Here is a 72089-nt window from a genome sequence, read left to right as displayed (position 1 = left end):
CACATGCGCTTAGTAGACAAAAGCACAGCCGTTTTTGGGATACTGCTGACATGCAGTTTTCGTTGTAGGGGATTTCTGTCAAGGCTGGTAAATTTACCCCACATTAGCGATGAATACATAACATCAGGTATTGGGGTAAGATTTGTGATTCTAAAGGGGATACTAATTCACAAAATATTTACTTTTGTGTGCCCACTTCGACCCAAATGATTAGTAATGGGCCTAATCCTATTGTGGAGGAATATAACAACAAATTGTTACCTTTGGGTAGAGGTATACAGTTGGAGGAACTCATGCCATTATCAATTAACCCATTTATTAATAGAAGTTTTTATCATGGATCTCCTGCATCGAATACCAGCACTCAGGAACATACACAGAACAGATATAATAAGGATTGTTCTTCCAGCTTGGCATAGTTCTATGAATTGAACCCTGTTGAATTAATTTCTTCAGCCATCACCGCCCTTGTGAATCTATCGTATCATGAACTAAGAAAGATGGGCTTCCAACTTACTGTTTATCAAAAACAAGCTAGAAAATATTCAGATTCTGAATCATCCCCTATTTTACAGCAACTGATGACTAATACTTGTCACATGGGTTGTAATAATAATTGCTTCAGCAAATAAAATTGGGTCCATGCATCTGGGGTGTAAAACGACCCTTTGGAGGCAATATTCCCATAATCATTCTAAATCTTACCCTGCATGAATCCCTGGAAATCATGCACAATTTATGATGGGCTTCATGGAATACAAGTGGTTTTAATTATTTCTTAGGAAAACCTCTGGGTTTGAAGACGATAACCTCATATGATATATTCCTTTTGCTGGAAACATGGTTAATTGAGGGCTTTTTTATTGATGGGTTTAACATCATTTGTACGTCGGCAAAACAAAACATACGTGGTCGCCCGATGAATGGACTGCCCATAGGGCCAAAATTCCTACCTATATTTGAAAACCTTTGTGGTGGGTAAATCTTGTTCTTGTGTCTTATCGGCAGGTCTCTATGACGGGAGTCAGTCACAAATAATGACTCTAATCATAAACGTACATAAACCACCAGAGGGAAAAAAATAATTGTGTGATAACAAGAAAGCTGAATGAATTACTAGCCCATTGTTATACTTACCATCCATTAGGGAAGATAGTTATTGCAGGCGATTTTAATGAGCATATGTTTCCGACTGAGGGGAGTTATGGGACTCTAGTCATTAATGATGGCTCTAGTTTAAGAGCAGGCCCCATTGTAAAGAAATCTTGTAAATTAAAAACAAATAGCTGGTGGAAATATCTTGAAACATATAATCTAGTCTGCCTCAATCTTAAGGCAACATTGCATTCATCCATTCGTAATACATGAACTAATGGTACTTCTTTTTCTTGTATCGATTATGTGTTTATTAGCCATATTTTAGTCCTATTAACCTTGTGCATCCCAACCATAGTGATCATTTGGTATTGGCGTGGATATGCTCATTGGGAAATACACAACTGACTGCAGGTAGGAAAAGGGGTGTAAAGGTCTTGTTAATAATCAGGATAACAGAATATATTGGTCAGATATAAATGTCAGAAAGCTTAATTATCTTTTAGATAATGATTTTAAATTGATTTTGAGTGAATTATCTTATTATGACTGGGACCTGAATACTACACGGCTGCAGTCTTTCGATCATTTTAAGTTGCGTAAATTTAATAATGTGAAGAGGAGTGGGGTAAGTCCATTTGATGTAGACATCCACCAACAGGGGAAAAGGAATATCAGTATGAAAGGCCTATGGATATGAAGTGAATTGAGTTCTCTAAACCTGAACATGTTGCATATCTAGCATCTCTGGCAACTAATTATTTTTTTTTTTTAAACGTGGTTAGACAACATCAAAGTTTGCTGCACAGTACAAATTGGAGCTGCATGTTCAAACTGCTTCATACAAATGATAAAGTTTTTGTCCTTCTTTAGATCATATCTTGCAGGTTTATCTGTACAGGAAAGTAATCCTATTTCTGAGAGATCTTGGTTATTGTATATGGGGTACTAATTCCATGACCCATCACTAACTGAATTGTTTATTCCTGCTTGCCCTGGGGATTGGAGAATCTATCTTGAAGGGATTTGAGGTGGATGATATTGAATTGGTAATTAAGAACCTCAGGAGCTATAGGGATCCCGACCCCGACACCATTCTGAATGTTGTATTTAAAGCTAATCCATCCAAATGGGCGGTGATCTTGGCTGCGTGGTTTGGTAAGATATTGTCCTCTGGCAGGATTCCTGATGGTTGGAGGGAATCCATAATGATTCCCATTTATAAAAAGGGCGGTGTGGATAATCCCTCCAAATATCAGCTCCTAGCTATGTCTGATTCCAGTGCCAAGCTATTTGGAACATTATTGTTAAAAAAGCTTAATATATAGGCTGAGACTATGGGACTCTTACATAAATGCCAAACTGGCTTTCATAGAGGTTATAGCACATCTCATAACAATTGTGCTTTACAGTATCTGTTTACCGATACAATTTGTCACAAGCATGAGCACTATTTATGTTTTATTGACTTTTATAGAGCTTTTGAAACTGTATGCCGGCCAAAGCTTTGGCGCAAGTTATTGCAATGAGGTATTAACCTGTAATTACAGGTTAATACATCATTGCAACATTTTGTCAAGGCTTTCAATACTTATTGGGCAGTATCAATACAGCTGCCAGAGGATGAAAATTCATCCCGGCTAGTGAAATCTAATGTTGCCTTAAAATAGGGATGACTACTTGCACCCCTGTTGTATAATCTGTATACTTCTCACCTGGATAAGCATATGGGGGAAATAAGGAATGTTGCTCCTCGTATTGATAGCCATTTAATACCTTGGCTGATGTATGCAAACGATACTATCCTTATGGATTTTACACCAGTCGGCTTGCAGTGTTCTATCAATGCCCTGGCCATATATGCAAAAAATAATGATCTGTCTATTAATACGATAAACACCAAAGTTTTGGTAGTAGGCAACAGACTGAGATATAGCAGTCCATATGTGTGGAAAGTGAATGATATTAAACTTGAAAATGTAGGTTGTTATACCTATTCGGGTTTCCCTATTAGCATATCACCGACTAGCACCTATTATGGTGACCTTATATCAGCCCGTATACTGAAAGATAGCCATTTAATCAATCGTTTGTGGCAAATTCAGGAAGGAATAATATTGAAGGTTTGATAAAGATCTACCAAACTAGTATTATCCTGGCATTAACCTGTGGCTTGGAACTGTTGCCAGAGGCATACATGGGTTGCTTAGATAGATTTGAGGGTAAAATACTCAGATCCGTATTACAGGTACACAAAGCTACTCCTGTTGATTGCCAGATGATAAAACACTAATGGGCCTTGTGGCAGATAGATTACGGAGGACCATTCAAATACTTTCTTGAGAACTTTGGAAAATTCTGTGCCATCTTATTTTGACAATTTTATCTTCATAATGTATACCATCCATGAAAGGCCACATTATCTACGTGTACTCAAGAAGAAGATTTGGGCATAGGATAGAGTTCATTCTATGAAAAAAATACAAAACAAAAGGCGTTATTATAAATATACACAACAGGGATTTGACATAAAGGGCCTGTGTTCTTACCTGTTGAAGGCTATGTAATCCTAAAATAAGGGAATTCATCATCCACCTACGATTAAAAATGTTGCCAACCTAGGGGTAAGTCGGAGGATGTAGGATTTCCCATATGTGGACCGTATATATGTAGACTGTGTCATGTCTCTGTGGAAATTAATCGTCAACTCTTAACCCAGTGTTCTGCATTGTAAATACAATATCAGAAGGCTTATTCATCTAGGGTTGTTAAGATTGAAAATATACAGTCAGATCAATGTTGGAGTATACTTTATGGTGCCACCTCATTGGTAATTACTGGGGCAGCCTATTATGTCTGGAACGAAGTGTTAAAATTATTGTTGGAACACTAATTGATGAGATGGTGGTAGAGAAATTGTGCTCATGCTTATATTATTGAATGATTAATTGTGCAGGATATTTTATGAATAATTTTAATGATTATAAGGATGAAATAGAATGATTTAAAAACTATTTTTTAATGAATTCTTAGATTTCGTTTTGATCTCTGATTGATGTAATGAATTTGATAAATTATAGTGATAGTAATGTTTTTTAGAATGCTTGTGTATAAGGTTTTTTCTTTTAAACAACGAACAATAAAACATGTAAAAGATTGCAAAGAGACAAGGACTGTAGCAGCATGATTCGCGATATTTCTTTTGCTTCAAATGAAATATGCATTCTTTGCATGCAGCAATAAAAGCTACATTTTCGTCTACACTGGAAAAACACAGTTGACTGAAATCCTCAGGAGGAACCAATGGGCAGGAACTGATGGCAGTGAATGTTCATCAGCCCAGCTTCCAACTTACCTTTTTCCAGCATAATGTCACTCGCTCCCCTTTCTTAAGATAAGAGTCTTCTGAAGGAGACCCATCTATGATATTGGGTGAGAGTTCTAGGTTATTGTACAACACAGACAGACAGAAAGGGCAACAGCTGAGGACAGAATACAAGTTACCTAATATATCCTTGTTTATAAGGCGATATGGGGATCCGGCATGAGCAGGTGCAGCCAACTTCCCTCCTATGCTGAGCAGACCCAATTTTCTTACAATCTAGCAAAGGGTTCACAGGAGGGGGGCATCATCTCCACATGCAGACAGTATCCTTCGAGCCTCTTCAGCAAACAATCAGAAAAGAGGTCAGTTCAGTCCATCTTAAATGTCACCACTTTACAGACACACAGATGGCCTAAAGGCATGTGCTATGCTATTAAGCTTGCATCTTCCCTAGACTCCGAATCAAATTAGGTAACCTGCTATACAGAAACAATTTGGTCTCAACTCCTAATGGTAACTTGCCCTCTTGCTGAAAATCCTTGGTCCAGTCAAATGATCAAAAACTTGCCAGTTGCTTTAGGATCTTAAGGAAGTCCCATCCCTTCCCCACGCCAGCCTAACTTCAGTGAGACTGGATTTGGCTTCCTGAGGTAACCACCCCTTTTGGTCAATCTCCAGCACATCTCCATTGCGTGCAGTCTCCAGCTCTTCGGTGCCACCCTAGTATTTCCACAGCTGTGCCTTATGCATCCTCCATCTTCCGCCGGTCGTGTCTTGCAGGGAGTGACAGTAGCATAGACAGGGTAGGGCCTGAGTGGGCAAAGCCCAACCAAAATCTGAAAATGCCCACTCGGGGGGCATTTACAAATATTACTCTCACTGTGGTGGTCCCAACTACATTAGCTTCAGGGCCCTCTATGCCTAGGGGAGTGACTGGTCTCTCTTCTCCCACTGTGGCCCACTCCCATATGTGTGGCCCCACTCACAAGCTCTAGCATCAAGGAGTGCATTAAACAGCACAGGTCTACTAACATTTTTGCCTGAGTCAAATGCAACATCATTTATATCAAGGCACAGCCTCGAACAGGGGTTCTTCAGCGCCCATCCTTTCCCGTCCCTGGTAGCTCATGTGTGTGGCTAGATCGCCCAATTAGGCTTGCTTTCCTGGGTTGCAGAGAGCCTCCAGCCATTGTGGCAGATGTCAGATGGCCTTCACAGTATCATCTCCCTAGTGTCTCCCATTGACTCCTAGCCTAGCAGCACATTCGATCAGTTAGCTTCCTACGGTCGTGAGGAGTTTAACTGACTTTTACATTGTTGCGACTTAACAGTTTGCAAAGCCCAAACACTACCCACAACCACGCTGATGGAATCCTTAGCTATGAAAAAGATAGAGCAGGACATGAGCAGACTCTATGCAGGTTTAAAATAGAAATATCTGATAGAACAAAAACCTTTCATTGGTATTTATCTCTCCGACGCCTAACTATGTTTTGGAAGGAACTAAAACACAAAGAATAAAGATGCTGCACAACACCCTAACTCCTACTTGTGGTCTGAACTCCGATTAATGGTGGGAAGCCCTTTACGAAGAACTAAATCAAAAAACTACCAGAGTGCCGGCTACCTTCTTCCAAGTGATGTTAAATAAGCTAATAGGTATATACCCAGTGAAACAAATGAGTCAAACAAAGGGAGAAAAGGAAGAGGCATGCCCAACTATAGCCGCGACCAAAGCACGACAAGGACAACGAGAAATCAAAAGGCGAGCCCAACCGAAAGGACTCGCAATTGGAGGTTCAAAACTAGAACAGAACTTAAAGGAACCGCTGTGCTTGGCTTATGTTGGGAGGGATAAAGCAAAGCAAAAGTTTGTATTTTTAAACCGAACACTTTAATAAAAAAATTAAGTGTTTGAGCCAACAAGAGAGGGCTCTATTGTGTCATACACGACTTTCGCCAATTTAGTGGCCCTGAGCCAAAGGAGAGGGCCACTAACAGGTGCGACGTCACCGAGCACATACCAGAGCTGGACGGTAAGTGCTGCAAGCTATTAGAGCTTGTGGAATGGGGAGAAAATGGAACCCTCGACCTGGGCTTCTAGTGACAGAGCTGGTCCAGGTTTCATTACCCAGCGCCTAGTGTACACACATGACTTAGATCCCAACTCAAAGGGAAGCTTGGTATCCAAGCGTACACAACACGTTACAGTGTATAGTCAAAGCATGCTGATTGGCTAGAGAACAGGAAACAGTGACAAGAGCAAATGGGAAGCATGGAAAGCAAGGTTCAGTTTACGGGTAGAGCCTGTACTGTGCACTATATGATTGTCTTAAGAGAAGCAAACATGCTCTCATTGGTATTTTGCCAATGGAGGCAGATCAGTTGGTGATTCATTTACTAGTAGGTTTCTGTGGAAATTCCCCCAAAAAGTAATAGTGTGTTTCCACGTGCAGCTGCAACAGCATTTCTAACATAGTCGAGTACATTTTGACAGGCCCAGGGTTACATTTGTCATTGCTTATATTAGCAAAAATATTAGCTTGAGCACCACCGAGAATGCTTTACTTTGACTGATGTGAATTTCAGTCCGTTTTCTAAATGTTGAGGCCTGGTTAAAACATTACATCAAGCAGAATGCGAATTAGAGCAGGAACCATGTAATCGAACAGAAAAGGTAACTCATTCATTGGAGTGGCAATGCTCTTATTGCGGAGTGTACAGCAAGGCAGAAAACTATAGACGCGATTAAATCATTGTTTTACTCATGTGTAAGCCATTAGGGAACCTTAAGACCATTCTACCATTTAATTCTGGATTATGCTGCTTGAGCTAGTCAGAACCATGAAAACCCTTCCAAATGCCCGAGGTATCTATGTGGTGCAACTTTCTGCACGAGTGAACCTTTAGGGATCTGCTTTAAGGTCTGTAAAGCGCTCGCACGGCTTCCATTTTGAATTACCCATCTGCTGTTGGGTATCCGGCCAGGCCCCCTCCTAGCTGAGAAAACGCACTTGCACGTCGCAAATCAGGAGGCAAAGTTTGACAGCTCTCTTTGGTAGCTCCGAGGCTAGATTGTCTCCAGGTACAGCAACAATTAAGTTCACATTCACCTCTCACGCCATCCATCCTAGAGCGGGCCTCTCTTGGCAATCGCAGCATTACTATGCTGGAGTTGGCTTTGGTGGAGACTAAAATACCTTCTCAGACAACATAAGAATATTTGCTTCAAGGGGTCATTTGAACACTTCTCAAATGCATCATGCAGCAATACACTGCAATTTATATTAGGTTATTTAAAACTGCCTTTACAAACTCTACTTTATCCACCGACACCTTGGAACTTCCTTTTCAATTTGGACACCATTCGCACACGTTCAATGTTATCTGAAGTGTGACGCATTTAGCTTTGCCACTCGCTACCCTACTCTTTACCTTATTAGTTTCTTTTACCCCATTTATCCTCAGTTTGGCACCTTCGTTCTCTTTTACGCTGACCTTCCTTTGCAGACTATGGTCTGGAAACGCCCTTCTGGGGGCGCAGTGCTTCTCTTTTCTGACAATCCAAGCAACTCAGACTTCCGCAGTGGTGATTTGGCGCAGCATAAAAACTTCACAACCTGAATGCAACACAGAAATACATTCTATAAACAGGACTTCGAATGCTCAGCCCATGCCAGCTTCAAAAGTGAAGAATTCACAGGGCGACATTCACTAAATATGCCACAGATAAAAGGTTGCATTAGCGAGTCTGGTCCTTGCCAGCGATAAAGGAGTGCTTGATTCACAATGGCACCGACAATTCGTGGCCAGAAGGGACATTACAATAAATGTTAAAAGTGCATTCTTATTCACAAGTGTGATGCACTTAAATATGGGCAATAACTGAAGAGACCCCTCCCCCTGTAGCTGTCTGGAACAATGTGCAGGACCATGTGGAACAAATGAGGATAATTTCAGAGCCTTCCGTTCATCTCGTTGCATTTCCATCCCTCAAACAGGGATAGAAATAACAAATGACCAACCCTACTGCTAAGAGGTGGATGTCTCTAATGGCAGAGAGGCAACTGATAATGCTGAATGGATCCCTGCCTGGTGACATCTTAACCCAAAGCACGTGGCATAGAGCCAAAAGTGAATCAATCATCGATATCATCCGTGTAGATCATTATACTTTTGCGAAGCTTGTGAATTTTGAGGTGATTAAGCCGTGTCACAGTGACCATGAGATGTTGACAATGCAGTGGTCTAGTGAGCTTCATGATGGTCAGAAAATTAGCAATGCTATAAGGGCCAGGTGGTGATAAATAACTTAAGAACCTGGTTCCGGTGGAGTGTAGATTAATATAAAACGCATAGCCGGTTAGATAGCACAGCGAGCTAAACACTCGCCCCGATATCTGTGCGCAGCCTGCTGTGGCAGGTTCGAATCCCGGCAGGGTCAACTCAGCCTTTCATCCTTCCGAGGTCGATAAAATGAGTACCGCTCTGTGGGATAATAATGTCTTCTGTTATTTAAGCACTCTGAGACCTACGGGTGTGTAGAGCTATATAAGAAATACATTATTATTATTATTATTATTATTATTATGGTAATCTCTCACAAGAGAAGTCTCTCTGTGATGAAAATACCAAATTTGTAGGTGAACCATACACGACAGTTCTGCAACTCTTTAAAATTCAATCGGCAAATACTACCCGATGCCATTTAAAAAAATAAATTAAAAAAAAAAAAACACAACTTTGATCCGGAAGTGCAGAAAAGAAAAAGTGACTTGCGTAAATAAAAGAAACAGGCTGTGTTGCTTCCACTATGAGAGAGACTTAGAGTAATAAAAACACTGCAATGTAAACACAATAATTGGTTGAAGTCCAAAAGAGCATACTTATACCAACGTGATGGTGAAGCAATGATGAGAGCCGTAGTGGATAAAAGTAAAGCTCAAATATGGTCGTTGCTCAACATTGCTAACCATGACAGCCAAACTCTAGTGCAAATCAATAGAGTGACGGAAAACCAATGGATTTCCTATTACTCCAACATGTATTCATCCCCTCAGGGTATTACTCGCCAGTGTGCTACATCAAAAATTACTAAAGAAACCTTACAGATATCAGAAGAGGATATACTAAATTACATCTTAAAATTGAGCAGTTCACGGGCTCCAGGCCCTGATGGGTTGAACAACTGGATGTTTAAACAACATCTGGACGAATGGGCATCTATACTACATAACATCTTTGCCTGCATACTGACCACTAATAAAACCTCAGATACTTGGCGAAGATCAGTGATTGTTCCGATTTTCAAGAAGGGTGATCAGTCCTGTCCTTCTAATTACAGACCTATCACTCTTCTTGACGCCCCGGGCAAGATTTTCTCTCGCTTTGTCCTTTGAGACTTTAATAAGTGGACAACTGAAAACCATAAGCGAGACCCTTGCCAGACTGGTTTTGTTGAAGTTCTTGGAACGTCCATCAATCTGTTGACCATAACATCGATCATCTCCCACTCAGTAGCCATAAAACAGCCTTTGTATTTATCTTTTGTTGATTTACAAGCATTTGACTCTGTGCCTAGAGCGCTTCTTTTTGATAAATTAGAACTTGCTAGATGCCGTAGTTACATTATCAAATGGATAGAGGCGTTGCATACCAATACATAGATAAGGGTCAGATTAACACTGGAGGGTGATCTGACTGCATCGATTAACACAAGCAGAGGGTTGAGGCAGGGATGTATCCTTGCCTCGACTTTCTTCAATTTCTTTATCTCTGTTGTAGGACAGGCATTTGAAGACAATCACGAATGCCCCAAGATTGGCATCCAACTCGATTCCAGCATTACTATATACGGACGATCTGGTTTTAATGTCAAAGACCCCTCAAGGATTACAAAGGCTCTTGGATGCTCTTTCAATTTATGTGCAACAAAATTGTTTAACTATCGATCTTCAAAAACTAAAGTGATGGCTTTCACTGAAAGTAAAAGATTAAAAAAATCATTAAGCTGGTACCTTCACAATGTACAATTGGAGGTGGTCCATCAGTACATTTATTTGTGTGACAATAGGGGACCAGATGAAGAGTGAAGCCCATTTACTAACTTTGGGAAAGAAATTGACTACTTCAAGTTCACAAACAACTATCATCCAGGCAAAGTATGGAAAATTCTCAATAAATATTTCAGCTCTCACATACTATCAACAAAAAGTCCTCCCCGTATTACTATACGGATCAGAAACCAAAACAATTATTCCATCAATAATTTGGCAAAAGTTTGAAGGGAAAACTTGGCGACTTTCTTGTGCTCCCTAAATGTGTACCTACAGTGTGGATGTGATTCAAATTGGGTCTTGTATCTTTGTATGCAAGATGTGTGGCAACTGATTGATTTGTTCAGGTGTTTTATAGCACACAAATCTAACATGTTGATAAGTACTCTTTCAATGTTTGTGTTCGCTTCACAAATTGGGTTCATCAAGAAGTGGAAATCAGTAGTCATTGATGCCCTTGCAGAGATTGATATCTCAATTGAGGTACTTGTAGACAATCCCACCCGGGTAGAGAACTACATTATTTCAAAGTGACTGGATTAAGACTAGAATGTATTGTCAAAATTATCAAGATTTCAAAAACAATCCATTCCAACATAAAAGATTTAATATCTCTGAAGTGTATATGAACAGATGCTCTTCTCCCTCACACACAGCAGACATTTTAAGCCTGAGATTTAACATGAGGCCTTTTAGAGAAATCCAGGCAAGACGCAAATTAATCTCCCAACAAGAAAATGTGTATCGATTTTGTAAAAAGTCAGGACAGATCAAAACTCTACGTCATTTGGTAGTTGAGCCTGAATCACTAATACGGTCTTGTATATTATACTTGAAAAAAACTCTGCAAGAGCATGAACAAGTGACTCCTGACCTCCTATGGCATATTATATTTAATGGAACTTTAACGTCGGTGAGGATTGGTGCTACTGGTTAACTAAATGCATTACAATTGAAGAAAATCAATTAAAGTGAGAAGGAGTTTGAGAACCTTGGGGGTTTTTATTTTGAATTTAAACTGTAACACGAAGTATACTAGACCTATGTTAAGTAAATGAACAAACAAAAGTGTGATAGTAACAAAAATGTTATGCTAAACAACAACCTTTTAAGGAATTAAAGCAGTAATTATTGAAATGGACAGAATGTATAGATGAGATGAAGATTATGCGGATTTTACTTTGATTCTAACTATTAGAATCAACAGAATTATTCATATGTAATCATACTGTGTCGATCAATAATGTCTTTTATGAAATAGTTGAACATTTTAAATTTCAAATTGAAATTTTAAATTGAATAAATTAGTTACAGGGTATCTCACTTTGTCATTTAACAATGTCTTTTTATGAAATATTTGACTATTTTACATTTTGTAAAGCTGATGAAGTTCAGCTAAAACAATAAAAAAATAAATTTTTGAAAAAATATGTTTTTCATCATTTTGTTATGTCAACAATGGGAGGCTACTTAAGGGGATGTCATGGGGAAATGCAGTCCCGGCTAGAATACATTGGGCCTCATTATGAGCTTGGTGGTAAACCCACCGAAATACCACCAAAAAGAATTAGCGTTACCACAATTAGACACGCGGATTTACCGCGAGATGAAAGTGCTGGCAGGTCAGTGTAAATCCCTATTTATGGAGTCCATAGGACTCCATGGTGATATCAGCAATAGTTTTGGGTGGTAAGGTGGAGGATTTATTTACAGCTTTTTGCTAGCGGTTTATCCTCCACCATACCACCAAACTCGCAGTATGGCGGTGCAGTAACGCAGCCATTTTTACTGACCTGCCGCATACGTAATGATGCCCATTGTCATTGTAGGAAAGGGGGCCAGCCACACATCATTTTTGTGTGCTCACTCGTGTATACCAAACGTTTCCTCTGCCCGAATAGCGATTAGGGCATGAAACAAGACCTATTTCCAGTACATTTTTGAATTGTACTCCTCAAATTACAGTTCCAAGGGGGATTAATATTCACAGCTTGGGCTCAAAAACATATTTCTGTCAAAATATGCATAAATAAAATATAAGTGTGCTCATTAGGTGAATGCAAGCCAGTTTTCAAATTAAAAGTGCTGTTAATTAGCACCCTGGCTGCCCCATCCAATCGGACTGCACCAAATACTGCATTTGATGGTACGAGACCACTTTCCGAGCTCTCTGTGGATCACCTCCTGCCGCTCTCTCCCTGTTCATCTTTGGTATGCATTATTTTGGTTGTTTGACCACCATGAAAACAGGGAAGTGTCCCTTTCTTGGACTCCCGTTCCTTTAGCAGGGTTCGAAATTAAGATTCAGTGAGCAGGAGCTAAAACCAACTCCTGGGTGTTGGGCATCACCGAGTAGGCAGCAGCTAGTGCCGGGGAACCAGGAGGGAGTGCAGAGCGCACTACAAATCTAGCTTCCACGTGAGATGCACTGTTTCACGTTTTGCTCATTATGCACGATCCATTATATTTAAAACTGTCCTAATGTTCTTTATTTACATACTTAAAACCGCCAAGTTAACGTCCACATCAAATATGCATATTTGGAAGGCACCAGTTAGTGTGGGGAGCCAAACACAGCCCCTGGTAACTATTGGTTTTAAGCTAAACAGGCTCTGATTGAGTAGAAGCAGGAGCTAAATAGCTCAGAGCTAATTTTAACCCTGCTTTAGGCATAGCGACCATCTTGTTCACACAGCAAATCTGCTGCCCAAGGAGCAAAACGGCACTGTAGCAGCTCTAGATAGGTGCTAATTGAAATGAAACCTCTGGGCCGCAGCTGCACCGGACGGAACCAGTGCCCAATAATAGCATGAGCAAGGTTATGTTGGTCTGGCAGGCCATGGAGATCTGGTACAGCCCACAGCCTGGGCTACTAGTGCTTAAATAAAGATCATATCCACTCTTATTTAAACTGGGCATGCAAAGTTTTGATAATTCAGTTCACTTGGAGATTTTGCGCTCTTTAAGAGAGTTCATGTTCTAAGCCTTCACCAATCTCATCCGCAAGGGTCTACAGCAATACAATTACACCCACTTTACTGTCATACCACAATTTCAGCATGAAATAAATTAGATAATCCCACTGCCAATCAATTGCCACAAAATATGCCACAGAGGGCGTAAATTAACCCACTCCTAGAATAATTGGAGATTGTTTGCAGGACACAGGTCAGCTGTCAATTTCATGGCATTGACATCTTCAAGACACTCAGATTATTGCAACTGATGTTTTGCTACAGAATTGTATGTGGAAGATATTGTATTATCCCAATTAGGACATAGGCCCACCCCATCCAGCCTGTTAGAACAAGATGTTGATTTGACCCCACCTTGCTGGATTTACCTCAAGCCATTGATTGCAAGGTGCGAGCCAGAAGAGAGGGCTTGACCTCAGTCATACGAAGCACTAAGCCGGAATTGTTCACCCTGTCCACTTACAAGAGGGACATTTTCAAGCACAGAGGGGAAACTGACCCCTCCAATGATATTTGGCGACTCTTCCTAGATGTGCTTACAAGATGTGTACTTTTTAACAATTTCTATTATGCATTTTTGTTTGCCCTTCTGATACTGCAGTAGCGCCCTGCTGTATAGATCTACGTGTTTTCATAATATCAGCTTCACCATAAGCTTAACCGACCTATTTTAACTTCGTTGGGGCACGTGTTTCTCCGTCATTTGAAAGTGCTGTTTCCACTGGTTATGTTCTCGTTGTATTGTGTATGCTCCATCTTGCCTTTGTGGTAATGGTGCTCAAAATAAAAACCTAATTATCGAGAATGGAAATGTTACATTACATTCTTACACACTTTCTGTCATGAGTGCTGTCTGATAAGCATCTCGTATATGAACTTATTCTGTGGCATTGAACAGAATGCATAAAAAAACAATCACAAACAATGGACAAGTTTCAAATGGACAAGCTTCTCGCATAACAGGGTCAGATACATGCAACACGCCTGTGACGAAGATGTTCCTCCAGTGTGCAACAGTAATTTGGAAGGAAGGTGGAAAACATTTCAGTAATCGGTATGTAACCTATACTTTGAGAAAGCCATTAAAATCATCTAACACACAGCAGCACTGACTACCAGTACTGTCACAGTAGGTAAGCGTACCATGCAAAGGGTTCAGTGCATCTGAAGAATTCTTGAAGATTCGTCACGCGCCTGGCAGCAAAATGCCGTTACAGATGCCGTCTACCAGGCATGGGGCATTTGATACCTCGAGAAACGAGAACCGTAATGTCTCGCCTCTAAAGAGAACAGTGCCGCTGTGTGCCTTGTGTTAAGCCACATATTGCGATGAAAGCCAAGCTATGCTGCAGCCTTGGACGCACCAACACTTCACAACCCCTCACTGCGTACAGTGTTTTCAAAATACTCCATAGCTGTCCAGGTGGAACGATTCCTATAACTGGCGATAGAGCGAGAGAAGGTGAGAGCTGAGAGTCTAGTTTCTTGGCCGCAGTCTTGGGAAGCTCTGTTTTACAAAAGGTCGGTCTGTGGAAAAAGCCAGTAGTAAAAGGGCACAGACAAATGTTGGGAGAAATTCTATATGCGACTTGGAATCGAAATTCACAATGAGGAAAAAAAGTGAAACCAAAGTTTAAAACCCAAGTCAACTGGACCCTGCTAAGCTGCCAACCCCAGTTATCACAGCCCTTTAAAAACCAGTATGCCAACTGTGAGGAATCAACTTATGGGGCACCAGTGGTCCAGGGATGACTATCGGTTTCTACACCATCAATCAGCCCCACACCTCTAGTACACCAGAAGGGATCCAAACAGATTGGAAACACAAGTCAATTACAAACCTCCTTGTCCAATTTTTGTAACGTGGACGGAATGGCAAGCTTATCTCCGAAAGGTTGTGGATTGTTAGTTGCAACACAGCGAAAATACAATTACCCAATGATAAAAGGGACTGTCCAGTCAAGGTTGTATAAAATGTATCTACTTTATTATTATCACAACAGACAGTTCTAGAACACTACGAAATACAACCCACCCTGTAAAGGAATGTAGAGGACAGACAGTTTCAAAGGGAGCAATGGGTCATTAAATGTCACATGGGGCCTTTGGAGAAGGACCATCGGAACAGAACCACAATGTACCTTGTGCTGTAGATGTTCTTGATGCTCGACAGGGTCCAATCAGTTTCAGGGCGCTTTGCAGCTTCTGTGATAGAATTTAAGATGGGAGACTGCTGCAGGTATCAGGCGGCGGGCAGTTTGCTGAGCGAGGCTGGACGGGCGGCTGCAGGCTGGCCTACACAGCTGCTCGGGATCAGGAATCATCTCAGTATTGGTCGGCGGTTCTGCAGCACTGCTTGAGGCATCTAGGACAGAGTTTGCGAATGCGGCGTAACAACAGTCAGCACTGCAGTCAGTTGCAGCTCGAGGTGCTGTACTGGCTCAAAATGACCTTTAAGGCAGACATCGGTAAATGCTTCTCGATGCACTTCTAGCTTCTTCACTGCACTCGTGTCATCCTTTAAAGGCAGACGGCCCAAAGATGAGGAGAGTATTTCAGGCAGCCACCTTGCCCTTGGTTTGGTTCAGAGACTCTCTGGCACTTCCCACATAGGAAGTTTGCTGGAGAGCCTAGAGGGCACGCTATGTGCTGGATGGGTACCGGTTTTGGTGCTGCTGGAGGACTTGCTGGATTAAGCATCTCCCTATGTTCCCTGGGAGGGACGTCATTTAGGAGTCGCCAGAGGTCTCCCTTGCGACCTCTGTGGACTCCTTTGCAACCGCTTTAAAAAAATAAGTTTTTGTTTTTTTGTGTTTTTTGTAATGCGAGCTCCTGGGCTGTGGCCAGCACCATGTGGCTCTTTACTTCTGGAGTGGCTGGCTTTCTTGTTCAGGCCCCTTAAAAAAAGAAGAAAAATAAGAACAGGAGTGCTACAAGTCTAACACTTTCAGCACTGACACTAAATAAGAAAGAATAGGAATACCAAATAATGTGTCTTTCTGGAATTCTATACAATAATTGCTAAACTCATTAAAGGTTTATTTCAGGCCCACTTCAGGGGGGTGAGTCACTGATTTAGTCTTTTCTTAAACGCCTCAACTCAGCCTTTCATCCTTCTGAGGTCGATAAATGAGCACCAACACAGGTTGGGTGATATTGGGTGTATATTTCTTCCATGTAAAGCGCTTAAGCGTAAGTGCTATATAATAACACATCATTACCATTTGGTCATGGACGTCTGCTTGCATTCACAGTAATTTGGTAATATGGGCCTATACACACTGATCTTAACGATACATATAGCGATCCATTCTTGTATGAAATGTACATCACAATATAGTTATATCGTAACCATATTTATCGTAGTGTACAATGCTATGTGATGCCACTTCCTGTATTGTCAACGGGTGAAAGGTCGTGTTCCATCGCTTCCTGCGATATCACTTCCTGTGATGTTATCAGGGGTCAAGGATCATGTGATGTCACTTCCGCTACCCCTGGCATTTTGGTGAAATGATATCCCTGCCTGGGAGATATTTAGGGGAGTGATCTTGCTTCCCTCTTGGAATTCTTTGTCCTCCTTCACTGGCGGAAGATGTAAGGCAGACTATACCTTCAGCCTGGGTCCAATGCCAAGTTCTTCTTGATACTCCTTACAAAGTCTTCAGATCTGCCCAAAAAGAGGTCTCTTTTAAAGCCCAATGTGCCACAGGGATTGGTGTAGGGTAAGCATACCTTAATGAACCAATTCTGGGTCCCCACCAACAATCTCCTTTATGTATGAGGTTATAAACACAGTGACTCGCAACAGAAAAGGTAAAGGGGTTAATGTAATACTAAGTCCAACCCATCTTCCTGTCTGTTGTGAATCAAAGGGTGTCTCTGCTCAATGAAGCTCTGTGGTTCCTGATTAAAGCGTCAGCTCTACCTTCAACCTGCAGCGAGAACAGACTTCCTGGCACCATCAATCCACATGATTGTGGGTCCCCCTGCAGGGATGCCTGCTGTGATGCACGCAGTCCCAGACATGATATGTCACTGTCCATGGATATCAAGGGTGGGTGCTGGGTTGAGGTTGACACAGTGTATAACAGAGGTTTTAGGGGTTTCCAGTCTCCTTTATTAACATCTGCAGCAATACCCCATGTGGGCCTGTTTTAAATATACTCTATTGGTATGTTAAGTATGCTAATTGCTGCCACCATCTGCAGTGGTACATAAAAAGGGCAGGTGGATCCATGGAGACTTTGATAGTTCATTAGACTGCTCATGGCAAGGAGAAGGTTTTGCCCTCCCCCTTCTGAGATGACATGATTTAATCCTGGCTGTCATATCCCAACCAAATATGACAGAGGGGACTGGTATGTAGCCCGTGTTCACCCACAGTACACAGGTCTATGTGTAGGTTGTGTGGCGAGTATAGGAAAATGTATGCAGATTAGCCACACACATTTTTCCAGAGGTTGATCCACCATCATTCAATTTCATATAACATTTTTAAAAAGCCCAGGTGATCGCACACCCCCCGTATAGTTGGTTGAATTCCTTACACCACTGACTCCTTGGAACCACATTTGGCATGGTTATGTTAATATGCTTTCATATTGTACAAAATCACCACGTTAGTAGCATCACAGCGCCAAGGCTTATCCATGGAGGGACACACTGTGAAGATATTCGCCAAGAAAGAAAATGAGTGAGAGAAAGATAAGAGGATTGAAAAGCGGGCAGTAGATGCTACATGCACAGGGAAAGATGAAACACGGGAAGAATGCTTTGTGATAGCATGAGTGCATGTCAATCCTATTTGGTGCACCACGGTTCTACGAAAGGGAGGAGGTGGATGTGTTCTCAAGTGTTGTGATATTTAGGTTGTGTTTCCAAGGCAGATTTGGAGAATTGAATTGTAAGTTGGATGGCATGGGGGGTTTTGAGAGTGTGTTTAGGCAATCGTTGAAGTTTATTTGTATGTGTGTCTCCTCTATACGTTGTACCCCATGTCAAACTCCAGAATGTTAATTCTGTGACTGCCAAGAGTAGCGCAGTCAAGAACACACTGTATAAAGGCGAATGTTGCTGGTAATGGAACAGAGTGGTCACATTTGTACTGTAACATTGAAAAGGCCTTGCATCTTGCTGTCAAAAAGGTTATTAACAGTTTATTCCTTATCATGTCATCCTAGACTTTATTTTAGTCATGGTGAGACAGGGTGGTCCTTACTTGGAAGTAGGCCTTTGAAAGTAAGACGATGTAGCCTGAGCTCCCTAAATGGAATGAATTCACTAGATTATGTGAAAGAGGGAGGTGGATGTTGCTGAAATCTCTGCAGATCGCCTCAACAATTCTCTATTGTCTCAGGAAGGAAGCATTAAATGCATATACCTAGAATGGGGGATGGGGAGGAGCGGGTGAAAACAGACATCCTTCAGAAAAGGTCGTATAACGGAAAACAAGTCTCCAGAGCTACTGGACCTATAGAGAAGGGGTTACTGAGACTGACCAGACAACATCGCATGTATGTGTGTCCTTATTAAATACAATAAACAAAAGCAACATTGCCACACTACCACGTGGCATAGTGTGTGGTTTTATAGAATGGGCAAAAAGTAGGGCCAAAGTAATAGGAGAGACAGTGGAGGCGATTAAGCCTGTTTGATGCAGGCCTACCGGCACATCCTTATTTCGCTAATCAACAACATTTTATACCGAGGAGCGATGAATGCAGCTGGTAGGAAGCAGTTGTTATGCTAGCGACCTGGTATCAAATTGAAAATAAAGTTTTAAATAGTGGCAGTTGAAAGTGACAAAACAGATGCCTTATGCAGCTGGGATTTTAATTTTTCAAAATGGTGGACAGGTGCCGATTGGACAAATGATGCCTTAAAAAAATGTCCTCAATTAATGTTTTGTTATTTTCTGAGCACACAGAAGAACACTCACACACTTTTGGGCACGTACAAAGAGCAGAGAAGCATATTTTGTCCAGTGGCAGGAAATCTCCTAAACGGCTCCCAACTGTCTGCAAAGAGATTGTATTTTAGAAAAACACGGTGCTCCAGACTGGTGGTGAGAGTAAGGTCCCTGCTCATGATGTAGATGCCATCGTTATGAAGCGAGCAGGTGAGGTTGAGACCAGACTTGGAGGTGTTTCCTTTGAGGTAGAGCCACTCGCGCGTGGAGATGTTGTATGACTGGACGGTTAGCATGTCCTCACTGTGGCAGGTCTTCTTGCTAGAATCCAGCTCATGGATGCAACCGCCGACGAGGTAGATGGTGTCCTCCACTGACAGCATCTGCTGCTTGCGGACGTGGAGGTTGCAGTGCTCAAAGACAGTCCAGGAGTCTGCGGTGGGGCAGTACTGCAGAATGCTCAAATTCCGGTCTGTGAGAGAAAGCAAGACAAGCACTCAGCCAGGTTTACAGGACTGCATTTAATTCAGCATGGGGTTACTCATTTAGCATACTTCTTGAGACTCGATAGGCATGGCTGACAACATGTTACATCTTGGCCAGTAGCGCAGTAACAGTGATGGTTTCAACAGCATTAAACACTGATACACGTGCTTGAACTGTTAGACCCAGTGCTACAGAAAGGATTTTGCAGTGTGAGTATTTTACTCCCTACTTTTTAAAGTTGTGAGTAAAATTATTTTTTAGGGAGTAAAAAAGTCAGTGCCCTTCCCAATGAGAGTATCTGGTACGTGAATAAAAATATGCTTTACAGTAAAGCAGTAATATTTTCATAATAAACACTTCTTTGCACGTAGGTATTTATGGTCATTAAAAGATAACTTTTTACCACTTGGATTAAGCAGTAATAATAATAGTTTTTACCTCTGGCACCATGTGTACTACTGGTCCAAACATATCTGAATCTGTGTGGAGAAAACCTCGGAGACAAGCTCCTATGTGCCAATTTCCTGCTTTTGTTGGGAGTATTTTTACTCCCTATTTTAATTTTTTGGGAGTATTTGCCAATTTTTAGGGAGTAAAAGTAGCCGATACACCCCTTATCTGTAGGGCTGGTTATACCTTTAAATCGTAGGTTGTGAACACAGTCCAGCACCAAAAGTCCAAACTAACATTTTGAGCACCTGCAACTCAAATGACTCTGCCATTCAATCAGGCCCAAAATTTGTTAAATCGGACAGGTCACCGAAGTTCAAAGATGCCCAGTATCCAGCTTGCGGTTCAAGGCAAACAAAAAAGAAAACCTAAAATTGCCCTTTACCCATTTCGTTCTCTAGTTCATTTTATCAAACAAAAACACATTACTTAGTTTTAAAAAACCTTGTGTAAACCTGCAGGTTGCTGTTTGGTAAATGGGCTGTGCTTTCATGTTTTGTTTTTGGTGGGATTCTTCCTTTTCGTTCGTGTTTCCAGCGCAATGGGTTTCACTGGGGGACTTGGTACGCTCCACCAGCAGGGGGAGCGGGCGTGTTGCTGAGGTAATTTTACCTCAGAGCTGACTGGAGCTCCCCTGTCAAGAAACGCAGGTGGAAGGTCCCTTTGGGAGATAAAACCGATATGGAATCCTCATGAGGGAGAGCAAGGGGAAACTGGTAGGAACACAGAGGTCGGTGATGCCTTCACTGTAAAGGGACGTCCCCTGAGGCCGTTCGTTTTCCGGGATGGCATTTCGGTCTCCCCTACACAGGGTTGAGAAGGCGAGCCGTGTCGGGATCGAGGAAGAAAGTGGGCTGGTGCTTGTTCCAAGTACTATCGCAGTTCTGTGAGGGACAGAGCCTAGTTGCTTTCTTCCCTTGTCGAATAGCGGCTGCGAGGGAGGAGCGGGAAATTGTGGGGAAGGGGCACATTATATCACGTGGGCTGTATAATGAGAACACATGGTTTTTAAGACAGGCCTGAATTATGGTTGTACAAGGCCTGTCATAGGGAACACGGAGAGGCCTAACTTTACATGTAGTCTGAGGGAGTGTGTTGCTGAGGTATCTCACCTCAGGCAAGCGTTGGGTGCCCCTCCAGGGGACCAGGTGGAAGGCCCCAAGGGTATCTAGAGGGTGTCCCTAACCCTGGAGGTATTCCTCCACTCTCCAGAGACCCAGGGTGGCCCTGGGTTGTTTTGATATTATTGGTGTGCCCTTTACCCCAAGTTTTTGCATATCAGACCGGTGTGGTGTTTCCCTTTCGGGTGCAGGTCTAGTGCAGAGGTATGGGAAGAGAAAACTGATGTGGGAAAAGGACGGTTCGCCCGAGCAGCATTGGTTTCGTGATAAAAACAGAACCTTTTCCTTCTTTCTCCGTTTACGTCAGGCCAGGTTGTGGGTAATCTACCCGTTTCTGACCTAAGAACATAGGCGGCACTGTGGGGAAATTGTAGATTCCCTCTAGGACATATTACGGAGCTCGCCTGTCAAAGGGTAGTGGTTGGTTACTTCCACTGTTTTGTCTGGTTTTGATCGGTAAGTCTGTTTCCAAGGTGTTGTGCGTCCATGTGGTAGTATGCAGCTACCAAGAGTTTAGGGAGTCGGGTGTTGACTCTGTTTATTACAAATGTGAGGGGAGGCCAGTACTCAAAGCTGCCATATTGATGTTAGGTACACTACATTGTGACCGTTAATGTTACCCAGTACACCCTCAATGTCAGTCATCAATTTTATGTATGAAATATACCCATCCGAACACCCCTCTGCTCAGGTTACTGAATTGATGCCATTTAATTATTCATTAGTATATGCCAATGAACTCATGCCACCTTGTTGCTTATTTATTTTATGTATGAAATATGCCCATCAAAACACCCTTCCACCCAGGTTACGGAATTTATGCTATTTATTTATTATCAGATGTTGATGAACTCATGCTTCCTAGCTATTTATTTTATGTATGAAATATATGCACCCAGCACCCTTTCTCCTAGGTGACTGAACTGATGCCATTTAATTATTTATTATCAGATGTGATGAGTTGATGCCATTTAATTATTTATTTAGTCCATGTATTCAATGCATACACCCAAACCCTCAGGGGCACAGAGGGGTGGAATGTTAGTCATGTGATAAAAAATAATCAGTTATACACATTCAGTTATATAAAAAGGCTGTTCCAGCATTGCAAATGAAATAAGGCTGTTTATTTAACCAGGTTCTTAGGTGTAACGGTGAGTCATCAGGGCTGACCAACCATAGGATAGGGCCAAATCCCACTACGTGCACTCTGCAAATATTGAGCTCTGCAATAGGCCTGTACGAGATGGTTCACAATTTATCCCCCTGGGTTTCATTTGCACATGGTGCAGTAAGGTGTAAGTATCCCGGCTCAGGTCCCAAACAGGTTGCTGCTCACTCCGTCATACAGAATCAAGGGGAGAAAAAACATTACACTTGCATTCACCCCATAGGACACTGGCACCCTACCCAGTGTCTGATGATCTTGATTTGCTCCTCACCATCAATTGCAATTAACTTAAATTTAACAGGCTGCAGTGGAGGCTGACATTGCTTGTAGCTTAAAAAGCCTAGGTTTAGAAAGTTTAAAAAAATATACATTTTAAAAATATATGCCCTTTCAACTGCAAAGTGGCAATCTTGGCTCTGTGTGGTTTCAAATGCATGCACTTAAAAAGGACGGAGGGGGACTGGTAATGCTACTTTCGTCGGACATGTCAGTATTGCCAGGGTAAGATTCAGGACAGCGTTTTGAACCAATAAGTATTTTTGGTTGGGAAAAAAAATGAAAATCAGCCCCAAAACAGGGACAGAGCAAATTTCTGGCCACAGCCCCGAGGGGCCCTAAATGGTTCAGTGATGCCTGTATGAATTATGATGTCATATTTGGTTTTCAGGATATGAATGAAATCATTTTGAATTTTGATTTACTTGTGTTTGAATCAATGTTAGGCATTGATTACAGTTCATTCAACAGAGTTCTTAAATGCACTAACAATTTCTAAAATGGTTTTGTGTCAAAGGAGGGCGAGCTAGATTAAGAGTTCGCAACCTTTCCCATCTGAATGAGGACAACTACTTCAGGACTCATCCAGGAATGGTCCACTCCCACTCCAATCAAGTTGTTTAAAATGTTCGTTTGTATTTCAAGTTGAAGAGCTTCCTTCTGGAATAGTTTCTGTTTCACGTGAACAACTCAAGCCTTTTCGGGGAAAAAAATGAGAATTTTCTTATAAATACATTTTAAGCCTCAGTAATTTATTTTAATTTACAAGTGTGTTCGGTTTTCCTAACTGTTACATCGTAATGTTTATTCCTAACAAGTACCCTCTGCTATTGTTGAATGCACAGGTTAAGCACCAGGCACAAACACACTTAAGGTCTGTTTGGAGTCTCTTGGAGATGGTTGGGGATTTCTTTTTAAAAAATAGCTGCACTGGGCGTGACACTTGCCCACAATTTATGAACATTGTCGGTCTAGTCGTTTTCCAAGATGGCTTTACTTAATCAAGATGTTATGGCCCTTGATCTTACTTTGGGTAACAGTCTTGTGGTTTCCTCCTATCCATGTCTTTTGAGTAGGACATGGCCAAGAAGTGATTTAAAACTATTGGCACCTTGTCCTGGTGTGAAATTCGGGTTGTGGAAAGTTAGTGAAGAGTAGAGGGCTGGGTAGTAAGCTTGAATGAATGTACCGCGGTTCCCCAGTACGATGAGCTTGTCAGAGTAAAAGACTTTAGGGTATGCTTCGTGCTAGCCATGGTAGAGAGGTTCGGGGGACCGCAAATTCAGCTGCTGAAACTTAATTTTTTGTGGAGTTGTGTGTCTTTGAAATCAAATATCAGTGAGATTTGCGCTGCCATCAGATAGCTATGCATGATTTGCATAGCCATTCCGCCCTGCTGCATTCTACAAATAACATTTTTCTAGACAAAGGAGGGGGTGTCCCCTCCGAGATAAAGTCCAGAATTCTGGATTGTAGTGTTTTAAGTGTTCGTGATGGGGTCTTGACAGGGAGGGCTTGAAAGACATAATAGATGTGGCAGTAAATTCATCTTAATTGTTGTACATCAGCCAAACCAAGAGATCTGAGCGCTCTACCAATGGCTAAGGTCTTGAAATAGCTCTTGGAAGAGACTAGGAAAGTTGTGATGGAAGAGAGTGTCGTGAGAGATAAAAGCCAAGGCATTTAATCCTCTCAGTCTCTCATCTGGAAGGGTATGTCTGCATCAGATGTTGCACTTCAGCTGGTGGATATGTTGAGCGCTCAAGATTTTGCGCAGTTAATGGCGTAGCCTGACAACTATTGCTGGCAGTGTAGATGTGGGATTCGTCATCATGAAAATGATGTCATCAGCGACTATATGCATAGTGGGGCCCGTTTCCACTCCTGTGATCGGTGGGTTGTGCCGAATCCTATTGGCAAGGGGCAAATAATCATGAGAACAAGGGGGGAACGTTGACATGTTCTCCGGTGGATGGAGATATTATCAGCAAGTCTTTTTTTCATTCTAATAGACGTGATGGGCTGACTAAAATCTACAAAGACTAATTTTATAACGTTTGGCCCGAATTTGAAAGCATTGAGAACTCTAGATAGGTATGACTAGGGCATGCTAATGAACGCTTTGATTGCATCAAGCGCCAGCAGGGCAAGGGCGTTTTCTTTTTGTTGCACCAATCCACTGCGTTGATCACTCTACGGATATCATCATGGGTTGGCGGTTAATTATAAAGCCGGACTGGTCCAGATCGATCAATTTTGCTAAGAGAGGAGCTGAATGGTTTGCTAAGGATTTAGAACATATGCAGGCATCATAGCTGAAGATGGCTATGGGGCATTATGTCAAACAATCCATGGGGCCCTTCCCTGGTTTAAGAAAAAAGGTTTAAGAGTAGATACGGCCATCTGATGTGTTACGCTACCTCTTAATAAGAAGTGGGTGAAGAGACGTGCAGGCCTGCTAGCTGGCTGGAGACTTTTTTAATAAAAGTTCATATAAAACCCATAAGGGCCTGGAGATTTGCCAGGAGGAAGTGACAGGATAGCCTGCAATATCTCTTCTGTTTTGATAATGCACTCTAATTGAGGTTCACCTTCTTTAAGGACAGGGAGGGATTCTTGTACCAGATAAAGCTGCTGTTGCTGTGTGTTTAAATTCTCTGCCCTGAACCAGGAGGTATAGTATTCTAAAAAGATCCTCAGCTTGGACAGCTTATCAGATCTAATGTCTCAATTAAGGGCTCTTAAACGTTGTCCACCAAAATTTGAAGGCAAGTTTCTTATTCGCTTTATTACTTCTGGTGTAGTAAAACTGTTAATACCCAGCAAGGTTTTGGTTGCTTCCTCTGTTAGTAAAGTCTCTAACATCCACCTAGAAGTTTGTGGTAGGTTTTCCGTGACGCTGTTCATTTATGTTCCTGCTCTGCGGCTCTAGGGTGGTTATTTGAGATTGCTGTAATATTTGGTTTGTGGCGCCAGCTCAATTAGCTCACCTCTGAACCACTGGCACTGCTCTGGGCGCCCTTCCACGATATGCAGCGATTATATTGAATAGAAAATAACTAATGAAATTACAACAAATACAAAAACAACGAAAATGAAATGAACTCATTTTGGAAATTAACTAAACATGGAGTTGGGAGTGAGAATAGTGGTTTGGGGGGGGGGTCGGGGGAAAAGTATTAGTAAACGAAAAAGGGGGGAATTTAGCAGGGAACCCCCCCATAAAACAACTAAAAAGAAATGTGTTATTTTGGTATTAGTTGTTTTGTATTCGTTGAAATGTCATTCGTTGTTTTTGGATTCGATTAAATCACATGTAACCTTCCACATCACGATTTTTTTAGCCCGTCTGTGCCATTGCAAAAGGGGTCCAGCCATATGCAAATCAGTCAGGTACTGGGGTGCTTGTGTTTCTGTGTAGAGGGGACCTGGCCTAGCAGTTGGAATTGTAAATTTATAAAGCATTTTTACACAGGTAGAGTGCTTCAAAGCGCTTCAAGGCGGGAAGGGACCAAGGGAAAACAGTCATCATTTTTAGGCCTTGAAGTTTCTGAATGATCTAACAGAAGAAACTAGCATACTACCCCTGATGGCATTTCTCACAAATGCAAGTGCATGAAGTATTACAGTTGCAAACCATGCGGGGGGAGGGGTGGTGGCGGTGGAGGCAGGGGAGACTGGACAAACTTACTAGTCCTAGTACATTTAGGTCATGCATGTGTACAGACCGAGGTGAGAGGAACAGGGAGTGGGGGGAACAAACGCGTCCAGTGCAGGAGGGCCCTGGGTTAAGTGCAGAGAGGTTTCCCTGCTCATGGATCGTAATCTGAAAGAGCGGTAATGCTGAACATAGTGCAGCGGCCCGGAGGCAAGTGCAAAAGACTGGCAGGGAGCCTGGGACCTGTAAGGCTCTGGAGGTGAACCAGGCAACCAGTCTGCAAAAACTGAACAGAGGTAGGGAGGAAAAGGAGGGTGGAAAGAAAGAGAATGGAGGTTAGCAGGGGAGAGAGAAGGAGGAAGAGGAGGAGAAGAGGAAGGTCTTGAGGAGTTTCCAAAACTTAAGGTGCTCTGGCTCAAGACAGAGAGAGGCAGGGAGGATGTTCCAAAGGAAGGCTCCTGGAGAGGATAAAGATCTACCACCAAATCTCTGTTTGTGAATGCGGCTCATCCGGAGAGAGTTGGAAGAGGACGAGCGGAGGACTCTAGAGGGAGAGTATTTAGGAAGGGAGCATTGTAGATAGTGAAGGCCCTAGCCCCAGAAAGCCTTGTGGATTCTGCAGAGGGTCTTCAACTTGATCCTTGCAGCCACGGATAGCCAGTGGAGGGATTTCAGCGCCAGAGAGATGCAGTCCCTGGTCTTGAGCTAAGGATAAGTCTTGCGGTTCTGTTCTTGATGAGTTGTAGAGGACGGAGCGTAGAAGTAGGAAGATTGAGAAAGAGGCTGTTGCAATAGTTCAGCCTAGCAAGAACCAGGGCTCTCGAGGTGGTGAGCCTCTGGGGGGGAAGTGAGAAAAGGTAGAAGCCCTCCGAGTAGGTGCAGTTGGCAGTGGGGATTTTTGCAGATGTCCGAGATGTGAGAAGAGAAGGAGAGAGTAGAGTCGAAGATGACCCCTACATATTTTGCCTCATTGGTAGGTGAGGGCGCAGGCCCAAGAGAGGCAGGCCAGAATGAAAGTGGGAAAGCGGGAGCAGGGATCCCAATGAGGACGATCTCTGTCTTACTGGCATTCTGGCAGAGATCGTTAGCGGCACACCAAGACTGAATTGTAGATAGACAGTCAGGGATGAGCGAGAAGAAGGAGGAGGAGGCAGAAGGTAGTCTGAAAGAGAGCTGCGTATCGTTTGCATAACACAAAGTTAGAGGTAAAGGTAGCGATCCTGTGGGTCAAAGGGGCCATGTAGATATTGAAGAACCAGTGGGATAGGTTAGATCCCAGAGTTCGGGCAGGGCTGCTCCCTTTGGTGGCAGTACCTGACTGACTTGCATATGGCATGATCCCTTTTGCAATGGCGCAGAAGGGCTAAAAAAAAACATTGGTGTAGAAGGTTGCCTAGAGCAGTACCAGTGGTTCAGATTCATTTAAAACCTTCCACCCATCATTTACCTCAATGAATCCTCACATTAAACAGGGCTAACAAAAAAAGCTCTGGGTCCTCATTTAAAAAATGCAGACAAAAGTCTCATGTTATGTCAAGTAGAATGGGCCTCCAATGGCCAATGGGTACTTTGCACAAATACGTTATGGATTCAAACTCTGCAGTTCGGTTCTCAACCCCCCTGGAAAGCCGGAATGAATAACACCTAGCACAGAGGTTTCATCAAGCTACTGGGCCAACCTTGCATATATGGTTTTCCCAAATAACATAGCTTCGCTTATGAGTGAAATTGGTCAATCCGAAGAGAGAAGATTAAAAGCATTTTTTATAGATGGGTACAATTGTACCTTCTCACCAAATGCAGAGCATGGAACCACAAGCACATAGAGCATTAAAGGGTATCATGGACAGAAAGTACCAACCACTAGACATAAACTTGAACGTATGTAGGAGGGATTAGGGTGAAGTCCTGGGCTCTTCAAGCTAAACTGCGCCACAAGACACCAATGTAGCTCTTTGCACTCCACCTTCGCTATTTTGTGGCTTGACATAGTAACTGTGCCCTTGAAAGAATTCAGCTTTAAAATCTCATCGTTAGACCGGCACCCATGGATACCTCCCCACTGTTCTGCATACAGAGCTCTAAAGTATTCCATATGCTCTGCCAGAGAAACATGGACTGGGATTTCATCAGATCCATTAGCTTCATTCGTGTGTAGCACTCGGTTTCCAAACCACAGAAGTGTCAGGTGCCAAATCGAGCTTCAAGTTTATGCCAAACCTCTAAATGCAAGAGTTTCTACCTCTATCCGAGGGCTTCCTTATAGGATTCTCCCACAGTCTCTCACCCTTACCTTATCATTAAGAAGCACTTCTAAGTCCTTGCTCAGTCAGGCCTCCTGAGCCTCTATGGAATCAAGTAGAAGCTACTAAACACAAGCCCTGAATAGGAGCCAGCTCCTAGGACAGAACAGAAATGGCCAAATCAGTACGCCCAAGCTCAGATCGGCAGGCGTGGAGACCTGTTGGAAAAGGAGGGCAGGAATGGGAGTCAGGCATTGGCAGACTAAGACCTGGAGAAATATTCACGGAGAGGACCACTGTAGGAGAGAAGGGGCAGAGTGGAGGAGGTTAGAACCGAAGCAGGCAGAGAAATCGAGAGAAGAGGCGGAGTGGGGGAAATGATAGGTGATATGAGAGAAGCAAAGACAAGACAAAGGTGGAGTGGAGGAGAGGAGAGCTGATACATGCAAACAGGAGGACAGGTGAAGAGGTGATACCGGACAGAAGAGTTGGAAAGGCAGAGAGGACAAGCAGAGATAATAAGGAAGCGATGTGCCGGAAAAGGTGGTGAAAGAAAAGTGAAGGAGAGCTCCCATGGGGAGATGAGGAGTTGGGAGAGGGGAGGTGGGGAACTCAATTTAAGGAGGACAGAAGGCAGTGAGTGGGACACCTTACCCCGAAATGGACAAACATATGATAGAAGAACTGAGCAAAAGGTAGGCTTCTGCCGAGAGGAGAAGGGGAGCAGAGCACCTCATCTACAGAGAAAAGAGTGTGAGGCAGTTGCCTCTGAAACGAGAGAGATGCTGGTCCATGAAATCACCACGGAGTTAAAAGTCAAGATCATGGCAAGGAGTAGCTTGAGAGAGAGAAAGAGATAGATAGAGGTAGATAGATAGAAAGACAAGAGAAAGGAAAGGCTGAAGGGCAGGCCATAGAGGAGGAAGAGAGAAATAAGGCCACCGTTCTAATAATGGGAAGGACAGAGGGAGAAAAGGGCAGAATCCCAGGCCTACTAAAAAATGGCAAAAAAATAGCTCGTGCTAGACACAGTAAGAAGATGGCCCGTTCAAAGAAAGAGCAGAGAAAGCAAGGTTGGAGACCCTGACTCAGGAGAAAGCAATAATGCTCAAGGAAAGGTCAGAGAAAGTAAGGAGGAAGGCCTGACCAAGGAGAAAGGGAAAGCAAACCAAGAGAGTCACTGAGGACCTAACCTGGGAACAAGACCTTCTACCAACCTCTTGTGTACAGTGTTGGGGACAATTAAAATACCCCAACCATCCTGACCAGCAAAATAAAGGTATGGCGCTAGTAGCATCTTTTGTAGACACTTGTTAAAACAGCCAACATGGAAGATGACAGGACTACTAATCTTTAATGAGAAGTACCATTTGACCTCCTTAATACCAACACAGTTTTGATTCTGTCCATATGTTTGATTCAAGGAATCTTATCAAATGCTGCAAAACGAATTTAACCGAAGTCTGTTGACGGTCCCACATTTCAGATAACGAAAATGTCCCCCCTAACTTGAACAACTCATGTACTTATCACTGCCAAACACGACTACAAAGACCGTGTTTATTGATGTGTTTACAACTGTTTGGGATGCAGATTGTAGCACTGACAGACTGGAGAAAAGGAATTCAATTAACTCTCTCAAAATTCTAAATATGTACCCAATGTTAATAAAAAACATATATAACCTTATTCTTTAAAAAACGTGCTTTTTGTAATTCTCCTTAACAGGTTTAGAGTGCAACCGACTTACTATATTTCCTGCTGTTTTCATCTATGTATATGAATTGTTTTAATATGTATACAATCATGAATTGTGTAATGTTTTAGTAAGCACGAGTCACTTTTGGGTTGCACTTTATACTTGTTAAGGAGAATTTAAAAAAAACACGTTTTTTAACGAAAGAATAAGGTTATATATATATGTTTTGTAATAATACAAATGTTTTATTTTGAGAGAGTTAATTATTTTTCTCACTCTATTATTGCTAAAATCGGCATCACAACTTGTAAACACACCAATACACAAAGTCTTTTAGTACGTATCTAATGTATTGATTAACCAGATTGGACCTTGTTGTACAAAATCCTGATGTTCCTTCTTGGCATAGGACCCATCACTGGCAAGAGGGGCCCCGGGGGGAACGCAAAGCGTTTCCCCCCCGGGGAGTTTTTGGCGCTGCACACGGCCAGCGAGTGGCCGTGGGGGCAGAGCGCCTCCCGGGGGGTATTTAAGGGCTCAGGGAAGGTTCGGGAGGCAGGCGACGGTTAGGACTTGATGATTGTGTATTCCTGTCGCCTGCTCCCGAGCCTTCCCTGATTTGGCACGTGTAGGGGCTTTTTTGTGGAGGTGAGGAGGAGTAGGTAGTTTAAAAGAGGGGTTAGGCAGTCAGCGTTTAATTTAAAAAAAAAAAAAAAAAGAAATTATATAAAAAATTATTTTTCCGGAGGTACCGTACATAAGGTACTTCCAGTTCTTACCTTAGTTATGTAGGTGGCCCTTTTTGTGGTCCTTTAGGTTAGTGCGTTGTTGGCGGGGGCTCCGGGTTTTAATATTTGAAGTGTTTTGTTTTCTTCCTGGGCTCGCTTTGTTATCAGGCCCTTTAGTTATTGCCAGGGGAGTGGGGGCTGCCGGCGAGATCTGCAGCCCGTGCATGGCAGCGCTGTGGAATTCCCAGCAGCATTGCTCCAGGGTGTCTGTTCTGTCACGGAGCCCTGGGGTTTAGCGGCTTTCTTGTTCTCCACCGGTGGCACGCCTCATTAGTTAGGTGTGGGCCGGGGTTCCTCATTAGCAGAGCTCCCTCTCTTGTTTGCACAAGGGCCATTAGCATTCTTTTGAGCTACGCAGTGCACAGCACAGTAGCTTCTGTCAGACACGGTGAGGCAGCGTGGTCCTCTTAAAGGGAACGCTCTGTTTTTCTTTTTCACTCTGCTGTGTGGCTTTTAAAGGGCCAGTGCATGAGAGACAGCAGTTACAGTGCGGTTCCCCATAGGAGCCGGTAGGGGGCAGTGTCCACGGCTTTCCTGCTACCAATTTTGAGCCTGTGAGCTCAGTTTTCGGGTTCTTGTGGGTCCGGGGGGCTATTTCTGGTTTAGGGAAGGGGCCCAGCAAGTTTAGGGGGAAAATAAAAAAAATATATATATATTTTTTCCACGGGTAGGTACCGGCTCGGGGGCGTATTTAGCTAGTGAGCGTCAGGGCAAAGTTTAGTGCGCTCTCAGATTAGTAGTGCACGATGGTGGGCCAAGGGGTTAGCAAGAAGGGGCTGGTTGATGCTAGGGCACTGAGGGAGGCCCTGGAAGTCATCAGCAGGGCATTGAAGGCCCAGTTGGAGGGGGCGGTGGGGGAGGTCACGGGTGAGGGGGACATAAGGGGGGGTAGACCGCAGCGTAGAGCTGCAGCTGATGGGGCGCTCGCGGCAGTGGTGGCTTGCACCCCTACGGCGGGGAGGGGGGAGGTTTGGGAATCCAGGGGCAGGAAAATGAGGAGGGAGATAGACAGGAGGGCGGACGGGGGAGAATTGTTGGGTGGGCAGCCAGGGAGGGAGGAAGGGAATGATAGCCCTAGGGAAAATGGGAATGCTCAAGAGGGTGGGGCTTGAGGGAACAACAGTAGGGGCAGGGATGGGGCATAGAAGGGGGTGTCAGGGCAGAGGGGAAGAGGGGGTAAATACCTGCAGAAGAGTGCAGGTGGGAGAAGGAGGGAGAGTTCCCCTTCAATTGAGGGCAGAGTGGGCGCGGAACGCCCCCCCCGGGTAGGAGGAGTGAGGGCGGAGGGCGCTGCGCAGCCCCCGCTGGTCAGGTGGAGGTTTTCAGTACGGCCCCTCCTCGGTCAACGCAAGGAGAGCCTAGAGGGCGCAGCACAGCCCCTAGCAATGAGGATTCCAGGGTGGAGGTCGGAACGCCTCGCCCCGAGAGAAGAGGACCAGGCAGGGGTTCCCACAACCCCGCCGAGAAGACGTCAAAGGAGTGGCGGGGCGGACGCCCCGGGCTCGCAAGAAGATCATCAATTCATCTCGGGCATGAGCTTGCATCCACAATGGTATTTAAGGGGTGATGAAGTTGGTTGGGAGGAATATGTGGGTCAATGGGAATTGGAAGATTACAGGGCAGAAAGGGAAAGGGGGGAGGAGAGAAGAAGTTCAAGGTGGGATAGGGAAAGGGAAGTGCAGGGTGGTTGGGGTGAAAGGGGTCAAGGGAACTATTGGCTGGGTGAGTGTGCTGACATGTTTTGTCCCCGCAGTAGGACCCCTCTAAGAATGGAGAGGAGCAGCACCGGTGTGGACGCCAGGCCGCAGGTGGCAGGTGTGGAAAGAGGTGAGCGGGAAAGGGAATGGTCATCTGCATGGCAGAGAGGGGTTACAAATAGGTGGACAGGGGAGGAACGGGCTGGTTTTCAAGGTGTAAGGAAGGAAGTTGGTGTGCAGGCCATTGGAGCCGAGGGGGTTGAAAAGAGCATTTGCTCGGTGGAGGTCCAAACGGACAAGGTGGTGGAGCCATTGGTGCTCGAAGTGCAAGCCGGAAAAGATAAGGAGTGTGAAGTGAAAAGAAAGGACAAAAAATGGCCATACATGGGGATAACAAAACCATTGGGGGCGCACTTGATGGCAGCGACCAGGGAGAAGATTCAGGCAGGGGAATTTGTGGATGTCTTTAAATTGCTCCATAGGGAAGTGAGAGCAAAGGAGGGGTCTAAGGAGGAAGAGAGGGAACTGGCTTCACGCCCAAGGGTCCCGGTGACTATTGAGAATTGGACGTCGGCGTTTATCATTTATGCCAGTGTGTACTGTGAAAAATTCCCGGAGCGTTGCGTGGCCCTGCTTAAATATATGGACGTAATTAGGAAGGCTTTCACGAGTTTTGGGGGTTTTGCCTGGGTACGCTATGATGAGGAATTCAGAGCGAGAATGGCGGAGGACAGTCAGGCGGTCTGGGGGGAGATAGACATGGATCTTTGGCTGCAATGGATGGCTCCAACGAGGCCCGCCCCGACACTGCACACAGCAAGTGGGCTGCCTGTGCCTTACCGGCCCTTTCTTGGTCGCCCCGCCCATGAGGGGGCAGGGGGAGGAGGCGGAGGACAGCCCTCGACAGCATGTTGGGCGTTCAATAAAGAAGGCTGCACGAGGTGGATGTGCAAATTTAAACACGAGTGCAGCAGGTGTGCGGGTCGGCATCCGGTTACAGATTGTTTTCAGGCAGGGGACAGTGGGTCAGGGCAAGGAGCGGGGCAAGGAAGTGGGGGGGGGAAGGACCGCATGCCAGGTAAATTGGGGTGTGCTGGTAGGTCGGGCTCAGTTTAACGTAAAAGGAGGGGGGGGCGCAAGGTTTGATGAAAGGTTTTTGGGGGCGACTTAAAGGGGGTAGGAGAAGGGTGAGGAGGAAGAAGCGTAGGTAGGGGAGGGCCGCAGGGGGGATGTAACTGTGGAAATTGTTAAGGGGTGGTGACCGTCGTTTGGGGGGCATGGACGACGGTGGCGAAGCCCTCACTCTTGCCGCACGACAAGGTGAGTAAGCTTCAGGCTGCATGGACGGAGGTGCACGGAGGTGCGGGAGCGCCTCTGGTGCAGCAAGGGGAAGTGATGAGCTGGGTCTGCATGGGCGGGGGTGCACTAGGGCCCCTGGTGCAGCTGGGGGAAGAAGTGGAGCAACGAAGCAAGGTGCTGGAAGAGGAATTTATGTGGAATGGACTGCATGGACGGGGGCACAGGTTTGGCCCCTGGTGCAGCGGTGGAGAGGAGTAAGGCAGAAAAGGGGCCTGCATGGACAGGGGTGCACTAGGGCCCCTGGTGCAGGTGGGAAACAGGTGGTAATGGACGCAAGGATCTTGAAAATTAGTTATAAGGAAGGGACTGCATGGACGGGGGTGCAGGTTTGGCCCCTGGTGCAGTGGCGAGACGAGCAATAAAGTAAAGGGCCTGCATGGACGGGGGTGCACGTGGGCCCCCGGTGCAGGAGGGGGCAACGCAGGGCCAATATTAATAAGGTGATGGAAGGTGGGGGGGGCAAGGGGGAGCAGGGGGGTAATAGTTTAGAGGAAAAAGGGGGTCTAAGTGGGTTTAGGTGTATTGTTTAAAGGTTAGGTGAAAGGGGCGAAATATAGGGGGACGGTAGGAGAAGACCTGAGGTGTTTCCGGAGAGGGTTAAGGAGATGGCCAGAAAGGATAGGGTACTGAGGAGGTGTTACTAGGGGTGTGGTAAAGGTTAGGAGGTTTGGAACTCATTCATTTAGGAGGGGTGCAGCATCTGAAAGTAGCAGGCTGGGCTATTAAGAGGAGTAGGTGAAAAGGTTGGGACGCTGGGAGTAAGGGAGATACAAAGGGTATGTCAGGGACCGGGGCAAACGGAATGTCTTTATAGAATTTTTTCAGTAGGTAGCAGGAGTGTTGCATTTATTAGGATGTTGGTGATTTGTAAGTGATTTTGTAATTTCTTTTTCAGATGCTGCTAGGAGGTCCGGTCAGATGTCAAAAATCTGGTTTTTGGGACATTCTAGGGTTAAGTGGGCGGGGAAAGAAGTTGGGAAAAGGGTTGTTGGCAGGCAACTGGGGTGCAACTATAAAGATGTTGTGTAAGATGTCCGGGTTTGGGGGGCTGGGATGTGATTAGTTGTTTCCTATGTTGGCTGGGGTGAGGGAAAGCTATGGGCCTCCAGATGGGGGGGGATTAGTCTTGCTGGGGAAAATGATCTGGTAAGGGATACGGGTGTGGCTCTTCGTAGGTTCGGGGCTGGGAGACTGGGTAAATAGTTTGAGGTAGAAAAGTTTGGGGGGGTGGGGCAGAAAGAAGTCCTCAGGGGAGGGTTTTTCTGGTGCCGGGGGGATGGCCCCTTTTGATGTGGGGGGCGGGAAGCACAATGGGGGAATGACACGGGAAAGGATGGGGTGGCGCTGTTTGCACAAGCAGGTCACCCCGGGGGAACAGGTATTGAGCCTGGAGGGGCATGGCCCCTGGGAGAAAGCGGGACGCCTGGAAAAGGGGCAAGGAGACGGTAGGATCCAAGGGATCATTAGGGAGGAATTGGGTTATTTAATTATTTAATTGTTGGGGGAAAATGAAAATGTTTAATTTATTTAATTGGTTGTTAAAATATTTCTTTAGTTTGTTAGGCCATGGAGCCAGTTAAGCGTTTGATTGTAAGCTTTGGCCTGTCACATTAAAGCGACCTTTTCCACTTTTAAATGAGTCTGGGTTTTTGTGCAGTAAGCCAAAAGTCTACATATCAAACCGTTATTATAAACAGGTTCCAAGACTCATAACTTTGCATCAGCTCATTAATTTTGCCAAAAGGGAAGCCCCAAATGAGAACCGAAAAGTGACACTGGTCTTAGTTTAACAGAGGGAAATACATACACCAAACTAGGACCGTTGGCAGGGACGTAGAGGGGACATGATTTATACTTTCCCCACATTCATGGTGTACGAATGAATAGGCACATTTATCACGTACCTTTACTTGTATAACCTCCTATGACGTAGATCCTCCCCTGGCATTCACAAGCTGAAAATTCGGCCAGCGGGCTCGGAAGGGAAGCCACAAAAGTCCACCAATCGTGTTCAGGGCTGTAGCATTCCACATTCGAAAGGGCCTGTCCCCCTATTGCATAGAGCTTTCCGTTAACAGCCAACAGCTTAAAATTTGACCTGAAAGTAAAGAGCAACACGTGCTGAAATTGGTTCATACAATAATACAGTGTCGAAAGTCATGATAGAAAGTGTTTTATGACTTAGCAAAGTATTAGAAAAAAATGTTTCATATTTCAGATTAAAGAGGGTGTACGCCATTAGCAGCTTCAGATTTTCTTCATTTGCACACCTGTTGAAATTACAATTCCCACGTAAAATACAACTGAGGTGATAAATGTATAGAGCTGTGAAGATTGGAGAGACCTATTTGTGTCCGGGGCGGCTGCTACAGAGAGCTCAGGAAATGCTGTGCGGCTTGACACACAGCATTAGGAGGTCCTTTCCTCTAGCTATAGAATGAGACAAGACTTGAGAGGGAAGCAAAACGGAGCACCTCCTGTTTCCTACGGCCCGTGTACGGGTGCTGTGTGTATGTTGGGTACCTGCCGTGCCTGTTAAGTGCCTGCCGGGTGCTTGCTCTGCCTGCTATGCTAAAAGCTAAAAGCTAGCGAGCTAGAGGCATGTGATAATTTTCAGCTTTAACTGCACCTGGCTCTAAATTGCAGTACGGTGACCCGTTGTGATCCACTGTGCTGCTGGTGCCCTAAGGGAGGTTTCTAAACGCAGGGCATCAGCAGAGAGTGTTTTCAGTACCCCAAGTGGGGGTGAAGGGGTCCTTTTGGTAGCTCCTAGTACTCTGCATTGGGTTCCATTTGGCTAATCTGTCTTTTAGAGAAAGGAGCCAGTTTAACAGATTACCTCTTTCTCAGAGGGGGCGAGTGGAGGTATTGGGTTTCAACAGCTCCGTTAAAAGTGAAAGAAGTGGAGTGAAGCAGAGTTTTGCTGTGTTTCTGGCTTTTCCAGTGAGGAGGCAGACTTTTGGTGCTGGAAGATTGCTGCCTGGAACCCCTGTGTCGTGATGCCAGCACCAGGCACAATGGTAAGGAGAACAATGTGTTTGATCACAATGAGCCCACCATGATATTGAAAGGCGAGGGTGCAGGAAACCCCATCATTGAATCTTCATGGCTACTGGTGCCTCAAGAAGGGGGAAATGACAGGAGAGGCAGGGGGGAGAGGGACATAGAGATTTGGAGCCGAAATGTCAACCAGAAATTGGAATCCTGATGCCACCCTCCACAATTCATACTAAGGTGGATGGAGCAAAAAACAAAAAGGTGGTGGTCAGTCTGAGAAACCAAAAGAGGCTGCTCTTGCGGAAGTACTGAGTAAAGAGACTGGCTAGCAGGATAAGGGCAGGGGGGGGGAGCTGGATCTACCGCCCCCTGCAGTGACCTCTTCTGGAACCAGCGGGAGCAAGAACGACTTAAACTATTAGTACTTGTCCCGATGAACCACAGCTTGGTGAAGGTGAAGAACCAGTGTGCAATATACTGAAAGACAGCTCGCAGCTCACTTGTCAAAGGATATTTTGGACACTAGAACAAAAATTGCTTCACAGAAGAGGTTAAGCTTATCCTTTCTGAATGAGAAATTGGGGAACATCATTAGCAAGATCTTGCCCTGTGAAAATGGCCCCTTGGAAAATGATATGTCTCCATTATGCTCAACAGCGGACATGGGAAATAAAACCCCGCACAATGTGGTGAGAGCTGAAGTGCCTGGTGATGAAGGTTTCCCTCTTGAGGGCCAGCTGGAAAATATGCTTCCATCAGCAAATAGGAGTGAGTTGTCCGACAGTAGTATGACCTCAAGCTTCGGTGGATCCTTAGGCGGAGACTCAGTGTCCCAAATGGATGAGCCGATTTGAGTAGGGGGCTTGTCAACAAAAGCGATAACCCACTTGCAACATACTATGATGTTGGCTGTTACAATTTCACTGGCCCCTTTCTCTAAGCTATATGAAACCCTGAACGACTCAGTGAAAGATCAGGCAACATTAATTGCAATGGTGCATGCAAACAATTACTTGCCTAGAAGGTTTGGTGAGTAAGGTACAAGACAGGCTAGACAGGGAAGCTGTATTGTCTCTTAACTGACAAAATAGACAGTGTGATCTAGCATGAAGAGATGCAACGGAAAAATTGAGCTGATGGAAGCCTTTTTGGAGGATTGCAGGTAGATGAGAAGCCAGTATAAAATAAGTCTATGATAATGTCCCGGACCAAAAGAAGATCCTACAACTGGGAACTGTGGAAACGAGGGAGAGAGGAAGAGGGAAGCAGGCTTGGCCCTCTAAGGAAATGTCATCAGTGGAAAAGGGAAACCCGATCACAAAAAAAAGGGCTCCTCTGGGAACCCCAACGCAAGGTGCTGCCACTGGAGGAGGGAAATGTTTCAAGTTCATTATCCACGGAAATAAGAACTCAAACGCAAGTTGAACCAAGGATTACAATCAATGAAGGTGGCCAGATCGCTGCCCAGAAGGAGAATATGTTCTCAATGTTTCAATCTGCGAAAGGCTCCGCGGGAGCAAATAAGGGTTGTGCCAAATGTAGCCAACAGGCAATAAGTGATAAGAAAACAAAAAATATGAAACAGAGTTTGAAACCAAGTCAAATGGGTCGAGAGCATTTTTGAGAAATTGGAGGATGCCTCCAGATACCTAAAGATCCAAGGAAAGAAGCTGTTGAATGTGCTCAAGCATCAGGGCTTTCCAAAGAGATAAGGGGGGCTTCTAAAGAAACTGAGCTATGCACCAATGATACAAGGCTGATCTCAGAGTCGTGCCTGAGCAACCTGATTGAAACAATGGCCTGGGAAGAGGATAATTGGAACAATCTAAGTGGCTCGGAATTGGTGGAAATAGATTGGCAAGTATCTAAAACAACAAAGGGCGCTTTACCCCTATACAAATGGAACTCAAAGCTCAAGGCTAAGCCGAAAGACAAAGTGACAAATAGTGCCCCATTTAGAACATTGGGAAGAAAAAAGGAAAATCTACGAGGAGGCCTGGTTGGCGGATCAGAGGCCCAATGTTGATGCCTCGGTAACTACTCTTATAATAAATGCTCACTTGAATACAAGCGAGCAGATTTCTGCAACTGTAAAAACAATCTCTGCCGATTTTAGGAACAATAGCAGATTCCATCTAGCAAAACTATTGCCAGTAAGGGATAACTTGATTTTGAACCAGAAAAATGTGCTGAAATAGTTTCAGCACACCCCAAAGATGTGATATGTAACAACACAAGATATCCGTGTAGTACAATTTGTTAATGAGGAACACATGGATTGGGTAATCCTTCATCTGGGTTGAGAGCTGATAAAGTCCATCTTGCTGGAATTGAGTGAACAACTTCTACCTCTAGGCTACAAACTGAGCAATTACTCCGAGACCTCTGACAAAACAATGGGGAAAGTTGGAAGGAGGGAGGAACCAGCAAATTCTGTAGATTCAGGACGCCAAGTTAAAAAGGTTAATATGAAGGAAAACAGGAGCCAGATGCCGACCCGTGAAGAAGGCCCCTTGAAGAAGCGGGTATCAGTGGAGGGTTATAACTGCAACCCTCCATCAATTACGATTAGCAATTTACCATCAAGCAATCGGAACATAACAGATGCCCACGAATCCCAGCTTATGCAGGGAAAGCCTCAATGCTGGTTATGGCTGGCTGAGGCTTTGGCGGCACCTTGTCAACCCTAGAGCCAGAATGACAACCCAATGGAGGCTTTTTACATAGCCTCTTGTAACACAAGGGGCTTTGTGGAACTTTTCTCGAATGGAAATTTGGGACTGTAGCAATTTGACATGATCTGCTTACAAGAGACGTGGCTCAGTCTCAGTCTGAATACTATATGTGAGGGATACAAGGTGTTTCTAAACACAGCGTTAAAAGGCCTGCAAGGGAGGCCTTACTCAGTGCTCCTCAGGCTGATTAAAATAGATAGAGGTTTGTTGTGGAAAGGGTGTTTCAACCAAACCCCCCGTGTACAGATGGTGAGGTTGTCGCGCAAGTGTTTGTCTGGTAGGGAGAAGACGAGACTTCTCCTGATGAATTTGTTTTTGAGTGTGAATATGTGCCCGCAATGTGATTTTATTGATTCAGTTAGGGTCCTGTTGGATGAAGCACTAATTGCAGTGGAATACCCAAATATCATTTTATGTGAAGATTTAAATATGCATCTATTGAATACAGAGGGAATTGTTTTAAGCGATTCATTGATGGACAAAAAGGCTCTGACCTGGGTAAATGAGACAAGAGCTCAGGATCTGGAAATGCTAAATGGCCAGACAAAAGGGTATATCCCGGTGCCTGCACCTGGCAGAGGGGGGTGCAGCGGGCTTGTCTGGACTACTGCTTTGTGTCAGCAATGTCTCAGATGCAGTTAAAAAAAAATGAGAAATCCTTGAGATGCCTATGAGTGATCACAATCTGCTGGCCATAAAATGGATAGTTAGACAGCAGGTGAGGAATATGGTCCCATTAGCCCTGGTAGACGTATCATGGGGCAAAAATAGGATAAGAATAAAACCAGCCAATATTCCACAGGCTTCTGCTAAACCTGAGCAATTCAAGGCAGGAAACCCTGGCAACCCAGACTATGGGCCTCATCACGAGTTGGGCGGTAACCCGGCGGCATTACCGCCAGGGCTAATAGCGTTGCTGCCAAACCCCTGGCACTATTAGCGCCAGATCACAGGTTTGGATGAACAGTAATTCCCAATTGGGCCCATTGGGGTATTCCCCATTGGGCCGAATGGGGACTTTTCGGCGCAACTAGCATCCGTGGTATTACCATGCAGTAATTGAGCAGAAAATCAGCAAATTCCCGGCACATTTCCCCCCAGCTCAGAACTGGGGGTAAATGCAGGAAAACCTGCGATTTGGCAGACCCTTAAATGCAGCGGTAATAGCGTTACCGCGGTATTTAAAGGGTTACCACCAAACTCGTGGTGAGGCTGTACGCCTGGATTATCAAAGCATATAGGGAAGTGGGTGCGCCGAGTAGTAAAGTCAACTTCAAGACAGTCCACTCATGTAACCATGATAAAGTGCAAGCTAGGAAATTGCTGTGAGTGGAGATAAGGAAACTTAAAAGATGCAGAGATGATTCAACTAACACTAAATTAAGAAAACGGAAGCAGATTTACCGCAACTGGCTCCTAGTATCTAAAGCAAAAATGCTGAAGCAAAATGTGGAGCTTATGTTGAGGGTGGTCTGCCAAAACAATACAAGGAACCTGTGGAACCTCATTAATAATGGGGGTTCTTTCCAATCTGCGCTTACAATCAGCCAAGTGACGGAGGAAAATTGGGCAACTCACTACACTGAACTGTTTGCACATGTTGAAGAGGTGAGTGAGGGGATTAGGCTGTATAAGAGGACCAGATGGTTATTTGCATCGGATATAGACGAAATTGCAGGGATGATTACAAGGTTGAATTCGTCCAGAGCAGCTGGCCCTGATGGTATAGCGAACCATGTGCTCAAAGAAAATCCGGATGCATGGCTGGATTTTGGGGTCATACTTTTTGACCAGATTCTGAGGACAAAACAGATACCTTCAACATGCAGGGAGGCGGTCATGGTGCCAATTTTCAAGAAGGGCGACCGAAGCGAACTGCAGAACTATCGTCCGATCGCCCTTATTGATACTTTGGGCAAGCTCTTTGCTTTAATCTTAAGAGATCAAGAGATCTTAATGCATGGGCAGTGGCTTCAGGACGGATCGACCCACACCAGACGGGCTTTGTTAAGGAAGTGGGTACCTCACTTAACCTCTTCCTACTGAACCTCTTGAAGCAGAGGTCCTTGGAATCGGGAGCAGGTCCTTGGAATCCTGAGGAAACACCTTCCTGGCCAGAGCAGGTCCTTGGAATCTTGAGCAAACACCTTCCTGGCTTTCATGGAGCCGGAGCAAGCTTTTGATGGAGTTAAAGGAGGGTGAATTATCTGTGCATACGGATATGAAATTTGATATGAGGAATATGTGGTATGTTATCTTGTAATGTGGAGAAGAGAATGTGGATGTATGATCAAATATGTAAAAGGTTTTGATCGGTTAACCATAAACATAATAAAACACATAACAATTCCCATGTACACTTGCTGTGCAATTAAACAGACCAAACATCATATTCGATCATTAGCATGGTTGGTCTAATTGTCCTTTACTTCCAGAAAGTCTTCTTCAATGGAAGATCTTTGGTGGTCTAGCGCGCCAAGCTCTGAAATAATCTAATAGGGTACATGGCTGAACTGGTAGGTAAACCATGCCCAAACTGAAAACAACATAGCTATAAAATGAAGACGCCATTGGTTGCACGGCACTCAAGATTAAACAAATATAATCCTAAACTACAATTGCCATTATTGACCAATAGATTTCAAACGCAGCATAAACATCTTCAAATCCATCCACCATCTTGCATCTCAATACTCTGCCGATTGCTCATCAGCATCTCTATATGTTTAGTCTCTCTGCTCCACAGCCCCCTGCAAACAACTTGCCCTGTGATCTCGCGTGTGCATCTTTGCACTATTGCTCCTTTTCTCCAATTGCCCTATGCCACTGCAATGCTCTACTAACCCTAGTCATCAAACCAGTGGGACCATTCTCCTCCTCAATACCTAGACCATCGCGGCACCCCCGGTGCCTCCTGACTCGCTAAGTGCCATCTACCCCTCACCTCTCCACCACCCTGTACAGCTGTACCCCCTCCTCTGTGCCCCTCTGTATCCTACCCCCGCTGTATATCTGTTCTTTTGTTACTTCTGAAAATGTGCATCTGTATTGTTGTATACCTCTAAAGTGCGCTGCTGCTTCTTGAAACTAGCTCCGCTCTCAATAAATACAATAATAATAACTGTTGAAGACGTGAATCCAACTCCACCTGCTAACAATCAACATGTCCCCTCAAAAGCCCCCACCCCCCTATCAGAGCTCAGGATCTAACCCACCTCTGTGCCTTCCTCTCACAGGATTACACAAGGTAAATCCTAACCAGGTAAAAATTGTCTCTAAACTCAATCTCAGAATAATATAGATTCATTCTCTTGCCCCTAGTCTATGTTCCCATATTACCCCTTCATCTCCAAATCTAACTGATCTGGTCCAGAAATACTTGGGGGGTCAGGGAGGAGGGCGCAAAATGTGCATGCGCCACTAGCCAATGGCTAGTGATAATTGACTGTTGGCGAGTAAAAAATTGTGTGCTCCCTGTATGCACACAACTGAAGTAGCGAGTAACCATTTATGGCTGGCTAGTTGCTTACAACTTAAAATGTCTACAACCTGCCTATTCTAATGCAGGGGTGTGGATTTTTTTTTTTAAATCTACTTGTCAAGGGGACAAGACATCAGATACATCTATTTTTCCTTTAAAACCATCTACTTATCAATCTGTGGCACTGATATGATAAATGTGGCACACTGTCAGGAGCAATGTTTGCAGGCCGTGGTAACTGTGTGCCATGCTCGGTCACTGAATGGCAGTTGACATGGTGTCCGGAGGCAACACAGTCATCATTGAACAACAGTCCCCAGAAAGTAGTGTGTCAGACGTCACTGTGTTAGACTGCGACACCCTGCCAAACAGGAGCAGAGTGGATCTGTCGCTTGGATGCTGCAGCACTTAGCCCTGTCTGTAAGCCACAATGAGCCACAATGAGCTGCTCTGTTTTCTTTGAAAGAACTCAGAACAACGTTTCTTGTGGCTGTTTATTCTGGTGTTTTGGACTTTGGCTTGCTGTTGGAATTACCCTTTTGGACTGTTATTGGTACCTATGCATGTGAATTACCTGTGTAGGACCCGGCCCGCATCAGACCCTGCTTCTGGTCTTCCTCTGTGGTTTGTGTACCTCGACTTCAACCCCGCTGACTCATCTGGGATTACTTTGCGGCAATCCTTACAGCACCTCCCTGATTTGTTTGTACCTTTACGCCTGCTGAACCGTAAGGCAGAGAACTGACTAGTTTCTGCATTTAGGACTTTGCAGTGTTAATGTTAATGCTAAGGGACATTTGTACCGCGCATTATCACCACCGTAGTGGTCCTTAATGGGGTGTTGGAGTGAACATTCTTCCCTGAAGAAACCACGCCTTCTGTGCCTTCATGCTGTTCAGGTTACACTTCCTGCGAACTGTATTGGTCTGTTAAGGCAACCCTACATTCATCGGGCTCTGCAGCCTCTGGACCGATTTGAGCTCCTGGAAGCAGATACCCTTCTCTGATCAATTGTTCCAACTGCATTTTTCCAGGTGGGTGTTGTGGAAGGAGTCCTTGAATATATAATAACTTGGCACGGTAAAGTTGACCATGCCCCATTTAACCTACTTCTGGTCGTTTGTTGCCGGATGGGAGAGTGCCGGGTGGCATTCCTCCTGCCTTTTCATCCAAGCCCTCTACATCTGTGTGCGACTTGATTCACGGGTGCAGTGATCTTGGGAGGAAAGACGTGTACCCCTGGCGGTGACTGGCCCCCACATTGGGTTCCATGCAGCCAGTGGGCTGAAACTCTGGCACACACAGATGCAACATGCAGCTTTAGATCCCTATGCTGTCAAACATACCAGATATATACAGGTTTAGAAGGTAACGCAGCACAGCATCTTCAGCAGTAACTAAAACTTGGGTTATCGAAGTGAGCGCCTTTCTACTAGCAAATAAAAAAGTTGATCCTGGCCACCTCAAAATAAACGTATATGCGTGCTGGACTATTAAATACTTGAGCTATGATTAGAAAAATGTCATCGACTGAGCTTGAAGGTCAAGTTGCTAACTTTGAACCTTAGTGTAAAAACTGATAACGTGGTACTCTGGTCTAGCAGTTGAAAAGAATATAAGGATGGCCTCTGCACAAAGATCAAAGAAGCTTTAGGTAATTAGCACTAATCTGTCAGAACGATTTAGCATGACCACTACTTCAGATGATGTGCAATTATTAGAAAAATGTAGGTGGTGCATGAATTCGTAAATTGTCGCAAACTAAAAAGTATGCAGAGTGCCAACAAGCTCTGAAAAGCCACGCACCCTTCTCTAGGATGTTGTCAATCCAGACCTTTGAATCGCTGTGCTGTAGCCACTTCTCCCAGTATTAGAAATACCCCAACTAAATGTCCTTTACATTCTTTATATTCTTGGCAACTATAGTTGGTTTTATCAGGATTTTGAGTGGGCATCGCCATACTTCGGTTATCTATTTCTGTGTAGTTTCTTTTTCTGTAAATTATTTGGTCCTGTTGCCAGGAAATTCCCCACTCGCACAGTGGAGTACAAAGTAATTATGGGAGGTTTTGGTGGAGTAACCCAAACAACTGCAAGGACCTGCGTGGGGTATCACTTAGAATTCATATACATTTGTAACATTCATACAATTTTGTATATTCTTAGGAATAGTTTTTTTTCCACAAACATTTCTGTGCACATAAGAAATGTCAAAAGTGTTTATTTTACAGAGACAAAGGCCTTCTTGTCTGTGTCCAATGCATTTCGGTCCTAATGACCATCTTCAGGGAAGGTTTCTGGAAAAACTATTAATAAACAAAATTGTATACATTTGCCAAAGAAAAAATTCTGCTGGTCTCATTTTCTTTGTCATTGTTTTTACATATTTGCCAGGCTTTGTTTCCACTTCTGTGCACCTTTTTAAAGGTGCCTATAGAAGGAGACCGATTGCAAATTTGAAAGGTTGAGAACTTTGGCAAACCCACCCACTCTGGCAATAGAATTCTCTCACCACAATGCAACAACACACAGCTGCTGGAGCGATGCGGCCAAGTTAACAAAACATAATTGGTGGAAAGTCAATTAATACAATTAAAAAACAAACACCTGGTAGCCATGATGCTCTTAGTTATACAAGATTTCAAAGCCTGTATTTTGAAAGCCCACAAAACCTATACAGAATGTACCGTCTACTCGCCCATGGGACAATAGGTTTAAAAATCTTTTTGTCCCTTACAAAAAAGAACTTGTCCTGGGAGTGGAGCTATATAGGAATTTCACACCCATGGTAAAGGCAACCAACTCAGGGAATGCTTCTGAACTCTGTTACGATTAACTGGTGAGATGACACTCCGATTCTTCAATAATGACATATATTTAACATAATGGCAATGTTATTATAAAAGGCATAAAATAAGCAGTGTCGCTGAGCAATTTGCTATGCAATTCTGTAGGTTTGCTAATTAAATTGGCATTTGTGTAGCAAAGTTAGCCATTTGTTACCTTGTTCCATGAAAGCACAGCTCACCCTGCATCCCTCTCTTGCTTTCAGAGCTCTCTCCACCCTCTTTTCTCTGTTCACTGGCAGTTCAAAGGGGCAAATGCAGAAAGAGTGCAGCAAAAGGCCTGTATGGGAGTGCTATGCAGATTTTATTTTTCAAATCATTGCAAACCAGAAATAATTGGCATAATACTATTAAGCTAACTGTATCCTGTCTGCCAAAGACCATTATGTGTTAGTTATTTTTTTTTAAAAGGCTTTCAATTCCTTTTTTCTAAAAATGTAATAGGTTACATAATGCATAATTACAGTATTGCTACTGTAAAACACTGAATTGTCTCCATGCTTTACAGTGAAGTGTATGTAAATCTCAGTGCCAACTAGATTTCATTTTGTTGTGGAAGATGCATCATATTGACGAGTGGACCCTTTTGAAAATGTACATGACCACACAGCCAAATGCTTTGATGGCAAACCTAGTCCTGTCGCCTGCTAGTTACATACAGCCTGCAACTGGTGCTCAACCCATGAGCGGTTATCATACTCTTTGACATTCTATCTTGCCATGTTGGCTTGTACCCGCTACCCTGATAGCGAGTTGGCTGCAAACTACAATATTCTTCCTAGTTTGCCCAGTTCTCTGCCTGCTATGCCATCCACTCTGCTTAGTCTTTTACATAATTAGTACACAAAGCTAACTTGATATTTACGTAAAGTAGCGATCAATATTTTCATCCAGTCTGTAGATGTTTCTGCAAAACAGTACACTGTAGTTGGCCTCCAGAGCTCACTTTGCTCTATGATTATGATTGCATTATATATTTGTACCTGCAGTAGAGAGAGCTGGCCAAACTTGTTTTAGGAGCCTTTTTATAATATCTATTTATTTGTGTGCATTCATGCAGCTAACCTTTTTACAGACACTCATCCAGGGCTCACAAAGTATTTTCAACCACTCGCATAGTAGAGTAGATTTTAAGAAGGGCCAGTACCATTTGCAGGGGATGTTGGAAACTTTTATTTAAACTTTACTTTGTTTGCAGTAAATGTCAGATAAAAGTTTCACTGTGCATGGCTGGCCTCTGGGTGGCAGCAATGTGCCAAACTAAAGTGGGTCTGTGGTGACATGCACCATTTTTCAGAAAGAATTTGCAAGGCCTGACTTATCTCACTAATGTCTTACATCAACGGTATTCAAATCTGCATATTGTTGCCCATTTTATATCTTGGGTACAAGTATCTTCTGGTGGCATTAAAAACATTAGTACAAAATTGCTAATCAAATGGGTTTGTTTGCTAATCAAAATAATTTAATTAGCAAACTCTGCTAATCAATTTTTGAAAACTAATGTATGCCTTGATACACAGAAGCATTGGTTGGAGGGGCACCAATTAGTGTTATGTGCCCCTACTAACCACCAATCTCTTACAAGATCAGCTCAGTCTCTGGGGCAATTACAGAGCTAGAGAAGATAGAGCTCAGATTGAACATGGTCTTAATTCATACAGCTTACTGAGGAAGTACCTTATGGTCTTCCCGGGGATTGGTTTTCCTATTGAGGACACATTCTCGTGTGCATGCAAAGAGGGCCTGCAAACATAGTGTTCTGGAATGTAAATCGCAAAGCATGAGCTACGTTTTGCCTTTCTATATCAGGATTTATCAGCCATGAAACCTTCCACCTAGACTTTATTTCCTACTGCTGGTGTGGAATCCTAAACAAGCTTTAGCAATGCACTTGCTCTTCAATAGTGAGGATGCTGGCCTTGGCATGTTTGGGATGGTTGCAACTAACCTGAATCAATCCCAGGGCCAGATTTGGTAGTAAACATCTTTTTGATTTTGGCTCATAAGTGGAGCAAGCCACCTAATGAGGAAAATGTAACATGTTGTGATGGCCTGGAGAAGAATCTCTGGCATAAGGACGGGCACAAACGTAGTTCGATTCATTTCCTACCGCCTCCTCACACATCTCTGACAAGGAATAGGGATGACCACCACCCCGATGACCCTCCCATTCTGAAGGGCAGAAAATGGAGACATGTCCCCCAGATGTTAAACCGCCCCTGTAGCACGTTTCCCACAGTGCCCGTCCCACTAGCTCAGGCTGATCAGCAATGCTACAATACGGTATGCACTCCTGGAGCACTTGCTCACTATGAAAGGGCCCTGTGGCATCATTGATACCAATATACTTGGCAAGAAAATGAACAAGAAAATAGATGCGTTCTCATATTAGTGCAGAAGCGATAATGAACCTGGATGGATCTGAGAGACAGTAGTAGAGAGTTCCAAAGAACAGCTGACTGAACAGAAACATATCTGCTACCAGGCTCAGACTGGCCTATAGGGCAATAGGCCCATGGTGGAACCAAGAACACAAAATGGTAGTGTCAGCCAGTTGTTTTGGTCAAAGTGGGACACTTTTTGGGCCAATTCAGGCCAGTTTGATGAGTTAATTCACTCTGCGGCTGGCGGGTTTGACCAATGTGCTGAATAAATATTCTTTAAAATGCACAATTTGCATCACATTTTATTAAACAAACTCCCCCTTGGTTACTATTAAAACAGTGTCACAAAAGGAATGAATAGCCATTTGCAACGGTGGGCCACATTTTCATTGGTGCCAGGGACATTTTATGGCACAGTCCGACCCTGTCTGCTACCCCATTTCAAATGTGGAAAAAGCTTAGCTTAGATCCCTAATGGGAACACAGGGAGATTATCGGTCATGTAAAAATCCTGCTCCCTGGATGTGCAGCATACTCTGCAGGGAAAGCAGAACTGAATTTGCGCAGAAACGGGTAACCAATCAATGAAGCACAAAGTCAGAGAGATAGGTTCTCGCCGGCCCAGCCTAAGGTGAATCATGGCCCTCTATTTTGGACAATCTCGAGCATATAAAGGGAATCACTTCAGAGTCCAAGATAAACAGTGCTACAGTAGTCCCGGCGGCTGAAACTGGAGGCGTCCACCAACTGAACCCTATGAGAGAAAAAAAGAAGCCTACAGCAGGCACAGAGAAATAAAAAAACATGGCTGGGTTACCGCCTTGAACTGATGTTATAAAGAAAGACAAGAGTCCAACCGAATACCCAGGTTTCTTTCGAGTGAAACAGATGAGGGGCATAAGCCTATGACTCCTTTTCATGAACTAGGAACACAGCCTTTCAAGAGAATAGCTTCCGATGTACCTCTTCCACAGAGCAAGACTTTGTTTTGATGGCTCCATGTAATAAAGTCACTGCTAAAATAGAGGTTTTAAAAATAATTGTGGCAAAAAGGCTGTGGTGTCGCCCCTGCAATCCATGTAATGGAGGCGGGGGACACCTCTGCAACCCCTGGACCCATTATACCCCACGAGCGGAATTTGAGGGACACCCCTAAATCCCCCGCTCGTCTTTTGTGGTATAATGGAAACACTTTTAATGGGTCACACCACAGCCGTTTTGCCGAAATGCATTATAAAAACGGCAATTTTTCGGCGACCATATACTGGATACCGTTTTGATGGGGTTGAATTTTATAAGGATTTGACTCATCCAGTGACCCACCTCCTACCTACATTTTAGAAAACTGTTGAGCGAAGGCCAAAAAATGTGCACTTTCCACTAGCCACTGGCTAGCGATGATTAACTCTTGGTGAGTAGGAAATGATGTGCTCTTTGTATGTGCAGAATGGAGGGAGGGGAATGGCTTTATGGCTGACTAGTAGCTAGCAACTTGAAATGTTTACCTCTGGGTCGTATCACCCAAGTCATCTCCCCTTCGGAGGATGACTTGGGCATCGTCTGCGTACATATAAAAACCTGAGACTATGAGGGCAGACGGGCTGAGCAAGGGTTTTCATGTACAGATAAAAAAAACAGAGGTGATAATGAAGAACCCTGTGGAATCCAATTGGTAACAGGTGTTGAGGAAGATTCAAAAGGAGAGGTGGCACAGGCTGCAATTTTTAGCCAAGTCTAAGCCATGTCCCATTCTCCTAAGGTCTTGCATTGTTGCAATAACTACCGATTCAGTGCTACTCCTCGGTCACAAACCTGCTTAGGAGTAATCTAGATGGTGGGAGTTTTCAATAAATTCCTAACGTTGAGCTCCAACAAGGGGGGAAAAAAAAATCAAGGTGCAAGCTACTAGCCAGACATACAAAAGTCACTAACCACCTCAATGTGTACATACGTACAGCACACCATTTCTTACATGAACAGTTAAAGACCATTAGCCAATGGTTTGTGGCGAGCAAACATTTTGCACCCTGGCTACAACCATGACATACATACATCAACTTGGGGGGCAAGGGGAGCTGCAAGAGAGTGTGGAAGTTTCAATGCTACCCTTGGATTCAGGGTGTTTTAAAAAAAATAATAATAATAATAAATAAATAAAAAAGTCTGCCGACTACTGCTCTTGTCAAGCCATCAGGTACAGTGTCCTTTTAAAAAGAAACATGGATTATGCAACTAAAATCATGTACCACCAGCATGTGAGCATCTATAAAGATATATGGCAGGCATGGATCTTGGGGGGTTGGTCATAGCTATGTGATAACCTCCAGAAGTAAGACTGATACAAGAGAAACCCGTTAGCCTGCAGATATTGTCTTAAAGATTCTTGTGGATAATGGCAGGAGACTCTCCTCCAGGATCAGCCAAGCACAGATATGACTCAATGTTGGAGATCTACCAATAAAAGAAATGGGACTCTTAACTGTCTATCAAAAGAATGGAAGGCAACAAGCTCTGTTAAGTGCCCCATTTGTGAACATCACATGGACGGTCTAGTTTCCCAGGTCCATGATTTATAATGCAACAACCATGATAATCCAATCCTATTCGTTCGTAGCACAGATGGTAAAGGCCCACTCATGGTCCACGCTGTGGTGGTGCCACCATAGAACCAGATAAGTGGGAGTTTGGTTTGGATACAACAGTCACTCCTGGCCTTGCTTGGTTTTCCTGAATAGGCCAGACTCTCGCCAACTCCCACAATCAGTACTCTGCTGTAAACTACATCTCGGGAAGGGTGGAAGGAGGTCTCATTATCTTTAATCCAATAGAGGGAAAGAGTGCACTGTACATCAAAAGAGAAAACCCTGTGCGATACTTTGCAAACTCATCTTCACACTTGGTGTTTTTTTGGTGACTCATCCTGGCTAGGATTGGTGTCAACATATGCCTGAATGGCCACAGCAAGGGGTGTTACTGAACAGTGTAAAATGTTTTAAGCTGGGGCCATCTAGTTCAATTTATGAATCTGGAACCCCCAATTTAGTAATACTGATTCACTACAGCATCCCTCCCCTAACATGACTACCCACTTCTTTGCAAATAAACTCCTATCTAAAGGTCTAGATTTTCAACATCTGTAGGTTTCAAAATACTGGTTCTTAATCCTTTAAAACTGAAATAAAAACAGACACCAGAAGAAGAATGCAGGCCCAATTTTGTTTTCCTCTGCAATCAAATGCTGTGCTTTTTTTTAATCTCAGATCGGACTAAAAAAGGTACAGGATACTTTCTTGTACTTGGAAATAGTCATCTCAGGCCCAGTCACTTACTTAGGACATACATTTGGATTGTAGAAAGGCTGTAAACGTTGCACATTTCCTCACACATGATTTTTTGTAGATGCAGTGCGCAGTCTGCAGCTCACATTGTTGTGTTAACTGGCGCTTTTCTCTGCATCCTTTTCTTCGGGATAGATCTCTTTAAAGTAGGATCTGGATATTCTTTAATTCGGGTGGACCACTCTAGAGCCTCACTACGTGTTTTGCAAGCCCAGGTGTGCCCAGCAGAATACTCACATGGAAACCTTAAAAGTTCTGAGAACAGATAACTGAGCGGTCACAACCCAGAGTTGCTCAAGAGATTCTGTGTGCTGGGGGATGAGGGATACGTTACTTTTCATGCATGGCTAGCAGCTTGCAACTTCAAATGTTTACCCCTAGAAGTAAATATTAGGGCATTTTGATAACAATAGCTGGTGCACAATAGACAATGCATTGCAAATGAATCTGCGTATGCAGACCTCAAGCAGATTGTATCTAGTGTTTCCCTGGCCACAGTCAATTTCTGGCAAGAAGCGTGAAAGATCTAATTCAAGTCATAAATAATCAATGGAAGGAACAGGATTTTTTAACGCAGAAATGACTACGACAACTTTTAGCGCTTTTCTACCTTTTCCGTTACTTTGTACTAATTAGGAATCCTATTTGCCATCTTCCTACAATTTGAGAGGGAGAATGATGGTCACTAAATTAAGAAAAGTTTGCCCTCTTATTCAACAAATACAACAGGAGTGGCAAAAGCAGCATCACAAACGTAACTACAGGATATCAGACACATCCTTACCAGCACAAAGAGAGCAACACCTGCTCGCACATCATAGCAACAACCAAAACCATATGACAAGCCAATCTTATTCAAGGCAGTGGCTATAAATATTTGAACTTACTAATATCGATTCCTCAAACGTATTTCATTTAATTATTACCCTATTCTTACAAATGATTACTATATACTGGAAAACCGCTCAGGGATTATATATTAAAGAACGGTGCAATTTACTTTGTTCCAAATAGATTCTTATTGTGAAATGAAATAATCTGGTACTCAAATTTCAACGCAGATTGACTCTCTTTACTGAATTTCTTAACCGTATTGTTCCATCAACTGGTGTTGAACACTTTAGTCCTAATTCCAATGTCCCCAAACCACCATGAATTTTCTAGAATATGAGCTGTTTACGTTTGTCTCTCCTATCGTGTCTGTCCGGTTTATCGTCTTGTGATATGATATGGCATTTGTAACGCGCCTATACACAAGTGTTTCAAGGCGCGACGAGGCAAGGGGGGGGAAACAAGGGGAGACGGACAACGATCCTACTAGGCCAGGTGTAATTCAGATCGCGCAAGTGCAAGGGTAGAGGGGAAAGGGAAAAGTGCAAGGGGAAGGGGAGAGGGGAAAGTGCAGTACATGGTTAGTAGAATACAAGATAAATAATAGGGCCAGCTGGTGGCAAGTGCAAGGCAAGTGCCGGGAGGAGGGGCTGTAGGATACAGAGACAGTCCCATAGTGCAGGTAGGCAGTGCATGGAAGAGTGGCTGGGCCAAGGACCGAGATCGGTGAGTGGCCCAGTTGCAGATTCAGTGCAGGTTCAGTGATTTTAGCAGGGGAGAGAGGGAGAGAAAGCGGAGGCAAAGAGGTAGGTTTTGAGGTGCTTCCGGAACCTGAGATGGTTCTCCTCAAGTTTCAGGGAGGCAGGAAGGTTGTTCCAGAGGTAGGCCCCTGCTGCGGAGAGAGATCTACCCCCAGCTCGTTGCTTGGAGAAGCGGCTGACCCTGAGGGAGTTGGAGGTGGATGAGCGAAGAGCTCGAGAAGGAAGATATTTAGGAAGAGAGAGTTGAAGGTATTTTGGCCCAAGGCCCCAGAAGGCCTTGTGGACAATGCAGAGGGTTTTGAACATAATCCTCGCAGCCACTGGGAGCCAGTGTAGTGATTTCAGTCCTGGAGAGATACGGTCCCTGGGCTTGAGGCCAAGGACAAGTCTCGCAGTCCTGTTCTGGATGAGTTGCAAAGGGCGGAGAGTAGATGCAGGAAGATTTAGATAGAGGCCGTTACAGTAGTCCAGCTTCGAGAGAACCAGGGCTCTAGAGACAGTGAGCTTCTGGGGGAAGGAGAGGAAAGGAAGGATACCTCTGAGGAGGTGTAGCTGGTAGTGTGACTTCTCAGAGGCGTCAGATATGTGAGGAGAGAAAGAGAGCGTAGAGTCGAAGATGACCCTGAGGTTTTTTGCCTTGCAGGTAGGAGCAGGAAGAGGGCCAAGGGAGGCCGGCCAGAGAGCTGCAGGGAAGGAGGGAGTGGGTGTGCCGATGAGTAGAATCTCAGTCTTACTGGCATTAAGGCAGAGGTCGTTGGTGGCACACCATTCACGGATAGCAGAAAGACAGTCAGAGATGAGGGAAGGGGAAGAGGAGGCCGAGGGTAGCCTGAAAATGAGCTGGGTATCATCCGCGTAGCACTGAAAGTTGGGACAGAGAGCGGCGATGCGGTGAGCAAGAAGTGCCAGATACTGGTTGAACAGCCAGGGGGAGAGGTTAGATCCCTGGGGGACACCAGAGGTAGAGAAAAAAATGTCAGAGAGGAAGGACCCCAGTTGGACCGGGGAGGGTTGATTGGAGAGGAAGGAGGTCAGCCATGCCAGAGCCTGACCAGTGATACCCAGGTTATCACGGAGACGGTTGAGCAGGATGGTGTGGTTGACAGTGCCAAAGGCAGAAGAGAGATCGAGTAGAATGAGAACACAAGGGGTATTAGAATCAAGGTTTGAGAGCAGGTCGTCACGGATGTTCAGGAGAGCAGTTTCCGTGCTTCTGGCAGCTCTGAAGCCAGACTGATGGTCATGAAGACTACCAACAGATTCAGCGTGGAGATTAAGCTGGGAGATGGCCAGTTTCTCCAGGAGCTTGCCCAGGAAGGGAGTGATAGAGTTTGGCCGATAGTTAGCTGGCAGGAGGGGGTCGGAAGAGGGTTTCTTAAGAAGGGGGTGCACAAGGGAGTGCTTGAGGGGGGATGGGAAGACTCCAGAGGCGAAGGAGTGATTGCAGAAGTCAGCCAGGGCAGGAGCCAAGGAGTCGATGTGGTCCTTGATAGTTTTGGAGGAACAGGGGTGGACCTGTTTTGACGAGACTTTCATAGATCGGACTTGTCTCGAAACCTCGTCAGCAGAAAAAAGGGGAAAGGCAGAGAAGGAGGGAGGAGGGGTGGCTGCAGAAGGGCCAGAGGAAGAGCAGGGAATGGAGGGGGGGAGGTGATAGGCAGAGAGTGAGGACAGGATGTCCTGAGTTTTTGAAATGAAGTGAGAGGCCATTGCCATGCAGAGGGCCTGGGAGGGGAGAGGAGAGGTAGAGACTGCAGCAGAGTTGGCCCGCTCCTTGCAGATTTTTTAAAGAGTTCGGCCGAATTGTTGGATGCAGCAGAGATGCGGGCTTGGATAAGGGCTCTCTTCTTGGTGAGAACGGAGAGCCGGTATTGCCTTTGGAGCAGGCGGCAGGCCAGTTTGTCAGAGGATGAACATGAAGCACTCCATTTCCTGTACTTGCGTTTAAGGGTGACGAGATCCGAGTCATACCAGGAGTTACATTTGGCTTTGGGCTTCATGTTCTCATGACGGGGGCAAGGATATCAAGAGTATCAGATATAGCAGAGTGGAGAGGGCTGTGTCAGGGTGGGAGTCAGCCGAAGGGGGAGGAGGGGGTGAGAAGGTGGTAGCGAAAGCCTCAACTGACAAGAGCTTCATGGGTCGGATGACCATGAAGGTGGGTGGCAGTGATGAGGGTGGCTTTGCCTGTGGGGTAGGGAAGGTGAGGTGGGAGGATAGGAGAAAGTGATCACTCCAGGAGAGAGGAGTGGAGAAAGGGGAAGGTCAGAAGAGATCAGAGTATCAAGAATGTGCCCTGCAGAATGGGTCGGCCCAGACGGGCGAATAGAGAGTGAGAGAGAGTTGCAGAGGTCGCGAAAGAGTCCAGAGGGAGGACAGGAGGCATCAAGGTGGATGTTGAAGTCTCCAAGTAAGAGGAGTTGAGAGGTTGAGGACAGGAGTGAGGAGGAGAGGTCCGCCCACTCAGAGAGGAAGGAGGAAATTTGACCAGGTGGCTGATAGATAGTAGCCACGGTAAGGGAATGGCGCAGAGAGAGAGAGAGCCGGCAGACAAGGGATTCAAAGGAGGAGTAGGTCTGCGTAGGAGTGACAGTGGCAGGAATCCACTCAGGGAAGATAAGGGCAACACCCCCACCTGTGCAGTTGGGCCTGGGCAAGGAGAGGATCTTGTAACCGTCAGGTAGGAGTGTGTCAAAGCTGGTGACAGAGCTGGCCGTGAACCATGTCTCAGTGAGACCGAGGATGTCAAGGTCCAGTTCCTCAAGGAGGCGACAGATATCAGAGGAATGTTTGACGGCAGAGCGAGAGTTGAGAGTGGCAATGTGGAGAGGGTTGCCATCCTTGAAGGACTGCAGGGAAGGCGTACAGATCAGAGGTATGCCCTGTGGAGGTGAAGAAGGACCCCGAGAGAGGGCAGGGTGAGAGGGTGGAGGCAAGGAAGCCGAGGACAGAGAAGAGGGGACAGCAGGAGAGGAAAGGAAGTTGATGAGGCGCAGGAAGCGTCTATCAAAGAGGTGGAGGTTGGCCTGAGGGCCTTGGACCAAGACGGTCCCATTAGCGTAGACATTAATGATGGCCTTAGAGGAGCAGAAGGGGGTCAAGAGGACATCCCAACGGAGGTTGTATTACTTTGATCTATTCTTATAAGATTTTCCACTTTAAGATGAATTTTCAAATGAAATTCTAAATACTATTCACTTCATTGTTATGCAATGTTCCTTTTTAATATGATCTTATTGTAGCTATTTGTATCAATTATTTGTACGTCAAAATATTTTTAAAAACCATCAACATTTTAAAACTTTATATTTAAAAGGGTGCTCTAATTTTGACTTGTTGGCCTATCGGTGCGCAGGTTGGGAGCTAGAAGCTGCTAGTGTGGTACAAAATCAAAGTCGCATGCACGCAGAAAGTAGTACGTTTGTTCCGTTATGGCAGTCTTCAAAATAGGGACAGGGTCATATTGTGACCTTGCGCCTTCATTTTCAGAAACATGAAGTACACTCCAATTAGAGTCATTAGCCACGCATCTTTCTTTGATAGTATCTGTGGAGCTGTCTGCTACGCCATTCAGGGCAGTTGTGCAGATTGCTGAATTTTGGGTTCTATTATGAGATGCCAAACAAAGCAATCCAAACACAGTAGCAAGTAACACAAAGAACACAATTCAAGGGAAAATGCCTACACGTGTTTCAGACAATGTCCTTTGTCAAGGCAACAGCCGGCACTTTGCATGATTGGCTTTGTCTGCCAGTTATATTTGCGCACAGTCTGGTCAGTGAGAACTGGGCTGATGATACAGCCCTGCTAGAACATAATAGTGGCACTATGCAGTGAGCTGTCGCTGCACGTGATGTACAACTCGTGGGCAGTGCATGGCGTCCCAATATTTTCGCAAATCACACACCAAGAATGCATGTTCTCGGTGAGGCCCTTATTGCGTTTCTGCTGGAGTGCCACCTGAAGCATTTTTATTACTCAAAAGAATAAGGCATACAGGTTCATAGATATGTTTACGTTTACCCTTGCAGGGCTCGTAATTAGGATTGGATAAGCAGGAACTACCAATGGGGAAGTAGTGCATAGCATTACACAAATCTAACTTCCACATAAAATGCAAACGGTTAACTGTATCCATCATCTATGACCCATTATGCTTCAAATATGCGCCCTGACGCCTATGGGGATGTGGTGCGCAACAAGAAATAAATAATAAATGTCATATAGATGTGCCCTAATGTGTATTTATAGATTGTCCCAGATGTAACCGAGTTACATTCACATAGTCGTGTTTGTTCAGCATCAGTTAGCCTGGGGAGCAAAGTGTAGCTCCTTGTAACGGCTGGTTATAAGCTAACCAGGCTCTCCTAAACAGGAGCTAAACAGCTCCCAGCTCCCCTCAATTTCGAACCCTGACATTCCTATACGTCACTATTATATTTTTCATCAGTGATGATTTTTTAAAAATGCATCACCAAACCGAGGTTCAAAAAAAGTAGTCAGAAATGTTAGTCAATACAATTTCAATCTATTTAGCTATTCTCTGTTAAAACAGGAGTTCATAATTGGAGTTGTCTCAGAATTCATCAAAGTTGAAATTCGTCATATCATGTTTGCCACTGTGCCTAACACATGTCTAACAGTTTATCCTGTATTATAGAGATCTGTCCAGTTCTTAAACTGACAGTCACAGGCCTGGACAGGAGGAATGAAAATGTGGGCTTGAGGGGTAGAGTGGTTCCATTGCACCAGCAGCGAAGCAGTGCTTGATAGAAAATGAGCATGAACTTTCAGCTATTCCCTCACAGGCAGCCCCTTGCCCCCCTGGACTGGCCATTATGCGGCAACGATCACATGTCCCGCTCTGTCCCCTCCCATTCTTGCAAACCGCTCATGAGATCCAGGCCCCCCCCCCTCTCACCAGCACCTTGATGGGTCCCTACACGACAGACCAGGATGCTTTCACTAGTATATTATCGGGGCCGGCCTAACTCTTCTGCAGCGCTTTAGAGTTGCATCATACGTTATGCTAATGGATCTTGTACCACAAACTGTTGCCATCTGCATGGTTTCTTGGCGTATCTGTAAAGCCAGGGGGGAGGCGGCTAAGTTAGTCGGACTGAGTGGAAGAAGAGTGCAAGGTGGCTGTGATGTGCTGTTGGCAGCTTCAGTTCGGTTGACACCATTCACTGAGCGTGTGTTTTTCGGTTGGTAGCTGCCAAGTGCTGTTGTGCGAGGATATGTGTTGTTTGTTTCATTGTTGTGGTGTTGTGAAGGACGTATGGTTTATTGTGCTATGGTTGTGTTTAGTTCAGAGTTTGAGAAGCTATATGCAGAAGGTTGAGTTTTTAGTAGGGTTAGTTAGTGGCATTACACTGTCCTACCCCTGCAGTTTAACTCTGGCCCTTATCTCCTCCCCCGTCGAACATTCTGGTGTAATATGCACATTTCCTTCCTGAATTTTCTATTTGTGCCCATTTGGGGTCCTTTGTGCTGCCGCCATTTAACATTGTAAGGGAACTGCATCTTGGGCAGGGTTCTTTTGGAAGGGGTGGGGGTGAGTGCAGATGTTTTTAGGAGGGTACTAATAGGGACTTGAGGGCCATCCTTCACAAAACTACTAGAACTGCAAAAAGGTAGCCAACATAACATGACCCACCAGAAAAGCATGCACGCAGGGCAACACTCATTTGCCACCTTACAAGCAATAGGCTGCGCTCTCTTGAAATGATCAGAGTGGCCTATACATGATCACTTACAGAACAGACCAGGGTAACGGATGCCCTGGACCACAGTACAGGCTTTTCATTGATGCTCATCTCTTCACTGTGCTGTCATAATTCTGCGTTGGTACGTGGCTATGAAGCATCCATGGTTTTGAAGCGCACACCTGAACGGGAACAGAAGCGGCCGAAAAGGGCACTTATCTCTATATAGAACACCCAAACATATGTGTCTTTCCGGCCACTGCACAGAGTCTCGGCGTCATTGCAGGATGCTACAGTATCATGTCTGCAAGTGCTCAGAAACAGCCAAAAAGGGGTGGTTAGTCAATAAATAGCCAAGGAGCTCAGGGGCGTATTGTACCTGTCTATTAAACTCCCAACAAAGAAAACCATGGGGTCTGACGCTTTATTCTACAGGCACTGGCCACGAGATGGATTGAGGCCAGTGGCATAGACAGCACCTTTCACAAAGAGGGCCTCTGCTACAGTGCCGCCCAATGGGAAGACAGATCACATGATAAAAATGCTTCTTTTCACTCACAGCAATTGCTAGCTACAAAGAATCCTTGCATTACAAGCCAAATGCTTATTTTTTCAGATTAAAATGTATTTATGCTTTCCTAAAGATATGACAGCCTAGAAACCGGACTAATGTGTACTCCTTTAAAAAGGCATTTCTTGCTCCCAATTTCCCAAAATAAGGAAATTCTGATGGGAAACCCTGAATATTTGTGCAGGCCTGGCAATTCACAGCCTGCACCCTAACCACTCCGGGTGGTGGATCCCTACTCTCAGCTCCCAGCTTCCTCTGCTAGATTAGCACAAGTGCCCCCCCCTTGCTGTTAACACCAAGTTCCCGAAAGCCCAGCGGTCTTCAAACCTATGATCGTCCATGTCCCTTTGCACAGCTCCCTGTTGAACCAGCAGTAAAGCTGTGCTTTATGAAAGGAACATGACGAGCGGCGATTCCCTTGTACAATTACCCCTGTCGCTCACCCCCCTGCGCCCCCACACACACACCTTTTCACTATTGGGCTGGCGGTGCGCACACACCTTTTCACTATTGTCCTGGCGGTGCACACACACCTTTTCACTATTGTGCTGGCGGTGACCCAAAATTCCTCGAATCCCTGATTCAATCTTCTAAATCCGCCCTGAGATCCAAGCCGACCATCCGCTCTGCGGTTCCATGTCATTTCATTTCATCGCCTGCCTGTTAATCCCCAGGCTTTTTAACGTGCACATTCCATCCAATGTGCTCATCGGTTTTTTTTTTTTTAGGGGGTACCCCCCACACCCACCTACCACGCTTATTTTTTGCTATTGTCCACCCGCCCAAAACCTCATCTGCCCTGTCCCACACCCCCTTAAAAAATTCGATGAGCACATCCGATGGAATGTGCACGTTAAAAAGCCTGAGGATGAACAGGCAGGCGATGGAAGGACGTCGTACCCCGCTTCTGCACCTGGAAGGGACATTACATGACAGAGAATAAAAAGGCAAACCATACACAATGTCCTTGTTTTCATCGGAATTTATTTTGGCCATTTGGGATACCCATAAATATGCATCTTAGTCACATTTCTAATTGTGATTTCGTTTTTTAACTATGCATTATAAATGCCTTTGGGGATTCACAGCACCACCAAGTCAGGTGATGATAGTCAAAAATGTCACCCACTTGTTCATTTAGTTTTTACTGTAAGGAATGAAAAGGTTTCCCTTTCATAATCATTACTAAATTTGGAGCCCTCTGGAACGTACTCAAAAACATACTGGGCCTCATTACAGCTATGATGGCAATGGTAAAATGGGCAGTATTGTGCAAATACGGCCCGTTTTACGACTTGCACTGCTGCAGGCTTGTATTTACCAACAACCGAATTCCATGGGAATTCAAACAGTGGTAAATACCACTCAATTACAGGTGGATTATCACGATGGGACCTCAAACGTTATCCTCCGCCCATGATGTGGCAGCAGACATTGTATATGGTCTTATGAAGTTTTGGCAATTCTGCTGTAGGGCAAGCCCTCCTGTTTAGGGACACCCAAGGAGGCTAAACAAAAGTACCCCTGTAGTAATTTAATGCATTAAAAAGGGTCATTAGCAGCGCTTCTCTTCACTATAAAAAGCATGCACAGTGGGAGAAGAAAACTTCAACCAATTTCCACCCTCAAGATGAGGAATGAAATGCTATTGAAAAATATGTTGAATAGTGCATGCCATTCACTGAAATACAGCTGGCGGTATTTCAGGGAATCTGCACCAGTTACCAACATGAAGGTAGTATTGCCGCAATTTAGGCTGGCGCCTCAGATTACCACAGTCAGTAGCAGTGATTGTGCTGGGTCTGTAATTGAGGCCACTGTCAATATCCTTGCTGCCATTCTTCACGGATTAAGTGATATTGCTTGAATATTCCGACACGCTGCATACTAAATATACTATAAAGTTCCCCGCTTTTCGGGAGTATTTCTATGTGATGCAGCCTGAACTACACTGCAACACTCTCTACTTATAGAGAGAGGTTCAGTAGTTAAGCCTGCATAACCTAGCAATACTCCTGAGAAGCAGGGAACTTACTCAGGCCGTCTCATCTGTCCCCAAAAAAGAAAAAAAAAAAAAAAGCCACAAAAGTTCCAGGACACGGCGGGTAGAATTAGCTGTGGCCAACCAGTCAAGTCATAAAACAACTCTAAAGCACACACTGGATTTCGGGGATGGCGAACACCATCTTAATAGATGGAAATCGCCGGCTTCAGGTTTCTGGAGTCATCCTAACAAGAAGAAGAGGAAGAAAGCTTTCGGGGCAGTGCGGCCCATCGTCAAGATCCTGTGCCTTGCGTACTAATGTCTGGAAGGCTCAGCACCATACGACCTCCAGGAGGCAATCACCCAGTCCCAATCCACCAGTATGCAGCACGCAGGCCAACCATCTGCCAACACGAAGAAGCGGGGACAAAGGAAACAGTAATGGCTGTTGCGTGGTGAACAGATCTTCTGAGCTCATGCACACAGTGTTAGGGAGAGGAGGGATGTCGAGAGGAACGCAGACTTGGTGGAAAGAGGGCACAGGAGGGATGAAGAAATAGGATTAAGAATAAGAGCGAGGGATAATGTGAGAAGGGGTGATCACGAGAGTAGATTAATGTGTAAGCGTATGGTGCTGGAGGGATGAACGAAAGATTCTGAAGATGGATGAAAGGCGGACACTGCAAAAAGGCATATAATGGTGCAAGAAGCTATCAATGGAAAATGCATCAGGAAGAATGGATTACTGAACAAACAAGTTCTATGGATGACAAGGGTGTGTGTGGATGGGCCAAACAAAGAGAATGCAAGGATGTCCAAAGGCCACAGCGCGGTTGCGTCACATGACCTCGCTGGTTTATTGTGAAGCGGACAGGAAGTTTGACCGTGAGCAGCACAGTGTATCATGGTATGAGATCGACAGTGGTATGCATTAGCTCACTAAAAGCAGAACACTACAACCGCCGCAGCCTGCCATCACCAGTGTTTGAATTTGTGGAGAAATTGTCAGATGTGCTTTATCTGCTCGCTGTACCACCAGCCCTATCCTAGGACATAAGCAGCGGACGCTTGTGCACCACCCGCACCTGTGGAAGATGGATTTGTATTGCCGCCAATGGTGAAACGCATTCCCCTTGTGGTGCAAGGGGGTGCGTGAGCCTACTGCAGAGTAGGGGGGGTGTCATACTAAATTATTCAAGGTCAGTAACGCTGTCACTGTGTGAACACTTTCACTAGAGATCCTTTAACATTGCTCTTGAATTAGCAGGAACGAGGGAGCCCAGAATTATGTAGTGAGAGACCAGGGAACCCCCAGATCATGTTCTTTTAAACTAATAAGCTCAAATTGTGCATTGTGCAACTCAATTGTTGAGGAAAAAATAAACTAGTGTTGAAATTCTGTGGTTTTAGGAGTGCAAATACAACAACTGTCCAAACTAGTGTTAGTAACCTGCCAAACGTCATATTACAATATGTTACACTGCACCACATCATCCCTGTAGTGGTCTCAGAGAGCTGAGGATTGCCTGGAGTTTGGTGTACTGTGCCCGTGGTATCCAAGCCTTGGTTTGTCACAGAGCATTGATGAAGGAAAGGTGAAGCAGTTGGGTAAAGAGGCTGAAGACAAGACCAGGTATTAGTGAAGGGAAGCAGCTTTGAGAGCAGGGAAAGTGTTATGATAGCTCGAGTTATGGAAGATCCAGCTAAGGTGGATCACAGTTTAGGAGTGTAGAGAATTTATACGGGGAGTTCTAGCATGTCTGGGGATTATAGGAATATTAAGCATTATGATACCTCGAGCTATGGCAGATCCAGCTAAGGTGGATCAAAGGTTAGGATGGTACAGAATTAGACGGCGAGTTCTAGCATGTCTGGGGATTATAGGAATATTAAGCATTATGATACCTCGAGCTATGGCAGATCCAGCTCAGGTGGATCAAAGGTTAGGATGGTACAGAATTAGACGGCGAGTTCTAGCATGTTTGGAGATGATAGGAATATTAAGCATTATGATACCTCGAGCTATGGCAGATCCAGCTCAGGTGGATCAAAGGTTAGGATGGTACAGAATTAGACGGCGAGTTCTAGCATGTCTGGGGATTATAGGAATATTAAGCATTATGATACCTCGAGCTATGGCAGATCCAGCTAAGGTGGATCAAAGGTTAGGATGGTACAGAATTAGACGGCAAGTTCTAGCATGTCTGGAGATGATAGGAATATTAAGCATTATGATACCTCGAGCTATGGCAGATCCAGCTAAGGTGGATCAAAGGTTAGGATGGTACAGAATTAGACGGCGAGTTCTAGCATGTCTGGAGATAATAGGAATATTTACGAGGCAGTTCCACATGCTCGAAATTACTAAACCGTAGCATGTGGCTGATTGCTGGACTCTAGGTGTGCACAAGTGGGCCCTTGAAGCAATGTGGGATATGTTGCCAGGGATTAGCATTAAAATATCCCACCAAGAAACTCCAGAAAAGGAGAAAGGGAAATGGGTGAGAAATAGGTCCTCCTTTGTTTACATTGGTGGCCTGGCAGTGGCAACCTTGGAATGAGGAGTTCTTGTCATTAATTAAAGATGCACGGAGGAGCCAGAGAACCGATATATATACAGAGAGAGTAGAGACATAACTAATGTGGGGTGGTTCTAGGACATGGCATTAATATGGCAACTTCCAAGGTAGACACAAGCTTGGTTTTGCCAAATTGGCCACAAAATGGGTCTACAAGTCGCATATGTGACCCATTGGTCATTGCAAGGTGGGGGGGGGGGGCAAACAAAAATTCCCAGCAGCGGCTATAATGAATTATATATATACATCTGGAAGGCATTGTTCTTTTGAAGTACATCACGTGACCTTGTTTACCTTTTCTGGTTCATTGAAGCAATCTGCTTCCACTCATTCTTGCAAGGATTATAGCAGTGGGCAGCAGAGATCTCCTGGCTGCTCATCCGAAACCCTCCAACGATGAAGAGGTAATTGTCCATCACTGCCGAGCCATAGCCCCTCACATTCACCATGCTAGGGGGAAGACTGCTAGCCATGGGCAGCCAGCGCTGGGCAGCTTCATCAAACCTCATCATGGACCAGGGCCCTTCCTGATGGGGCCCAATAAATGGAGTGCCAATGAAGTCCCCCAGGGCTATGAGGGTGGCGTCCCCTTTCATCCTCATCTCCCTGACCTGCTGCCTGAAGCCCGTGGGGAAGAGGTGAAACTCTGGCCTCTGGAGCAGCTGGTGGTAGTTGCAGGCCATGAACTCCAGGCAGGCGTCCCTAAGGTCCTGGGTGCCGTAGACTTCACCCAGATTGCACAGCTCCACACAGTTGTCCAGCTGGACTCGGCTCAGGAGGAGCTCCAACATGGAGGTGACCTGCAGGAAGGAGGCGCTCTCCACCAGGTCCTCCAGCGTCTCCTGCTCCAGCGTCACCTGGGAGGTGTTGATGAACTCGATGACTAGTTCCAGACCTGGAACGCTGAGCCCCTGCAGCTGAACCGACTGCCCCGGCTGGGACTCCTTCATGCCCGAGCTGTAAAGAGCTCGGAAGTAGTCGCTTCTCTCGATCAGCCTGCTCTTGCACACCTCGTAGCATTTATCCCCCAGGGTGATCCTGATGGTCTCTTCCGACGACATGCTGGCGGGTGGCCGGGGTTCTCCTGTCTCCAGCCTGCAGCGGAGCCGAGATCCGCATTCACGCGGCGCCTCGGCCCTGCTCTGCACAGCATCACGCTCCATTCAGGCCAAAAAAGGCAATGTTTAGCATCCCATGCCTTTTCCCAATTAGCAACAATTGTCCATGTGGAACTATGCCCTTAGCATGGAGCCATGCCAGACGAGCAGAGCATCCCACCCTGTGCACGCAGGGCTCGCCGCTCATCCTTTTAATGTTAATTATCTTTTGCAGCGATTTATCGCACAAAAGATCTGTCCTATATTGCGTCCAGGCTGTACACCGAACAAGCAAGTTCCTGGAGTTGAAACAGCAATGCCAGAGCGTCACTTCTTCTTCCTGCTTTGTAAACCAATCTCCGCCGGCTGAGAGAGACGAATCTCCGCCTCTCCAGGAAAAGAAAAGTAAGCCGGAGACTGGAAGGAGGAACGCGAATTTACACGCAATGATATTTCCCCGGAATGATTCTCCGCCCCGCCTGTGCGCGATAAGACGATGTTGTATGGAAGACACTTTTTATTTAGGTGTTTCGACGTTATTTTCAACCTTTTCCGATTTGTATGTGGAAATACGATGTGCTGGATACGATATCATTCAAATTGTAATGGGCAGAGCCATCACAAGTTATGACATCTGCAGCAGGCCTGGTGTTCAGTCAAAAGCACAGTGCATTCTGGGACATGTGGTTCCCCCCTCCTACATTATAACTATGGGCACAAAAGCAGTGCTGGAAATGGAAAATATGTATTGGGGGAACCCTCGCCCTATAAAGAGGGACAACACAGTATCTGTTGTGGGGTCGGGGGTCCCCACCGTAGAAAGGGTGCCCTGCAGCTCAGGGCGGCCTGACTGTCCATATGGCAGCCCGCCCGGCAAGAATAATGCACACAAACACCAGGATTACTGGTACGGCCACTGGCGCGCGGGAAACTGCTCAAACCCTTTATTGACTTGGTCACGCCATTGTGACATGACACACACACACGTGACTCAGCACGCACCTCATGGTGTTGTGCTGAGATCACCACATCCCATGCCAAGTGTAAAGACAAATGATTAACATCTGAGATGGCATGTGTTTTCACCACTACAGAACTGGCTCCGACCTCGTGGGTCGTCTACATATATATTCATTGGTGGGTGAAACACTTTGGAACATAGGTCTTAAAGCTTTATTAGTCCAATATTGATAGAAGTGGTGATCGCCGAACTGCCTGGAAAAGCTGCACCGGGCTCCCCGCGCCCCAACTGTAGTGATTATGGTTTGCAGGATCTGCAACAGTCCATGTCGTGCTATCTGCTGGCTCCTTTCCAGGGAGAGGGTTTTCTCACTGTCCTGGGCTCCGAGGTACAGCCACTGCGCTGACAGTTCTTGCTGTACCGCTCTGTCCGTTGAGTGTTGGGGACGTGTCCCAATGCATGACCTGCTCCTGGCCTGTTGGCCCGCAAGGATCGGCAGGGTCCCGGTGCTGGCTTCCTGCTAAAGCCACTGCGGTGCTGGGTCTTGCAGAGCCGCGCTTCTTCTCCCAGGCCTCTCCCCCAGGCAGGAGCTGCTTTGGGCAGTGCATCACTCCCCCCGACGGGAGTGCCTTGTTTGAGACTGTCCCCCTCGCCCCCTTTCGGGAGCGCTTGCTTGGAGAGGCGGCGCACCTCTACCCCTGACGGGAGTGCCTTCTTCGAGTGGCCTGTAGTGCTGTCGCGACATGGGCTGCCAGTTTTCCCTCAGGCAGAAGTTCCAAAATTCCTTGGGGTGGCACGGTCAGCCAATTCTCCCTCAGGCAGGAGCACTAAATGTTCTTGGGCGGCATGGGCCGCCTGCTCTCCTCCTGCCCGGAGCTCAACTCGCATGTAGGGACATGTGCCACTAACCTTCCCCAGACAGGAGTATAGTTGGCTGTACGCAGGAGGCAGGCTGCATGCAGGCGGACATACTGTCCACTTCCCCTCCCCTTGTACAAGCAGCTTCTTCCCATGCACGTCTCCCCATGCAGGAGTGTACACCATTACAGTGGGGCCTTGTCCGCTTCGCTCCCAGGTAGGAATGGCAGCTGGTATGATGCATTCTCTCCCCCCATGTGGGAGAAACTCGATGCCTTTTCTTTTCTTCTGCGGCCCATGCAGGGTCCACACTGCGTTTTCTCTGCAGCTCCCCAGGCAGGAGCTCTTAGTATTTTGGTTTGCTGCGGCTGCCAAGAGCCTCGCAGCATCTCTCCCCCAGGAAGGAGCCTCTGTAGCTCATTTTGGTCCCACGACGGTGGGCTGCTCCTCTGCTCCCCCAGCAGGAGGCTGGACCCAGGAATTGCTCATTCTATTTTTTTTCCTCAGGTAGGCAGATGCCGTGCTGCCCAGTCCTCAGGGCGGGAGCTCTTCTCTGCTCGCCTTTGTGCGGTGGCGACTGTGTCTCCTCCACTCCCCAAATAGTGCACTTTCTCTATTGCTTACAAGGACTCCATCGAAGCAGCTCTGAGAGAGTGTAAATTGGGAGAAAGTAACCAATACCCACTTTCTGGTAAATAGTGAAGTTTTGCTAAAATGTATTAGGAGGAAAGGGTTAACAGAAACACAGGATAATATCAGAAGCGCCCTTGGTTGCGAGGTGCAAGGTACGACTTGACCCTGTGCTGTGAGCATGATGTGAATATGCTTAGAGGTCCTTTCCTCTAAGGTATTTCTCTCAGTGCCGGAGAGTGAAGTGCAGCGTTAGAGGGACAGCTGCAGCGTGGTTGCCGGAGCCGATGCTACGGATTGTGGAGGGACGCAGTGAATCTGGAGAGTCCTGGTGTTGATACCGGGGCCTGGCAGATGGTAAGCCTTGTGGAAACGTTGGGCTCACAGTAGCATGAGCAACGAGGAGAGGAGAGGTGATGGGGTGACGTGTGGCTCGAGTGGACAAGAAGAGCAGAGGGAGCTCACTCCAACATCTTTGGTTGCCTGGTGGTGGCTGGCAGGAAGTGACACAGGTTGGAAGTGGAGGTCCTCCTAGAGCAGGCCAGATCTTATACTGCACCGCTTCTATTTGACAGTGGATTGCGTTATTCCTGTGGACCCGGACATGTTTGTGTATGGCGGCATGATAGTACTTCTTGAGGTAGTGCCCCAAATTGGCAAGGTTTGTTGGCGAGTGCCATCAGCCTTCATTTTTCAGCCTGTGGTAACCCCTGAATTGGTGGCAGGAATGATAATGTCCCAGGACTTACAGGGTCTGGTGGTGTCAGCTAAGAGGATTGTGGTAATTGGAATTGACTCAGAAGGGTGTCAATGGTGCACAGTCTTGCGTATCGACCCTACAATGCCTCTTAGAGAAGTGATTGATACAGACTTGTTTGAGGACCGACAAGTCGATGGCGAGATTGTGCTAGCGATTACTATCCCTTGTGATATTATGGTGCAGTATCAGAAAATGCAATGTCCTTTGATGGCTCTCGTGTCACCACCCAACTTCACTGAGACAGACTTAGAGCAGGTCCCTGAGAGGCTCAGGACAAAAAAATCACTATGATGTGGAGCTCCTACAAGGAGTGACCCCAGTTCGAATAACACTCAAGCCAGGCGCTGTGTTTCCCCAAGTAAGACAGTATCCTTTATCAAGGGAAGCGGAGTAGGGGATACGGGGCACGATCGTTGCCCTGCTAAATCGGGGGATAATATTGCTATCTACCTCCCCATGCAACGTTGCCATATACCCGATAGAAAAGTAAAAAGGGGGTAGCTGGAGACCGATTCAAGATTTGCACCCTATTAATGACATTGTACAGGCAGAATTTCCAGTGGTCCCGAACCCTGCGACAATCCTATGTAGCATCCCGAAAGAGGCGACCCACTTTACTGTAGTAGATCTCAAAAACACCTTATTTTCTGTTCCTTTGCATCATGACTCACAATATCTTACAGTGTCTATGCATGGGGAGATGTGCTTTGAACATATGAGACTGCCTAAGGGTACTGTGAGACCCCAGTATTTTCAACAAGAGGTTACATGCTGATTTAGGTAATATTCCGGCACCAAGTACAATTATTCAATATGTTGATGATTTACTAGTGTGCAGTTCAGAAAGGACTCCATAACACTCCTACAGCTCTTGGCCCTCAAGGGACACAAGGGTGATAAGGCTAAATTACAGTACTGTCTCCAGGAAGCACTCTACTTGGGTCAGTTGATCACTCTGAATGGCAAAAGAATCATCCCTGACTTCGCCACCTCAGTGCGTGCCACCCCACAGCCCAAGACAATGAAGGAAATGCAACATTCTTGGGACTCTACAACTATTGCAGGGCATGGATACTTGACTATGCAGCATACACCAGGCCCCTTTTAGAGGCCCTCAAGGAAGCACAAAAGGGGGACAACAAAATAGTCTGGATGGAGGACATGCTCACACATTTGAATGACATGAAAGAGGTCATATCGACAGCACCAGACTACCCCATACTACATGCAAGAGTTCTATTTATTCTCCCGCTCTAATGGGCAACTGATGACTGACACAGAAAGATCCATGGGCCACAAGCCATTGGCCTATTACAATGGTATGTTAGAACAGGCACTTGCTGCTGCTGCATTTGCCATTGAAAAAAGCTCCAGCACCGTTATTGGATGTTCTGTGACATTGTACGCCGAACATGCAGTTTTTGCCATTCTAGAGCATTAAAAATCCACACTGACCACGCAGCGAGCATCTGCGTTCAAGGTTATTTTATCGAGCCCAAATATTCACATTGTACAGTGCAAAACTGTTAATCCTACCACTTTTCTGACAGAAATGTGCATTGATGAAGACTTAGCAGACCACGACTGTAACTTTTAAGGGAGAAGAAGATTATATTGCAAAAGCATGTGATAAACCACTGGAGGGGGGTCTTCTTTGTTAATGGGTCAGCCACAATTGACCATGACACAGGCTTGCGGCGTACTGGTGCGGCAGTGGTCCATATAGTGGATGGGGAATACGAAAAGCTAGTGCAGAAGAGATTGCCAATGCATTTGTTGGCTCAAGCTGTGAAGCTCATAGCGCTAATTGAAGCACTGCAAGCATCTGAAGGGTGCAACGTGACCATTAATTCTGATTCAGCATATGCCACTACCACAGTGCATGCAGGTCTTGCACGGTGGAAGGGGAGGGAATTCAGGAGAGTTGATGGGTCTCCCGTTCAACATGCTGCATTATTGGGCAAGCTCATTCATGCACTGTCGGGACCATCTGTAGTGGCAGTCGTAAAGTGCACCGCCCACCCTAATAACACAGACAAGGTCTCACTCGGTAATGCCCCCTCAGATGCGGCAGCGAAAATGGCAGCTTATCTTCCAGTGCCCCAAATATCACAGTATCCTGTGTTAACAACCAACACTGAACAGTTATCAACACCTTACAATGCCTTGCTAATTACACAGCTGATTGAGTTATAGGGTTGGCCCCACAAGAAAACAAAGAACTTTGGGTGCAAAGAGGGTGTAAACAGTCCCAACCAATTTGTTATGGAGGCAAGACATCTGGAAATGCGGTTATGCCACATGAGTTACACCATCAATCACACATTTCTAAACAGCACATTGCAGCAGACATACAGGAGGACTGGTTTGTCCCCAACCTACAGAAGAACTTCACTAACTTGGCCATATATTGCACTACGTGGCAAAGTTACAATACAGGACTTTCATTAAGGACTATCAAAGGCACCTTACACTGCCCTACAGGGCCGTTCTGCAAACTGCATATTCATTATGTGGACATGGGGGAAATGTGGAATGGATCTCGTTATCTCATTGTGGTCATGTGTCCCTTCTCGTGATGGGTGGAGGCCGAATCTTGTGCACATTCAGGTGTTAAGTGTGTTGCAAAATGTTTATTGCAGGAGGTTTTTCCTCAATGGGGCGTGTGCGATGTATTGAGATCAGATAACTGCACGCATTTCTTCAATGAACTTTTCAAAGAGGTTTTGGCATTACTGGCCATAAAGCACTGGATGTGCACTATTTACCACCCCGGCCAAGGGCATCAAAGAATGGATCAACAGCCTATTAAAAAGCAAGCTGTGGAAACTGTGCACCACATTAAAGAAAAACTGGGTGCACTGTTTGCCACTTGCATCATTCAGCTTGCACACACATCCCTGCAAATACCACAATGTATCACCCCACATGGTGGTAACAAGGAGCTACATGCATACACCACTTTCTCCTGTTGGGTGAGAATGAGACGCTCACAGGGCAGCATCAATCGTGGGGGAGACATTTAGAAGCTATTTGTCCTCCTTAACGAAGGCCATAAAATTTGTCTCCCAACAGATTGCATCACCCCGGACGGAGGAAGCAGCCAAAACCGCAACGGACACGCCAGCAATGTCACCTCCTCTGCAGTTTTCCCCGGGAACTGGATTTACATTAAACACTTTGTTCACAGGTGGTCAGACCCAGATATAACAGTCCTTTCCAAGGTATATACACCACTCCCCTTGCGGTAAAGGT

At 45.2% G+C, this 72089-nt stretch overlaps 1 protein-coding gene across 1 annotated transcript; it reads right to left on the bottom strand.

The window, feature by feature from the left end:
* Positions 1 to 15416: 15416 nt before the first annotated feature.
* Positions 15417 to 66064, bottom strand: KLHL42 (kelch like family member 42). Its single transcript, XM_069628520.1, has 3 exons — positions 64823 to 66064; positions 36215 to 36408; positions 15417 to 19834 (listed from the first exon to the last, which is right to left on the bottom strand). The coding sequence occupies exons 1-3, from the start codon at positions 65689 to 65691 to the stop codon at positions 19389 to 19391; spliced, it is 1509 nt and encodes a 502-aa protein (XP_069484621.1). The 5' UTR covers positions 65692 to 66064; the 3' UTR covers positions 15417 to 19388.
* Positions 66065 to 72089: the final 6025 nt, after the last annotated feature.

Source organism: Ambystoma mexicanum, chromosome 12 (genome assembly GCF_040938575.1).
Source record: "Ambystoma mexicanum isolate Mex_15411 chromosome 12, UKY_AmexF1_1, whole genome shotgun sequence".
NCBI lineage: Eukaryota > Metazoa > Chordata > Amphibia > Caudata > Ambystomatidae > Ambystoma > Ambystoma mexicanum.
This window is presented reverse-complemented; position numbering and strand designations above follow the sequence as displayed.

Excerpts from the sequence above, each read along its gene's own strand:
- KLHL42 (XM_069628520.1), bottom strand. The coding sequence starts at position 65,691 with ATGGAGCGTGATGCTGTGCAGAGCAGGGCCGAGGCGCCGCGTGAATGC. Across the intron at positions 36,409-64,822 it reads GCTTCAATGAACCAGAAAAG|GTCAAATTTTAAGCTGTTGG; the intron begins GTAAACAAGGTC and ends CTTTACTTTCAG. Across the intron at positions 19,835-36,214 it reads AGGAGGTTATACAAGTAAAG|ACCGGAATTTGAGCATTCTG; the intron begins GTACGTGATAAA and ends TTTCTCTCACAG.